Below are 68,894 nucleotides of genomic sequence, written 5' to 3' on the forward strand. Positions count from 1 at the left end.
GGCGAGTGCGTGGCGGCGCCTCCTTGGGCTTTAATTTACCTTTTTCCGACGGCTAGCGATGCGGAACGTCTTCTCGCGTGCTTGGTGGCCATCGTGCGTCCTCTTCCGGGAAGTGTCTGTTCACATCTTTTCCCCGTTTTCTAGCTGGGCTGTTTCTGAATGTTCAGCTTTGAGAGTTCCTTACGGGTCCCGAACGCTAGGCCTTTGTCAGGCTGCGCGCCTCTTCTCCCCCCTCTGCCGCTGCCCTTCCGTCCGCGTAGGGTCCCCGACGGAACAAACCTTTTCGATTTTGCGGGGTTCCATGAACCACCTTTCCCTTCCGTGCATCACGCTCTTGAGGTCAAGTCCAAGAAGTCCTTCCCTGGTCCTCGGTCCTGAAGGTAATTCTATCACTGGTGTCTATGACTTTGTAGGTGTACATTTACCTCCGTGATCATTTTGAGTTAATTTTCGCGTGTGGGGTGAGGGGCACATCCACGTTCAGTTTTTTGGGCCCATGGATGTCCGACTTCTGCAACACCGTTGTGTAAGAAGCCCCCCTTCCTTCGCTGAATTGCATTTGTACCCGTGTCAAGTATGGGTTGAGAATATTTGTGTTGGTTTATTTATGATCCTGTTTTGTTACGTTGATCTGTGTGTCTGTCCCTCCACGGAGACCACAGGGTCTTGAGAAACGTAGCTAATTGGTAAATCCCTAACATTGCAGGGATGATTGGCTCCTCCCACTTTCTTCTTCTTTTTCGAAATGATTGAAGGGCCTGTACGTTTCCTTATAAATTTTATAATAAGCTTCTTCATGTGCACAAAAAAATCTTGATGGGATTTTGTTGGGAAGTGCATTAAACGTACAGATCATTTAGAGGAGAACCGACATTATCACTTTGCTGAGTCTTAAAGTCCGGGAACCGCAGCAAATCTCCCTGACGATCGAGGTTTTCTCTGACTTCTTTCTCTGGCGGTCTGTTCCCAGCGTACGGATCCTGGACGTGCTTTGCTAGAGTATCCCTAAGTGTTACACTTTTATTCTGGAGAAATTATTAACGCTATTGCATTTTTAGGTTCCAGCTTCCACTTGTTGTTAGTATATAGGAATATGCGGATTTTGTGTTGACCTTGCGACCTTGTGACCTTGCAGACCTCATTTGTTACTTCTAGGGACATGTTTTGGTGTCTGGCTCTGGATTTTCTACGTAGCCAGTCGTGCGACCTATGAATAAAGGCAGTCTGGTGTCTTCCTTTCCAATCGTATGCCTTTCATAGCCTTTTTATTCCTACCTTGCTGTACTGTTTAGGACTTCCAAGGCTCTGCTGAACGAATGGGGAGAGCAGGTATCTTCCCAGGAAGTGTGACGTCAGCTGTATGGTTTGTACATAGATGTTCTGGGGGCGCCTGGCGGGGCTCAGTCGGTTGAGCGTCCGACTTCGGCTCAGGTCATGATCTCCCGGTTCGTGGGTTCGAGCCCCGCGTCGGGCTCTGTGCCGACAGCTCGGAGCCTGGAGCCTGCTTCCGATTCTGTGTTTCCTCACTCTCTGCCCCTCCCCTGCTCACGCTGTGTCTCTCTCTGTCTCAAAAATAAACAGTAAAAAAAAAATTAAAAAAACATCTATCAGTGTCATATTTTGTCAAATGCTTCTTCTACCGCAGATGTTTTGATCACTGGTTTTCCTTATCTGTTAAGGGGAATCGCAGTGATCGATTTTTGAATATCACATCAGCCTTCCAGCCTTTAAACAGATCCCATGGTGGTGTTGTCTTCACTATACACATTGCTGTACGGTATTCAATATGCTAACATTTGATGAGGATGTTTGTGTCTAAGATCATGAGAGATATTGGTCTAACTGGTTTTTTTCCCCCACTTTTTGTGTATGTGCTTTGTCTGGGTACCACAGACTGGGCTGGGGGGTGTTCCCTCTTCTATTTTCCGGAGGATACTATATACAGTTAAATCTTTAAATGTTTGGCTGAATTCTCCAGTGAACGAGAGGGCCTGGCAATTTCCCTTTTTTGGGAGGTGGGGGAAATTTTTAATTTTTTTTAATGTTTATTTATTTTTGACAGAGAGAGACAGAGCATGAGCAGGGGAGAGGCACAGAGAGAGAGAGAGAGAGAGAGAATCCAAAGCAGGCTCCAGGCCCTGAGCTGTCAGCACAGAGCCCAACGCGGGGCTTGAACTCATGGACCGTGAGATCACGACGTGAGCCAAAGTCAGACACTCAACCTCCTGAGTGCCTCCAGGCGCCCCCTAAATTACAAATTCAATTTGGATAATTTAGGTTAGCAAATCATTATTAGGGCTGATGTCTGTTTTTTTTTTTTTTCTTTCTTTCCTTTGCTCCTTTTTTCTTACCTTCTGGTTGGAAAGTTTTACATTCTTTAGAGAGCCATCTTGATTTAGATGTAATATAATAATAACAATTCAGCTTACTTCTGAGGTGATGTTTTGGGCAGTACGGTTCTGTATCGTGTGGTTTCCTTAGCGCTTGCTCTAGATATCACAGCAAGTGCTTGTGACTTAACCTGTCATATCACTGCTTTATCGCTTCTGGTGGGAGAGCGAAATGCTACTTTCACTGAAGTCCTTGCACCACCACCACCCCCAATTTCTAAATGTGCTTGTTTGAGTGTTTCCTCCACATTACATTAAACACTGTACCAAATGATGTTACAATTTTTGCTTCAACCATCCAATGTGATCTGAGAAACTCCCAAGGTGAAGGATGGTCTATTATATTTACCCCCATCTCACCCATGCCATGGTCATCCCTTCTTTCCGAAGCCCCCAGCCTCCTCTTGTTACCGTTTTCTCTCTGTTTGGAGGGCTCCTTTAGCCAGACTTTAGGGGTGGGGGCCTGCTGGAAACAGAGTCTCTCCGTTTTCCTTCACCCCAGAGTGTCTCTGTTTCCCCTTTTGCATCTGAAGGACAGCTTTGGTGGGTGCAGGAGTCCCGGCCCAGGGGCTCATTCTTCCTCTGCGTTGTTGGACAGTCCCTCCGATACCGCAGGTGAGTCCAGCATGGCTGGCAAAGGGGCAGTCAGGAGTCCACCAACAGGAAGTGATGGGGAGAGTAACAGAGGAACACTTCCCAGATGGTTTTATGAAGCCAGTATTATCCTGATGCCATAACCTTGCAAACACGGTGCGGACTGAAAACTACAGACCATCTCTCTCATGAATATATGTGAAAAAAAACTCTGAAAATGTTTGCAAATAGGATTCAGCAATATACAAAAAGCATGACACATGACCGTGTGGGGTTTAGCTCAGGGAGACAAGGCTGGTTCAACAGTCAAAAGCCAATCACTGAGATCCATCATATTAACAGGCAGGAGCAGAAGTCATGCTGTTATCAATAGATCAGGAAAACTGCTTGACAATGTCTAGCATCCGTTCACGGGAACAGTTCTCAGGAAGCAAGGAACCCAGGGAGCCGCACCAGCTTCATAACGAGAAGTAACAAACCTCCTGGAGTTAGCGTTACACTTAACCCCAAGCTGAATGCTTTCCCCTGGGAATTCGAGGGGGCGGGCTCCCACCGCTGCTGTCCCACACAGAGCCCCAAGTGGCAGCCGGTGCAGCCAGGACAGGAAAAGAGGCAAACAGCATTCAGCCTGCAAAGAACGAAAATAAAGCTGTTCCTGTTTACGGATGACGTAATTGTCTACATAGGAAGTCCCAAGGCATCTACACGACATCTTCCGGAACTAGTGGTGTATTCGGCAAGGCCACAGGATACAAACTAAGTGTACAACAATCAGTTGTGTTCTTATGCTCTGGCAACAAACACAAGGGAACCAAAATTTAAAATTCCATTTAAAGGCACTCAACAGTTTTTAAATGCAGAACTTACATGCTGAAAAGTGTGGCGTGCTGGTGGACGGAACCAGAGAGGATGCAAATAAATGGGGGCGTCTGCTGGGCACGGGTAGGAAGACTCGGCAAAGAGGCAAAATCTCCCCAAACTGCTATGCAGGTTTAACACAATTTCCATCAGAATAGCAGCAGGAGTTTCTGCACATACAGAGAGGATTGCCCTTAAATGTTCACAAAAAGGCAATGGAAGCACCAGCTAAAACAATTTCAAGGGAGAATGGACGCGGAGAAATTAGCCTGCCAACTTTGAGACTTAGTCTGGAGCCACGGTAGTCAACACTGTGTGGTGCTGGGGCGCCTGGGAGTTCAGTGGCTTAAGCATCTATTGATTTCAGCTCAGGTCATGACCTCACAATTCATGAGATCGAGCCCCTCGTCGGGCTCTGTGCTGACAGGACAGGGCAGCCTTCTTGGGATTCTCTCTCTGCCCTTTTCCCGCTCATGTGTGCACACACACTCTGTCTCTCCCTCTCTCTCAAAATAAATTAATTAATTTTAAAAAAAAAAGATCGTGTGGTATTGCTGGGAGAGACGCACAAATGTTGAACTTTCTCGGAAGTTATTTTCCACATAGTGTGATTCCTTGTTTGTTCTTTTCTGTCAATGCCGACAGTATTCCACAGTGTGCACCTGTTATGGTCTGTTTAACTGGCCAGCATCTGGCTGTTATAATAAAGCTGTGACCAACATCCATGTATGGGTTTTCGTGGGGACGCAAGTTTCCAGGGAAGCAGAAGTCAGAAGTGACACGAGAATAGTGATTGAATGTAGGTCAAGCCGTACCTGCAGCCAGGTACATGCACTAAATTTCTCCGTTACTGCGAGGTTTCCATCACTAGATTTATGATGCCAGTTAGTACTAACACATCAGGTATCATACAGTATCTCAAACGGAGACTTGAGAGATTATGATTTGGGGGAGAGCCTTTTCTAAGTGTACATGACATGAATGTGAATCTTACCAGTAAAGCCTCACAAGTTATGTGATCTCGGGATAGTGCAAGTATCTCCTATTGATCCAGAAACATCGCTTTTTCCTTATGAACCAATATTGAATCTTCCCTCATTTGGTTTCACTGTTGTAGTGATCGTACAATCGCTCAAACTGAAGCTGGACAGAATTATAACTTGCAGGGTATTTATAAATGGAGCTCACTTGGAAATGAATTTCCTGAGTGCACTGTTTCCTTTCCCGGTGTTTCAGGACAGGGAAGGACAGTATTGGTTGTAGCTGGCTATCAAGGTCCCATAACAGGGTGTTTACGAAGGGCTCACAACCAGGGACACTCAAAACATACTATTTGCGTACCAAGAGCTTAACTTACTCTAGTTACAAGATCTGTTTAAATAAATTTTGGTTTTAAAAAGGCAGTTATACGTAACATCCCTTACTTCAATATTCCTCACAAACGTCCGTGTTCAGAGCTGTGTCCAGTAGAATGTCTCTTGTCCTTCTGTCTCAGGGTCCAGTCCTGGAGGAGGTACCAGGGAGGAGACGAGAGGAGGCCAGGTCTGGAAAGCGCCTTGACACCCAGAACAGAGCCGGGGGGTGGGTGGGCGGGCGCTGGGAGGCCTGACCATGGTTCACCTGGCAGGGATGTGTGAAGAGCTTCAGGGCAGTGGTGTCTGATATTTAACTTAACCTGACTTTGTTTCCGACTGGACTGTGGTCTCTCTCCCTTTCTCCCTCTGCGGTCAGTACAAGTTGTTCACACAAGAACTTTATCTTGGAAAATAACATAAAGCATGTGTCTTCGTCTGGGGTCAGGCTGGGAAAGATCCCAGCGAATGGGAGTTCTGGAGGCAAGATGACAACGGGACAGATAACAAAGATGAGAAAAGCTGACAGAGAGAGGCCCCCTCACCGCCCAGAATTGCGACACCTTGGAAAGGGCAGTGGGCTCCCCAGAGTGATGGGACACCTTGGTGACTCCCTGGGGCTGGAGGACTTAGGGCTCCCTGGTCACACCTGCTTACTGGAGGTGCGTGTGCAATGTGTCAGGGGCTCTGCTTGGGGCCGGGGACACCGTGGAGGTAGGATGTGAACGCGGCGCCCGCTCTCAGAAGACGCAGGGTTTAGAACAGTATTTCTCTCGGTGCCGGCCACTGACATCGGAATCCGCTTGTGAAACAGGTTTCAGGGCCTGTCCCCGATCTCCTAAGGCAGACGCTCTGGCTTTGCGGAGTAGGACTCTGCACTGTGGATAAGCAGGATTCTCGCATCGGAGAAGCATCCATTGGCCGACCTTCGTGTTCACAACGGCATTCCCACTCGGGCATGCAATTCCACGACCGTTCCGAAAAGCCGAAGCCGAGAGGAGGTTAAACGATGTTGAGAACAAGCCCGAGAGATGGGAGATTCGGACACCTTTCCGAACGGCAGGCGGGAAAGACATCTCACGTGGAAGTCAACTCGTGCTAACCGGGGAGGCGAGCACCCGGACCCTCGAAAGGACTGCGGTGATGGAGCACCCACAGCGCGCGCGTGTTCCAGTGTCGTCCGAGGTGCCGCACGCCCTGCCGGACCCGGGGTCCCTCGGGGCCCGGCCTGGAGGACGAGGACGCCGGAAAGGGCCCTGGGGCGGCCAGGTCCCCCGCATCCCCTCTCCCTGCCCCGCCCCAGTCCCGGGCCACCTTCCCGGCCTCGGACTGGCTTCCGGCTCCGTGGGGGGGGGGGGGGGGGGCGGGGGAGACCCAGGTGATTTGCAGGTCCGCCCGGGGCCGACCTCGGGGCCGCGGGCGGGAGGGGGGAGTCCCGGGCGCAGCATCTGCCAGCGCCGGGGCGGCCTCGGGACCCCGGCGGAGTCCCGCCGACGCTCTTCAGCGTCTCTGTCGCAGCCGCAGGCCCAGGTCGGGCGGCCGGACCCTGCGAAGGCCGAGCGAGGCGCAGGCGCAGGGGGAGCCCAGCCGGGGCGGCCGTCCAGCGGGAGGAGCCCACACCCGTCGCCCTGCGCCTGCGCCTGCGCCTCGCGCCCGGACGCTCCTGACAGGCGTCGCGCGGGCACCCCGGCCGTGACGTCACGGCGGCGCGCCGGCCGCGGAAGAGGACCCCGCCGCGACCGCGTCCCCTCGGGTCCTTGAGCCGGTGCGGACCGCGGAGCCATGGCCTTGAGGCTGCTGAGGGGGCTCCCCGCGTCGGCGGCGGCGCGGGGCCTGGCGGCGGTCGTCCAGCGCGTGGTGAGCGGCAAGCGGCGGGCGGGGGGAGGTGCCGGCCTGTCCTCCGGCGCCGACTCCCTCACCTCCCCGCGCCTCGGGGCCGCGGCTGCCGGGGTCACTCGCGGGGGGACACCCGCGGCCCCCGGAGTATTCGGTCCTGAGTCGCGGGCAGGTTTGCTGGGGGCCGGGAGCTTCTCCAGGCCGTGTCACCTGAGCTCCAAGCACAAGGCTTGGAGGGGAGCGGAGGTGACTCGGCCGCCGGGCCGCCGTGGCGTGGGAGGCCAGCCTGCAGGTGCCCCGGTGCGGCCGGACGACGGGCGCACGAGCAGGTGCGGCCGAGCCTAGGAGAGCCCGGGGCCCGCGCTCCTCATCCACTAAGTAAGCGGCATCCACCGCTGCTCGGTGAAGCCCAGTTGGGGCCCAGCCCTTGCTGGGCGCCGCGGGGATGTGACTGTGGAGCAGAAAGCGAAGAGAAGGCGTTCGGTTAGATCTGAAGGGATTAGGACTTCCTATGGCTGAGAACAGTGGGATGACGTTGACGCAGAGAGAACCAAGGAAGCAAAAGAACCGAGGCCGGCAACCTTAGGGAACTTTCTTTTGTAACTGTGGTCGCAGAGTAGCGTCTTTGCTTGCTAAGGGCTGGAACTACATTGGTGTCAAATTGTAAAGGGACTTGCTTGACCTCCTTCCTAAAGATTTTGATGAGAGGATTTTAGATAGATCAGTGCAACTGTCTTATCAAAGTCATATACGTGTTTTTAGGCGATAACTCAGGCTGCCAAAGAAAAGTGGTTATCTTTTTAATATCTGGTGTCCTGGGAATTGTGATAGTGGAAGTGAGGGACCCAGAATAAAGGAGGTGATATTTTGCTATTTTGCTGCAGTACATGCACTAGACAGATTGCTCCCCCCCTCCCCCTGCCCCATAACCGTTCACTTCCTGGTACTTTCTACAGCGGATATAGATGAACTTCAGTAAGTGGGAGAAAAATGAGTAAGATGAAAAGGGTACACACCTTGTTACTTGAATACGCAAAGGAATGGGAAATGTGTCATGAAAGATCAGTTATTCCATATGATTCTAGAGAGCAGTAAACGGGACTGAGGATGGGAAATTGTAGAGTACTACTGTAACTCTGTAAAAAAGCACTTCCTAAAGATTTTGAAGTCAGGGGGCGCCTGGGTGGCTTGATCGGTTAAGCGTCCGATTCGGCTCAGGTCATGATCTCACCGTCCGTGAGTTCAAGCCCCGCGTCGGGTTCTGTGCTGACAGCTCAGAGCCTGGAGCCTGTTTCAGATTCTGTGTCTCCCTCTCTCTCTCCCCCTCCCCTGTTCATGCTCTGTCTCTCTCTGTCTCAAAAATAAATAAACATTAAAAAAAAAAAAAGATTTTGAAGTCGGGAAATGGCTGATTGCTTGACCAGACATTACCGTGCACCTGCTTGTGCCACATCGGTGCTATGTTCAAGTTGTGGACGCAAATGGAAACAGTTTGCGCATGGCTCATACGTAGCCTGGAGGAGGGGGTGATTAATGTCTAGGGTTCAAGGTACAATATGATCAACATCTCCTTATCATCTCCTCTGCTTTTGCCTGGTCCACTTGGCATAGGTGAGCCTGGCCCTGCTGGCTTGCAGCACTCTGGCCTCCGGACATTTGTGCGAACAGTTTCTTCTGCCTGAAAGACCCTCTTCCACATGTCCACTTGGCCAGTTCCCTCAGCACCTTCCAGTCTTTGCTCAAATGTTACTCTTTCTTCAGAGTCTCCGTAGCCACCTGTTGTAACACACAGCCCGGCCCATGTGCCATGCTGCCCTCCACAGCACTTCATATGCTGTTGACAGTTGAGTCCTGAACAACACAGGTCTGAACCGTGTGGGTCCGCTTATTTGCGATTTTTTTTTTTGTAAGTACAGTGTTGTGAATGTAGTTTCTTTTCCTTATGATTTTCTTGGTAATTTCTTTTCTAGCTTGCTTAATTTAAGAATACGGTGTATGATACATGTACAAAGTGTGTATTCATCAACTTTTTGTGTTACCGGTAAGGCTTCTAGTCAACAGTAGGCTATTAATAGTCAAGTTTTTAGGGAGTCAGAAGTTGTACGTGGATTTTCAACTGCATGGGGGGGGGTGTCGGCACCACAAATTCCTGTACTGTTCAAGGGTCAGCTGTAACTTCTTCTCTGTTTTGTTGTCCTGTGGAACCCTTTTGCTCATATCCACATCCCCAGTTGTCTAGAAAAAGCACACTGCATCGTGTGGGCTCCTGGTAAATACTTGTTGAATGAATGACTAAGTGAACATTTTTTCATACAGTTTTGGCTATTTTTAATACTTTGAAAATAAGCTGTGAGTTCCTATTCTTCCTTATTCTGTCACTATTCCTTATTGATCTATACAACTTTTATATACACTAAGGATTTTCTTAGTTGCTTGCCTTTTGATTGTGTTACTTTCTGTGAGCATGTGTTGTGTGCTGTGGAGAGTAGATCATGTGGCTTTTGAGCAGAGAACGGGTGTGTTGGAGACAGGAGACGAGATGTTGCGCTGTAGGTGAGAGATGTGAGGATGTCTGCACAGTCAGTGCAGTGGGGACAGAGGCAGGACAGTTCACTCCTGAGAGGTTTAAGAGTTAAGTTCAATAGGATTTTGTGAGTGCCTGTAGGGTTGGAAGGAGGAGGAGGATAGCCAAGGTGATCCTGTGTTTGCTTGGTTTTGCTTGGTGGATAGCGGATAGGGAACTTGGGAAGGAAAGCAGATTTGGGGGTTAGGGTACGGATGTTAAATTTCAGTTTTAAGCCTGTTAGTTGTCAGATACCTTCAGGACTTCTGGATGGAGCTGTTTAAAGGCAGGTAACCAGGTCCAGAGCTCAGGACAGGAATCTGGACTAGAAAAATGCTCTGTTCCCTTACTCCTGTCTTCCCTTCGCCTCCTCCTCCCTGCCTTTCTTCCTTCCTTCCTTCCTTCTTTCCTTCCATCCATCCATCCATCCATCCGTCCGTCCAACTTATATTGAACATGGTAAGCATATTCTGTTTCAGGCCCTGTTCCAGGCCCTGAGGATTTAACAGTGAACAAAACCAACAACCCCCCTGTACTTATGAACTTAGGCTGGGGGGTGGGGCAGGGAGACCGGTAATTAAATAACTAGGTAATAAAAATGTAGATGTTGGCTTTTTTTCAAGTTTATTTATTTTGAGAGAGCGTGCATGAGCGGGGGGAGGGGCAGAGAGCTAAGGGAGAGAGAGAATCCCAAGCAGGCTCTGCAGTGTCCGTGCAGAGCTTTGAGACAGTTCCATCCCACAGACCATGAGATCATGACCTGAGTCGAAACCAAGAGCTGGATACTTAACTTACTGAGCCACCCAGGTGCCCCTAGATGTTGGGTTGTTTTTCTTTTTTTTTTAACGTTTGTTTATTTTTGAGAGAGAGAGGGAGACACAGAATCCGAAGCAGGCTCCAGGCTCTGAGCTGTCAGCACAGAGCCCAACATGGGGCTTGAACTCAGGAACTGTGAGGTCATGACCTGAGCCAAAGTCGGATAGATGTTGGTATTTTTATCACCAGAGGTCTTCTTGGCATTTTTACCTAATAGCTGCTGGTGCCTGTGGGAAGTGGAATGCTCACTCACGTCATGCTGTTGTGTTTTCCAGGAAGGAATTCATACAGGCGCCCAGTGCAGGCTACAGTATGGCCCTTTGGCATACATACTCGGCGAAAGAACAACCAAAAAATTCACAGAATACAGCAAAGTGATAACTGTAGACGGCAATATATGTTCTGGAAAAGGCGAGCTTGCAAAACAAATAGCAGAGAAACTAGGTACGGATGTATGTCACGTGGAGTTCCTTTCTCTCAGGTGCATCGTTGCTTGTTTGAGTTTGATTTTCCTTTCGTATAGACTGGGTGGAATTGGGCCCGAGGTAGGTATTTTACATTTTTAAAATACACTAAAATCTATTTTTAATCTTTCGGATTTGGAAACATTTTTAAATCCATACTGGCTGTCAGTTTGCGTTGGAACTTTTTCTTGATAATGTCAGCAGAGCACGTTCACGTGAGCGGTCTCACCTGAGCTCTGTGACGGTCCTCCGGGGTGGGGCCCTGATCACTGCTGTCGCTTGCAGACGGGTGAGCTCCGGAGGGGGCCGCTGTCGCGCAGCTGGTGAGTGCAGAGCCGGGACCCGAACCACATGTCCTGACTCCCGGTGAAGATGCCGTCGTACTTCCCGTGGTAGCTGACGGGCTGGTGCCCAGTCGCACGTTGGGGGCTCCCCGCGGTCGTGGGCTGCTCTCCTTTTCGGGAGGAACTCCCGCGAGGGTACCAGGGACACACTGTAGGCCGGCCCTTTCGCTGACATGCTTGTCTTCCACGAGTGCTCTGGACACGTCGTCTTTAGTGTCCTGTCTGGACGCAGGCGTGAGGGTAACTTGCCCTGGGTCCTGTGCCACCGGCCTCCGCCCTGTATTCGGATGGGGCTTGCTTTCTGTGAGTCCCTGCTGCCCGCCGATGGCGGGGGAGGTGTTCGCATCACATTGCTTCTTCTCAGGCTTGAAGCACTTCCCCGAAGCCGGGATCCACTATGCGGACGGCGCGACGGGAGACGGGAGGCCCCTGGACGTGGAGCTTAGCGGCAGCTGCAGCGTGGAGAAGTTTTACGAGGACCCGAGAAGTAACGACGGCAACAGCTACCGCCTGCAGTCCTGGCTGTACGCCAGCCGCCTCCTGCAGTACGCGGACGCCCTGGAGCACTTGCTGAGCACGGGTACGGTGTCTGGGTGGCGCTCGGGCGTGTCCTGCACGTGAACCCCTTCTGGAATCGCCATTGTAGACTGCCACGAAGCAGAGCTTTTCTTTAAGGGCGTTTGTGGGGGCAGGTTCTGTCTTTTTAACAGGATCATAAATTCCCCGAGACCCACGCTGCTATTGCTTCGGAATGAAAGTCCCCAAATCGTGTTTCATTTTTGCGTGCTGGAGCGAGGGGTATGGATTGTGTGGAATTTCTGTGCCGCCGGTGTAGGCATGGCAGTGAAATGTATCAAAGCCGTGGAAGAAAGAGAGAGCCTCCAAAGGGCGGTGAGGAAGTGGAGTCAGACGCCTGCACACGGAGCTGTGAGTCACACAGAGATGTGACACACAAAGTAAGCTCGTCCCTAGGGCCCGGAGATGGGCTGGGATCCGCTATCAGTCCACTGGGGAGCAGCTAAACCTGGAGGAAGTGCGGCGGTGGTGGAGGCAGAACACGCAAGGCCCCAGGGGCCCGGACAATTGGAAAAGGGGTGTGTTTCTGGAAGTCACTGGAAGCCGGCAAGAGATGGACGAGGACTGTGTGTTGGGGCGGGTACCGTTTGGAGTCTGGGAGACCAGCAGCAGGGCTCAGGACATAAAGTTAGCACAGAGCAGGGTCCAGTCCAGGAGGGACTGCGTTATCCTGGGCACCAGCAGCGTGGGTGACGCCCGGCCCCTACCCCAGCGTGCCCTAAGAATCGGTAACAGACGCCGGGGTGCTTGGGCATAGCTCCCAAGCCTTGGCGGTGCTGAGTTCGCAGGTGGAGATGACGTGTGTGCACGTGAGAGGAGGGGGTGCAGGTTGTAAGAGCCTTGTGTCCGCCCCTTACGGCAGTGATGGCCACGCCCGGTCGCCAGTTACCTGGTGAGCCATTTACAGACCGCTCAGCTGCCGCCTGGAGGGTGTGCTTCGTGGGGTGTGAGGATGAGGAGGTACAGCATGTTTGACGGGGACCCCAGGTGACTGACGGAACTGGTTTGCAAAGCGGCATTTGGGAACCACTGCCAGGAGGGTTCCACGTATACGACACAGGCCAGGAGGTGCAGGATTCACTCTTGACCAAAACGGTTACAGAGGAGTCTAGTTTTTGTCTTGGGTGTTCAGAACGTCCTTAGTGGTACTTTTCCTTCTATGAACGGAAGCCCTGATTTTCGTTGGTGCTGCTTCTAAGAAAAGATGCGGTCACTTCGTGATGTTCTGTACCAGGACCTGGCTCACGGGAACTGGTTGGTGGCTTGGGATTAATGCTGACACTTGGCTCATTCCAGATTCTTTCTGAAGCATACTTCACCTCTTGGGACTCTCTCTTTCTTAAAGTGAAGAAAAATCACTTTTTTTTTTTTTTTTTTTTTTTAAGAATATAGACTTTATTTTTTTTTTTTTTAATTTTTTTTTTTTCAACGTTTATTTATTTTTGGGACAGAGAGAGACAGAGCATGAACGGGGGAGGGGCAGAGAGAGAGGGAGACACAGAATCGGAAACAGGCTCCAGGCTCCGAGCCATCAGCCCAGAGCCTGACGCGGGGCTCGAACCCACGGACCGCGAGATCGTGACCTGGCTGAAGTCGGACGCTTAACCGACTGCGCCACCCAGGCGCCCCGAAGAAGAATCACTTTAAACAAAAACTTACTCGTCTCTCTCTGTGTTGTACTAACCGTTAAGTGTTTTGCGAGTGCCCGTTGCGTGAGGTGCATTCTAGGAGCTGGGGTTCAGAAAGTGAAGCCCGCACCCTCCCGGAGCTTATGTTTTCCTGGGGAGATGAACAGTAAATGTGGGGGAGTTCAGTGCCACGTCAGGTCGTGAGAAGCTGAGGAGGGGTTGCCGTGGGGCCGGGGCCCTGCTTGCAGGTGGGAAGGTTGGGGAAGGCCTCTATCCTGGCACAGCAGGGCTGAGCCCGGGGGGACCGGTGCTCGGAGTGGCTGTAGTCACAGGAGGCCCCTGTGACAGGAGTGCAGTGAGTGAGGCCGGAAGTGGACGGGATGAGGTCAGAGAAGTTGGCTGGGCAAGATGGGTTTTCCTCTGGAGGAGAGAGGAAGCCACTAGCAGATTTGAGCAGAGGAGTAACGCAGTCTGGCTTGAGTTCTGCAAATGCCCCTGTGTTGCTGTGAGAGCAGCCGGGAGCGAGCACGGAGGCAGGGCCTACTTGGTGGCGGGGGCGGGAACCTTGCCAGCAGTGAGGAGGCCTGGCTGCAGGGAGGCAGCTGTGGTGGAAAGGTCAGGTTCTGGATGTGCTTGGGAGGACGCCGGTGGTTTGCTGATGAACTGGGCACGGGGGGAGGGGGGGGAGAGTGGTGGGTGCCGCTGGGGTCTGGCAGAGCCGTCGGGGTGTGTTGGGATTGCACTGAGCAGGTGGGGTGGGAAAGCTACGGAAGCTGTGAAGCACCTTCCTCGTAACTGGGCGTTTCTGCTGCAGCCGGCGGAATGAGATGAATGTTACGTTGCCCGAACCAGAAACGTTCTAGTTCTTGAAAACAGTGTCTCGCTTACGAGCACACATACGTGTGTTTGAACGGTATGGTAGAGAACTTGTCTCTTTGTAAAGTGAAATTACTCGTTTCCGGGGCCTTGGGTTTTTTACCTGTCTGAACTTTGAATTTTGTTTCCCTGTTTTTAACCAGGACAAGGTGTCGTATTGGAACGTTCCATCTTCAGCGACTTTGTTTTCTTGGACGCGATGTATAACCAAGGATTCATCCGGAAGCAGTGTGAGTCGGCGTTGCGCTCAGGCCTTCCTGGACACGCTGTGTAGCTTCGCGAAGGCTCTGGTAGACTCCCCACGCGGTCCCCACTCTTTCCGTGCACGTCTGTTAGGCAGACGGATAGAAGCTAGTACTTGTTAAATTTCCACAGGAAGAAAGCGGGTTCCTTGCACCCTCTTTTCCTCCTAAATTCCCATCTCCAGTGGAAGCAGGGAAGCGTTCTGGATGCTTGAACAGCTCAGCTCCCGGATTCCACCCAACCTTCCTGAGCTGCCCCGACCCTCTTCGGTCTTGCAGGATACCGCAGCCACTTTCTCTGATCTGTGGTTTAATTTCCCTGAACCGGCCAGTTTTTTAGTGATTATCTTGTACATGATCGGGATGCCTTCTTTTTCTTGTGGCTGCACCTGCATGCCGGCGACACCATCATCCTTTCCCTCTCTCTGTCTGATGTGGTGCTGGTCTGCCGCGTCCAGGGACGGTAGCCCCAGTCGGGTGTTGGGGAAGGTCTGACGGTGGCAGACGGACAGGAGTGAAGGCCTCTTGGTTCAAGGTGGCCTGACTGGGCGGTTATGGAACCACGTCAGGGTGGGCAGGACGTGTGAGTAGGAGTGCGCCAGGGCGGGGCCGGGAGAGCCTGTGCCGTCTGCCTGCGGCCGTGGCTGGCTGGAGCGGTGGTGGCTCACGCCTGGAGGGCAGAGCGAGAGCGCTCGGTGAGTGACTGTGGAGAGCGAAGCAGGCCAGGAGACGGCCTGGGATGGAGGCGCCCGGTGGTTGGGGTGCCCGCCCGTGCTCGCGGGAGGGGCCGCGGCGCCCTTGCTTCTGGCCATGGACCTCACAGGCTATCCGAGCAGCAGCTGCAGTCAGACAGCCTTTCTGGGACGTGGGCTGCGTGCCGGGCTTCGTTTTAGGCGTCGGGGATCTGGGGCGAGGAGACGGGGAAGCTCCTGCTGTCCTGGCCAGGGCGGGGCCGGCATTGAAGCAACGTGGACGCCGTTACTCTGTGACCCCGTGGAAGCGCCCAGAACTCTGGCTGGGAGACGGGGTGCGGTCCGGGACGGCGTCCTGGGTGAGCCCGGAGCAGGCTGGCAGCAGGGCAGTGGGTGAGCGAGGTGCAGCGTGGCAGGGAGGCCAGCGCGGGCGGAGGACGGCCCAGGAGAGGCAGGTAGGGCGGGAGGAGGGGAGGCTCGTGCCCGGGCGGGGGCGCTTGGCTGTTTCCTGAAAGTGGCGAGGAGCCACCCAAGGTGTCGGGTGTGGGAAGGATGTGGTTGCATTGCGTTCGTTCGTCTGAAGTACGTGTTCGGTGAGGGGACATCCAAGGACAGGAGGCCAGAGGTGGGGATGTCAGAGCAGGATGGCACGCCGACACCACAGCGGGCAGGGCACGGACCTGGCGGGGCAGGGCGGGGCAGGGGCAGGCCCGGCGATCGGCCTTGTGAGGAGGAGGCCGGGCAGTAACTGGGCTCAGCAGGCTTCTTGCCACGTGAAGAGGACGGGGCACGGCAGCGGGCCGAGGAGCGGGTATCCCACGCGGGCGTGTGAGCTGGGGACCCCTGAGGTGGCCAGGTGGTTGTGTGTCCTAGACGCGGTCTGGGGGATTGACGCGGACAGAGGATGCACTTATCCTGGGAGAGTCGGGAGAGGGAGTGAGGACCGAGGCCAGGGTCCTTGGGGCTGGCTTCCGGCTCTCTGGGGAGGGAAGCCCGCTGCAGAATTGCACCCAAACGGGGTCGGTGAGGTGGCAGGGGCACGGTCGTCACCGAGTGTGTGGGATCTCGTGGGACGGGAGCGGAGAAGTGACCCAGGGTGGGGGGCAGTGGCTTTCGTGAGAGTCAGTTCTGTGTTGGGCTGGGAGAACAGATTCCTTTGGGGTGGACGGCGCACGCACAGCCAGGGGTAGGGTCCCCTCAGAACACGCCCAAGGAGGGGCACTTGGCGGAGGAAGCGGGAGGATGGACGTCTTGCCTGGGGGTGGGCAGGACCAGACAGGAAGCCGGGATGAGGCCGAGTGTTAGAACGGTGCCCACAGTCCCGTGAGGCTGGGTCGCTTACTTGGAGTGCACCACCGTCGTAGCCTGTCCCTCCGGCCCAGACCCTTGTGACCTTGGGTCAGAGGTCCGCCTGAGTCGCCCCCAAAGCAGGCGTCGCTTGCAGTGGTCACCGGGACTTTTCTTTACAGCAAAGTAGTTGTCTTTCTGTGGCTCTTCGTGTGATCGCTTCTGGAAGTTTCTACCATGTGAAAATCTGCAGATGGTCGTTTCTTGACATTGCTGCTGTGGCGGGTGAGGGTGGTGGTCTCGTTCCAGCGACCCAGAATGTGCTCTGGCTGCCTTTCCGGTGGCGTCATTGTGCGCCAGAGGACGTCCAGGTGCAGGGTGTTCTTGGAAACGGCGCGGATGGGGTTCGGCATCACCGGCCGTGCGTGGCTGTTGTGCGTACGGCTTGCTCGGTACGGCGACAGCCTCAGGAGGATTTCCCCCAGCCTTCACTGCTTGCTGCTTTGTTTTCTCATTACTAAATCTGCTTCAGAAGGTCGGTCTGCGTAGCTGATTAAATTTACTGAAGTAGGTTGAACCCGAGTACATGTAATCAGATGTTTTTCAGTTGAGTTTTTTGAAAAGTAAAGTATGTACGAGACGTCCACGACGTGGACACCCGTGGGTGACAGACGTGTCCCGCTCGTGTGTGGCAGGTGTGGAGCACTACAACGAGGTGAAGAAGGTCACCGCCTCTGAGTACCTGCCTCCCCACGTGGTCATCTACGTCGACGTGCCGGTTCCGGAGATCCAGAGTCGGATTCAGAAGAAAGGAAATGTAACCAGCTCTTAAATTCAAGACCCCGCTCGTTTTGCGTGTCCTCGTTGTTGCGGTGCCAGTGCTCGCGGCACTTGGCTGAGTCGCCACCTTCCTTCACGGAGCCGGGCGGCACCCACAGCGGAGCCCCCGGAGGGTGGGCCCTCGTGCGGTGGATGGAGGGGGGTCCCGGCGCAGTCTCTGCTCTCCACCGGAGCCCCGCGGTCCCTGGCCCCATCTCTCTGTCGTCCCCCGTCCCCTAAAGCACCCTGTGAGGCCGGGTCAGTGTCCTGACCACTTCCCTGTGCCCTGCACCTTTCTGTTCTCTCGCGGGGTCTCCGTGCCCCGGTGTCTGGGCAGACCGAGTGTCGCTTCAACACCTCTCGGTGCTTCACTCCCGTTGAGCCCTGTCCCTGTGTTCCTGCCCGCTGAGCCTGCAGCGGCTGAGCAGCGAGGCCCATGCATGTGGCGCCGGGCGAGACTCGGTTGGGTGGCCTGGACACTGCAGACTGAAGGTGCCCGCCGGCCGTGTGGGCGTGATGCGGGGGACAGAGGTCGTGAAGACCATCGCCGCCCTTAGGACTGGTTCTTGGGAAGCACTGCTCCCACTTAGGGTATTTGTTCCTGACACGTGGTGACAGCGTAGAGTTGTGTGAGGGGGACGCGTAGGCAGTGTATCAGGCGGAGGTAAATGCCACGAAGAAACCAGGGAACAGCGATGTGACTTGACCGCAGCGTGGCTGAACTGGAAGAGGTCTTAAATTCTGAAGCTTGCTGCTCGTGATTGGAGTTGTCAGTTTCCGAATTTGGCTTAGCACACTTGGAGGTATAGGGGGGTGAGAGGTGGAGAAGTGGGAGCGGGCTGGGTGTGTGAGCGGTGGGGAAGCGAGAAGGACGGAGGGAGTGGGTGGCGGAGAGGGGGGTGAGGGGGTAGGGGAGAGGTGGGCTGGTCCTCTCGTCTTGGGCGCGCAGCGGAGCGGGCAAGCCAGGCCCGGTGTGTGTGCACGCATGCACACCGTGTTCTTTCTGAGCCTGTTCGAAGCACGCGTCTGAAGGCCTGTGCAAGGTCATGCCGTGGGTTCCCTGGGCAAACAGGTTAATCCTGACCGATACCGAGGCCCCTTTTCTGTCGTCCCTACGACACCCACAAGTTGTTCCCAGAAAACCGCGTTTGTTGCTTGTTTTCACGTTTTACACGTGCACAAGTAAAAGAAAGAGACGCCTAAATGTTTCACGCTTGTTTTTTTCTTCTTTTGCTTAGCCACACGAAATGAAGGTCACCTCGGCCTATCTGCAGGACATCGAGAACGCCTACAAGAAAACCTTCCTGCCTGAGATGAGGTGAGCCACGCGCGCGATTCACACGTCTTCACACGCGGCTCCCTGTGCGCCGCAGCCCGGGGGGTTCACTCTCACCACGGTGGGTGTTGTGCGGCACGTTGTGCGCTGAGGTTTGCGAGGAGGCAGGACAGCACACGTTCCGGCTTGATCTGGTGGGGTCTTGTTGTTTCTTGGCTTGCTTGTTTCGTCCATCTTCCTTCTTTGTTTTACTTCTGAAATCACGGGAAGCCGGAAGCAGACCCTTGCCGTGTTTCACGATAGGGTGTGAGCATCAGAGGACTCCTCTGACACCTGAGCTGGCAGCTGGACGTTCACGTCTACCCAGGATTGCTCGGCAGTGCCCCCTGCTGGTACAGAAAATTCAGGAGGATAAACAATCCCTACGGGTTCTAAGAGTTCTTCTGAAAGGTCATTTGGAATTTTAAATGAAATCCCACCAAACCCTCCTGTGTCTCTCTTTTCTCCTGTTCTCTTCCTTTCCTGAAGGCGCAAAGCGAATGTGTTTCCGCCCCCTCCACGTGGCCCATCCTCGTGTGGTCGTGGGCCTCCCTCGCGTCCCGCCAGAATTAGGTTGTTTGATTCTTTCACTGAAGGTTCCTAGCAGTATTTCTTAAACTTTCTGAAACTTAACCCTCTTGGTACCTAAAAATCTCATGCCTTTAAGATTTCAGAGTATAAATTTATGAATAAAAACTGTGGTAACTTTGGAAGAAAAATCTGGTTTTTAAGTTGAAAACTAATTTTTTAAGCGTGAGCATGGATGCTTACTGCCGCCGCCGTCTTGTGACAGGCCCCTTTCTGGCAGCGGTACAGAGGGTTGAGCTGCGGGCCCCCTTCGTCCCGTCCCGCTGCTCTGTTTGTAAGACCAGAGGTGCGGAAACACCTCGGTTTTGTAAACCTGCGCCAGGGCAACGTGTGGAGGTGTGTGAAGAGGCAGAGGGAGACGGTGGACCGCAGCGCGTCAGTTCCGGAAATGCCTCTGGAACATCTTCGGCCGCAAAACAACTGAGAACGGCAGTCCTGGCCCCAGTCGTTCCCCGCAGATTTTCCCGTAGAACTTCGGCTCATAACGCCTGAATCCTGCTGCAGTCGGGAGGGGATTTCCTTTCACTTGGTGGTTATTTTGAAGACCGTCTCCTTGAGGGCTTCCAGATCACAAAGTGTGTCCGGCCGCCCCTAAGTGTCCACGGCGTGGTCTGGCTACCCGTACTTGCTTTGTCCTGGGACCCCCTCCTGGGGCCGCACTTGCCACGCTCGACAGCTCATGTGCGCCCCTCCCGGGTCCAGGCAGGTGCTGCTTCCCTCCGGTGGCGCCAGAGCCCGGGGCAGAGCAGAGCAGAGCACACACCCTCCCGGGCCGGGGCGGCCGTACGGCGTCGGGCTGTGCGGGCCTCGTGGATCGCTCACGGGGTCTGCACGTCGTCGCCCGGCGTTAGCGTGACGGTTCCTCAGGGTGAGTTTTTACCCATCTCGGTCGCGGACCCGGAGCCGCAGGAAGCCGCCGAGGCACACGGCGCATGCGTCTCGGGCCAGCGCGCTGAGCTGGCTGAGTTTACACACGGCGTCGCAAACGCTGTCCCAGGCCCGCCGGCGACCGCTCCTCCTCCCCGGTGTCCTTGCCCGCGGTCCACTTTCCGAGACGCAGGTCGGGGTGCTTCCCGCCTCACCGAGAGGCCCCAGCGTGGCGCTCAGGGACCTCGGGAGCCAGCCGCGCTGAGGTGAGGTGCTCTGGTGGGCAGAGCTGTGTTCTTGGGACTTGACCTGGGGCCTCGGGGCCTTTGCTAATAAGTTCGGGTAGGACAGTGCCGCCCCGATGAGAAACTGAGAGCCACGCTCTGGGGGGACGAGCTCTGCCTCTTGGTCCTGCTGTGATGTCTGTGTGCCCTGTCTTCTGAACAGATACGGCCTGTGCATTGTCCTGGCTCAAGCCATGTGGGTTTATGGGACCCGCTTAAGTTGGAGGCCATTTGTCACAGTGAACACGTACGTGAGGTTTTCTGTGCAGTCTGCCTTATGTTAAGTGTTCACAGGCTCAGGTCACAGTGCAGCGAGGGACGTACGTGACTCCCAAGGTGTTCTCTTAGAAATTCACTGGACCTTGACTGGAACCACAAGTTTTATGTAAAACTTTAAGCAATCTACGACGAGTAGGTTATCTAAAGTATCTAAGCGTTCGTGACTTAGAATTTGTCACAGCGTCAGAGTCTGGAGTTCTTTCTTGTCCAGCAAGAGAGCGGACGCAGAATTAAATGCGAGAGAGGCTAATGTCCGGGAGGGTACGAGTCTTGAGGAAGGGTCCTCGCTCCATATTTATTAGGGTCAGAAGGCTCGCAAACGTGATGGACGTGCAGAAAGAGACAACGAAACGGCGATTGTCAACTCGTGTGTGTCGAAGCTATGTGGTGTTAGGGGTCTGGGTCAAAATCATGGCTGCCCGAGCAAACTTGCCTAGGGGATAAGACAGATAGAGCATGCTACCTCAGGGTCAACACGACACTTTTTTTGCGAATTAGCTCCGGGCAGTTTCACCCTGCTCCGTGGTCTGTAGCCTGTTTACGTGTTTACCTATTCTGGACCTTCCGTCCTGTGAAAGCAGCTTTCCGTTCTCGTCCTCTGCTGGGGGTGCTTTGCCCTGTTGACCTAATCTCCGATGCTTTAGTCCTAAACCTTGTTAACGCAAAGCTGCAGGCTCGGGGAATTCCTAAACTTATTCCCCACAAGAGTTCAGGAGGTGTTTTCCCACAGGAACGATTTTAGGTTTCCCGGGCATGTTTATTCGAAGTCATTTGGTTCAATGTTATGTATTTACGGTGACTCACCTTGGAAGAGAACATTGTTAGAGTATCAGTAATTAAGCAATAAAATCAAAATTGCTTAAGAGAAATTTTTTTTAGCTCGAATGTCCGTATTTGAAGCAGAGTGGGTTTATGTGACTTGAGGGCAACTGCCGTCCGGGCTGGCTGTCCCGTCAGCTCTCCTCTCCCGAGCAGGCACACAACGCTTCACCGTGTTCTTACGTGTTGACCATGAAAGCGTGGGGAGCGTTGCAGCTCTCGCCAGGAGACACAGCTACCCACCACAGGAATACGTTTTCTGGCTTTGAGAACATTTATGCTTAAAATCATTGGAAGGCCTGTGTTTTGTCCTCCTTACCTCGATTATGAAACGTGTCGGAAATGAGTTTGCACCGTGGCTTGGCTTCACACGCTCGTGAGGAGGCCTTTACGCTGCTCTGTTTGTAAATGTTGCCGTGACCGCTGGCGTCACGGGAGACACGGGAGGCACAGCGGTTCCCGAGACCGGGGCGGGGGGGGGGGGCCTGAGGGGGTCCGCCGGACGTGAGTTCGCTCCACAGGCCTTGAGGGTGTCTCCGAATCTCTGAGATCTCGGCCACCCTCTTGGTTCAGCCTCCCTTCACAGGCCAGTGGGAACGAGGGGCGGGCATGACCCGACGGCAGGATCCTCTGCCATCTGTCGCTCTGTTACTGAGGCGTTTGGCACGGGACACTGCTCGTTGTAGACACGCGGAGAATAAATGTCGGGTGTGTGGAGTCACACGAAAGACGGAGATGTTAGGTTATGAAATCGGCTCTGCGAGCCATTTTCCATTGACCGTCTGGAGTCGCCAGTTCTGCACGGGCGGGGACCCTGTCCCTGTCACCGTGTACGCCCCACACGGTGCGTGCCGCCAGCGGGGACTTAAGAGGTGGGCTCAGTTACGTGTGTCGAAGGTACGTGTCACCGTGTTCCTGATGTCTCCCGCGCACGCTCGTGACAGCTGGGTCAAGGATGCCAGACCGTGTCGCCGTGTGAGGAAGAGCCGTGTTGTTTCCATGCCAGCCGCCCTCCCTTCCTCATCCAGGGGAGGTGACAACCTCTGTCTCCTACGCACTTGGTTTAATTTTGACTCGTGGGACTTGTCGAGGGAAAGGACTCCCCTCTGCGTGCCTTTCTCCTCGTAGTGACGGTGAGAGGTCGCGGGCCCCTGAGGAGGGGCTGCGTGCGTCAGGTTCTCCGCTTGGGGGCCGCTCTCCCTCCAGCCACAACGGCCAGTGCACCGAGGTTGTGTTTCTAGCTCTGTGGGGTCATTATCAACCTGCTTATGGTTTCTGACCGTTTCACCCGTCTTTGTGGCGATACAGGAAACGCAGTGACCTCTTTGCAGCAAGAAACACTTATCTCATTGGAGGACGTCTTGGAGTGCGCCATGCAGGCTTACCAGCAATTTCAGTGCTTGGGGAGTTTTTTCTTACACTTGGAATGAATGTGAGTCCACAGTAATGATACGAATACAGACGCCTTCCCTGCACTAACTCTGCTCATTACACCGGTGACCTGTCGAAGGTGGCCGGCAGTTGGCGACGTTCGGTGCCGTTGTGGAGGGTCGCACGTGGATTTCAGTTTGAGTGTATCTCGTACGTTCTTGGACTCTCTGTCAGCGGGAGGGTGCTGTGGTGTAGACGTCGAAAGAGAGAGTGGCCTCGTTTACGCTGTGCAGATGATCCTTGGGAAGTAGCAGTCTGTCCTTGACATCCTGCTGTCCCCTTTGCTGGATGGGGGTGAGGCATTCCTGTGGTGACGGGCCGTCCAGTGGACCTCTGGTCTGGGTGGCCTTGCTGGCCTCTGGCCGGGGTTGGGGCGTCAGGTCTCCCACTGGCTGGTCTGGAGGTGGCGGTGGGGGCAGACTTCCCATCTGTGGCTTGTGGCGGTCCAGTCGTCTCCTGGCTGGGCAGCTGGCCGTCCAGGTGGCAGTCAACGTGGCGGGGGGATAGGCAGAAGTGCTGGAAATGGCGCTGTCCCCATCTGGGATCCAGTTGTGACTTTCCAGTGTCCAGACTCAGGCCAGGGACCGGGGGAGTGAGCTGCTCTGCCCTGCTGCGGGCCTGGGCTGATAAAGGTTATCCGGAGGGCCGGTTTGTCTCCTAGATTCTAGCAGCTCAAGTAACCTGTCCTTCCTCTTCCACCACATGGCCACTCTCTGTGCCCACGCCTCAGTGAGGCCCCGGGCGCCTTCGTCCTGTCCTGTAGCGAAACCCGTGGAGGTGACCCATGGACCCCGTCCCCCTTCGCCACTGGTCCTGGCGCCTGTGGGGTGGGGGTAAGATCGTCAGAAGGGAAGTCAGGAGACGCACCCGCTGTCCAGCCTAGAGCACGTTTCTGCTGCTAGTGGGTCCTCCTTAGCCGTTGAGACCACGTGAGCCAGCACGTGCCCAGCGTATCACCCTACCCTGTTCAAAGAATGGGAGGTTTCAGTGTTTGTGGTGATAGTTTTTAACGTTACATATTCATTTGTGCATTAATGTAAGCTTGGAAAATTTACGTTGAATTCCATCTTGTTTTTTCTTGCAGTGAGAAGTGTGAGGTTTTACAGTATAGTGCAAGGGAAGCTCAAGATGCGGAAAAGGTAAGCAATCGGCCGAAGGTTTGTGATTATTCTTAAATTTGTTTCATGTGTAGGGTTCTTATAAATCAGATAATCAGTTCCGCTCCCACCAGTCTTAGAAATGTCTATATTTCATAAGGTTTTTAAAAGAGGTACTGAGCCAGCGTATCTCACTCCCCTGGTCATGAGATTTTGATTTTTATTTGAATAACTTAGTTTCTAGGATCTTAAAATTGTAGAAAATACATTAGTAAGTGCATTTTGTAAAATTCGAGTCAATCTCAGTGCAATGAGAACTTAATGAGTAATAACCAAAAACAGTGGAAAAAAATAATGCAGGAACATTTGCCTTCCCAAATAACAAAAACATGTTACAAAATGATGGTGAGAAAGCCATGTGGCATTAACACAAGAATTGATAAATGGCTAAATGGAGCAGAGCAGAGAGTAGAGAAGCAGTTGCATGTGCGTGTGCATGTGTGTGTGCGTGTGCGTGCATGTGAGACTGGCAAAGGCAGTGCCTTAAGGGAAAACAAAACATGAAGTAGAAGAAAATTATTATTTCTTAAATGGTGTTGAAGCAGTTGCTCATCCATTAGGCAAAAAGAAGGTCCCATGTTTTAGAAGTTAATCATAAAATACTAAAAGGCAAAACAAAAGGTACAAAAATTCTGGAAGAACAGGTTTTATGGTCGGGGGCTGAGGTACAGGTGGTGACAGTACCGTGGAGTTGACCGCTGCAGAGACAACGGGCCCAGTCGGCTCTGGGCACGAGAGGAGGAGAGGGTTATGGAGTGAGGTCTTGTCCACGGAGAGGGGGACGCTCCCTTAGGGCCCGGGGCCGCATCCGAGTGCAGCTCCAGGCCAGCTCCAAGGACTGCACGTGGCCCACTCCGCTTGGACTGCCTGAGTTCTGTTGACTTTTGTCCCTGGGAGGCGGGTGTGTTTGTCGTAGGCGGTTTTACGCCTGGACGGACCCATCAGATGCCACGTGTCCGAGCAGAAGGTTGCATTTGCTCCTAAGACCGTGCCATGCTTTCAGTTTATAATTGGAAGTACCCAAATTCCTGAGACTCAAGAGAGGACCCCGGGTGTGGCGTGTTTTGGGGAAAAGTGCATCTGAAAAGGTCGCCCCTCTGGGAGATCAGAGTACAGACTGAGGGTTTGGAGGCTGGGAACACAGATTGTTGGATCTCTTCAGGAAATGGATTAATTTTCTTGTTCTTTTGTTGCTTCCAGTGGCCAGGTCTCGTCTTCTAGAACGAAGTCCCTGGGGCGGGGGAGTCTGTCATGATCACTGCTTCCCCCGTCTTGAGGCTTTTTTTGTCCCGCGCCTCGTCTCCTGGCCCGACGTGTCATTTCTGCGCCACCCACGTGTCAGCGGGCCGGGCGCGCACACTGAGGGTCAGCGCTCAGTCCCATTTCTTCGCCGAAGGCTGTCTGTCCAACTTCCTTTCTTTTTGACTTCCATGGGGATTTTTCCTGCTAGGTGTTTGTGGCTTGCAGTGTATTAAAACGTGACCTCGTTTAAATTTCCAAAATGGGCCTCTGCGTCAGGCTTGGAATCGTTTGTGTCGTAGGTGGTGGAGGACATCGAGTACCTCAAGTACGACAAGGGGCCGTGGCTGGAGCAGGATGACCGGACTCTTCACCACCTGCGGATGCTGTGAGTCCCACGCTGTCGGGGACCACCCAGACGGGGCGCGGGGCTGGGTCTTTGAGAATAGTCCACGGCCCGCGGTAGAAACTGACAGAACGTGAAGGAGTTCTGTTTCAAGTTAGATGTTAACTGTGCCACCAGGAACGAGGTGCATTTCCTTTTTCCTTCAAACAGGCTCTTCCGTCCCCGAGTCGGACAGTTGATTAATCGATTGCCAATATCAACTCGGCAGATGCTTCCGTGTGCCGAGCCCTGAGCCAGGTGTAGAGGATTTAGGATCAAATAGCAGTCTTGCTTTCATCTCCGGTGGGCACTTTGTCCTCCAGCTCCAGGCAGAGGATGGTGGGGACGCGGCCGTGCGTCCCGCTACCGCTCAGCTTGCCAGACAGCCCGACCCTCGCGGACACACAAGCAGAGGGCCTCCTCCTGCGGGTGCCCTGGCGTCCTCAGGGGACCACTCCCTTCAGGTCAGGCCAGCTGTGTCGAGACCGCAGATGTCACGTGCGTGGAGCCGTTGTCACATTTCTGTGCCACGGCATGAGTTCCTCGGTCAGGGCCACTTGGTGCGGGTGACCCTGTGAGTGCCCCGGGGCTGCTGTAGCGAGACACCACCCACTGGGGGCGCTGCACACAACGGAGGCTGCTTCTCCCGGTTCTGGAGCCCGGAAGTCCAGAGTCCACGTTGCTGCCGGGGCGCCCTCCTCTGCGGGTTCTGGGAAGACTCCTTCCCGCCCTTCAGCTTCTGGTGGCCTCCGGCCATCCTGGGCTTTCCTGGGCAGGTGTCTGCGTCACTCCCACCCTGCCTCTGTCTTCACGTGACGTTCCTCCCTGTGCGTCTGTGTCTTGCCTACGTTTCTCTCTTCCTGTCAGTTCACCAGTCACGGGAGGAGGATCCGTGCCAGTGCCCTGGGATCACATGTTAACTTAATCCCTGCAAAGGCTCTTTCCAAATAAGATCACGCTCACAGGTTCCAAGTGGACATGAATTTGGGGGGGGACACTGTTCAACCCAGTACACCATGTGTTTTAAGGGTCCCTAAGCCCAACTGCACACTTGGAAACTCACTGGAGGGACTCAGGAGTCTCTGTATGGAGTTGTACTCACGGCTGGGGTCACAGGGAGTTAGCAGGTGCACGGCTGGGCAGTGAGGAAGAACCATGGCCAGTCTGGAGCCGTCCACGCCCCGGCTTTCGATGCTCCCTCCCTGCCATGAGGGACGTGCCAAAGGTGCTACTTTGTTCAGGGAAAGGCAGTAACACGTGGGCAGGATCTCTGCCCACAAAGCCCATTGGACATCAGTGCCCAGTGTTTTTTGGGGCACTGGCACCTTCTGCCTTAGCAACTACTCAAGGCCTGACCTCCAGTCAAAAGGCCCATGTAAATCCCATCGTACCTTGGTGCGTAGGGTTCAGTGCCCCGGCCTCGGGGCGCTGTTTGGAAACAGAGCTCCCAGGCGTGCTCTGTTTATGACAGCAGAAGGGATTCCGTGCGCACATGAACTGGGCTTCTCACAGAAACGTCTCGGGCGGGAAGGCAAATCTGAACCCAGCAAGTGGACGTTTCTTGTGAGGGCCACTGGCTGCCCTCCATGATGGGGGGACCCCATGCTACCGACCTCCCTGTTTTGTCCCCCAGGACGAGCTATGCTGGGGGCTCAGCACTGGCCTTGGTGTGGCACGCTGGGCACACACAGCGGCAGGGCCACATCAGTTTTGAGGAGCGCCGGTCTCAGTGTTGAGCCCACGCGTAGCACCCGTCCTGCCCCGGTGACCAGTCTGCCCATCGGACTTGCTCCCGCGGAGCTGGGCCCCGAGCGCCAGACCTTCCCGTGTGTGCCGGGTAGTTTGCTGGGTTGCGGTTTCTTTTGTCTGATAGCTGGATGCAGCCCAGCGTCGGCACACGTGGAAGGGTGCCATCAGCTGTTCACATCCTGTGCTTGAGGTGGGATTACTTCTCGTTTGAAGCTACTGACTTAGGTATTACGAGTAAGGTAACTTTTAATGGTTTTTGTTTTGTTTTTTGTTTTGTGCTTCAGATGGAAGAAGTAGCGGCTCATGGGAAAGATCCCGTGGTTGTAGGGGTGGGGTCGACAGGGACAGGGAAGGAGGCTTTCCGGGGGAAGGCTGGGAGTGGCCACTGAAGGCGAGGCCTAGCGCTCCGTGGCGGTCCGTGCTGCTCACGTGGCTCAGGGCGAGCGGGGATGTGCCCTGGGCCTGTGGAAGCTCTCTGTCGGCCGCCCCGTCTTCATGGTGAGATGGGAAGTGGGCCGGCGGCCGTGAGTGCCAGTGAGGGTGCGGGGCGCGGGGGACACAATGGAGGTTTGAGGAGGGAGGAAATGTCTCAGCCTCGGTGTGGGGAAGACCGTTGGGAGGACCTGAGAGAAACGTGCTGTGTGTGGCTGGTGGGGCAGCGGCCCTGACACCCAGCGGAGAGAGGGCTTTCCCGGCTGCTGCAGCCATCCCTGGGCTGTAGGACCCTGGATTCTAACAGGGTCGGGGTCTGGGGGTGAGTGGGAGAGAGGGCAGGAGAGCCGGGAGCGTACAGAAGTGAATGAGGGTCGTGGTGAGAACTCTGACTCGGGTGATGAGGCGGGTGAAGAACACGGAAGTGACCGTCGGCCCCAGCGGGTCAGGGGTGGGAGCCACACCACTCACCATAGAGAGGGAGGAGGCCCAAGTCCAGGATCACCTGTGATTCCTGACCGTGGACGGCAGGCTGTAAATGTGTGAGCTCATGTTTCTAAATACAGGTCACCTCGTATGTGTCTTTGTATTCTAGATTTTAACATCATAAGCACGTCCCTCTCTTAGTGAAAACTTAAAAATTTGATTTCTTGATGGCTGCTTGGGGATGCTGTTTGAGCCCTTTGATGGAGATACAAGTCAGCGGTTGGCAAACTGTGGCCTGTGGACCAAATCCAGCCCTCAGCTGCCAAGAATCATTCTTACATTTTTAAAGGATCGTGAGAGAAAACTGGTTTATGCTACAGAAACTCTTTGAAGCCCTCAGAGGCTGAAGTACTTACTGTCTGGGTTTACAAGTAAACTTGGTCAGTTCCTGAGATGCTGCCCTAATCCACTTACCGTTTCTTTAATTCTGATTTTCGGGTTGCTTTGATCCCTTCCTGTTCGTAATCAGCAAGCACGTTGCACGTGCGTCTGTTCCACACCGGGTGTGAAGGCGGAGGGACCGGGGGAGGTCGTGTGAACACAGCTTGCAGCTCTCCCTCGCAGAACCGTTCTCCAGAAAAGGCGAGCCAGGCTGCACGCTCGACCATCCCCCAGGGTCCCGGACGGACCGCGTAGTTCGAGCAGACAGCGGACACTTGTGATTTTGACACCAGAGACGAGTGGTTGCTTTATTTTGCATTTTATGAACCCTGAACTTCAAACAGTTTGTATTTCGGGTGCCTGTTTGTCATTGGTGAATTTTCTCTTCAGGTTTATTGATCTTTTTAAAGAACCAGCTTTTTGTTTTCTTGAATTTCTCTGTCGTCTGCTTTCAGTCTGATTTCTGCTCTAGCCTTTATTATTCTTTTTTTACTCTGCTTCCTTCAAGGCTTCGGTCGTCTTTTCCCTGGTCTCCTGGGGCAGAGGCCTGGACGCTCGACTCCAGATGTCCCGCGTGCACTCGGTGCCTGCACTTGTGGTCTGAGAACACACTGAATTCCGCGAAGGCCTTTTGTATGCTCAGGAACGTTCCTGTCTGGATTCGTGCTCCGGTCGAGTGTGAGCACAGTGTGGATGGAATGTTCTGGAGATGTCAGGGAGAACGGGCGGTTCATCCACATCCCCGTGGCTTCTCTGCCTGTGGGTCTGTGGGCCAGTGAGGGGTGACCAGGTCTGCGGCCACAGGAGTGCAGGGGCGGGGTGCTCCCCTCTGCTCCCCACCACCCAGATGGCATCGTTGCCACGCGCCAGCACCTCCTGGCGCACCGTTGCTCTTCTTCCAGAGCAGGTGGTTGGTTGTCAGGGGTATTTGTTGTGCGGATGAGAGTGGGGACTTTCAAGCTTTTTACTTGGAGCTAAAAACTGCAGTCTCAGGTTTTGAAAACTCCTGTTGAGTTTCTGTGTCGAGATGGTTGTATATTCAGGTGTTTTTGTACATTTACCCCAACAAGGTCACTTGCCTCCTACGGCATTCGGGGCCTTGCTGGAAACGCAGTGTCCTTTCTCTCAGCTGCTGCCTGGTGTCTCTGTGTAGGTCTGAGGCCTCGAGGCGTGAGCCTGAATCGCAGTTACGGTGTCAGCACTGTGTCCGGACGGTGTTCCGGAAGCGCTTTCCGATTCCAGCGCACTCCTGCCTGGTGGGGGCCCTCCTCGCTGTACAGGGGTCTGGCCCTCCCCCGGAGGCGACGGGCGTGGATGGGCTGATGCGACCCCGCCCGGTGGCTCAGGCTTGGATCCCGGTGGGGCCGTCACCTCTGCAGCCGGCATCCCGCTTGGACCCTCCTTCTCCTGGCCGGCTGCCTCGCCCCCGCCGTACCCTAAGGGACGTGCTAGGGTCTGCGCTGTCTCCAGTGGTTTCTCTCCCTGCCCTCTTCTCTTGTGACTCCTGCTGCCTTGGTGGTTTGCCCCTTCGTTCTTGATCTTCATGCTGTGCTTAGTTATTTCTTCTCACTGCTTGTCCCGTGTGCACATGCCTAGCAGGTTAGTTTTCATGAAAATGTCACCGTGACCCTGCATTCCCTTTCCTCAGAATCCTTCAGTGGCTTATCTGTGTCTTGTCATGAATCCACATTTAGTTTCTGCGAATCCGTTCAGGGTCCTATTGACGTCCTTCTGCCTCTTCCTGAATCTGCTGTCTCCCCCACCGGCCCGGTAATTATCTACGAGTCCTAGCCTTCTTCTGAGCCTGGCTGTAGCCACCTTTTCCCCCCACCCCTGAGTACCTTCTCTTAACTTCAAACTTTAACAGCCACGTGCTAGCTTGTGGATTTCTATGTGATTCTTTTCAGTGTTGGCTACTGCTGGACACAGACGTGAAATAGCACGTGAGGGCAGGTGGCTGTCCCGGTGTCCCCACCCCCTGTGGCTGGTGATGTGCTAGGGCCTTTTGACTTGTTCCACTGATAACAGTGTCATTTTCTTTTTAACTTCACTTACTTATTTTGAGAGAATGAGCAGGGGAGAGGCAGGAAGAGAATCCTAAGCAGGCTCCGCGCTGTCAGCACAGAGCCCGACGCAGGAGTTAATCAACCCCCTGAATCGTGAGATCATGACCTGAGCCAAAATCAAGAGTCGGATGCTTAACTGACTGAGCCGCCCAGGCGCCCCCACAGTGCCACTTTCTAAACGTTATCTGGAATGTGTGTTAGTTTGATTCTAGACTGTGTCCAAAATTGATGTCTTAAGACCATAATTTTAGTAGTTATTTAGTTATGTTGTTATTGGAGCAGAGAAGGATTCAGTAATTCCCTTCAAGTTTACAGATGATAGCATTCAGTTAACTGTTTTCACTTATTTTACTAAAAATGGCCTGTGCTCTCCCCCAGTCTATTGTCCCCCTGCCCCTGACGCCCGGATATCTCATCACAGTGTACCACTGTAACTGTTTATTTTCATTTGAGCATCATTTCTTAATTTGGGGGACTCCAGTGAAAATTACGACCAATTTTCTAAGTTAAATACCATAAACATGCCACTTAACCAGTTACACCCATTTTGTCTAGAACCTGACCAAATTACTGGTTTAGAGCATTTTTGTTCCACGCCAGTTACGGATGCTGGTGTACAATTACATGTGTGTGTGCTTATGCCGAGGGACCGCCACGGTCTTTTTCAACCTTGATGGCATTCTGTGTTCATATGCGTGGTCCGTAACTTGCCGGCGCCTGCCTCTGCTGCTTTCATTGCTCGAGACCCTGGTCACCAGGCATGTCTCCACGTGTGCAGGGCCCTGCTTCCCCAGAGCCGGGGCCTTCCCGCCCCCCCAGTTTGCTTCCTCATGGAGACTTCTGTTTCCTGTGACTCTAGGAGAAGGTCCTCGTGGTAGGAAGTTTCAGTTACAGAGACTGTGGGGTATGAGTTTGGTATCAGAAGTGTAGCGTTCGGACAGAACTTTGCAGTTTGGGAGGGACTAACCAGTACCCTTTGGACATGTTTTAGGAGCAAGGGTAGACATTCTGTTGATTGGGAAACAGTTCGAGTCATAAAACATTATCTACGGTTCATTTTTTCTCTCTTTTCCTGCCTCACTCTTGTAGAGTACGTGGCATAGCATCTTGTGTTGTAAACCAGGCTCGGGTACGCTCTTGCTTCTTCGGGCACTTTGGCTCGTGATGTTAAGAGGTTATATTATCCTCAGCCAGTTTTTGAATTCTCTTCAATTAGACTAAGTGCTTTGTGAACAGAATGTTTTCTGTCTCCGCTTTTTGCTCCCTGGGTCATAAAAGGTTTCCCGTGCCTCACTTCTCTCCCATCTGGAGTGAATCTGTGGTTGATTGGAGGTTACGACTCCTGGCGTTTGGTGGAGACGTGACACCGTGGGCTCTTCGTAACGGGCCCCGTTTAAGCTCACGGCGACAAGTGGACAGGCGCTTAGCCACGTTTCAGTGAGAACAGCGGCAGTGGGTATTTTTTTTAATGTTCCAAACCAGTTGGAAGCGTGTTTGCTCAAAGAGACACCGTTTTGGGGGCTTTCGTGTAAGCTCTCCTTCGGCCCGACGGAGCCTAGATGGCACTGTCGCTCTGTGTGCTGCGGACCAGCTCCCGGGCCAGGAAGGTCTTTCAGGGTTTCCAGAATGTTTCAGGTTTTTGGAACTTACTGAGAAAACCCAATCAAACTCCACCTTGATATCTGGTAGCATTTAAAAATACTAATTTCATTGTTAGTGTAAATTGTTTATTGTGAGGTCACTTTAAAAATTATTCTTGTAAAATAAAAAGTAAGAATAATTCCACTTGTGTGAAAAATAAAGAGATGTGTACTTGGGCGTTATCTGCACGTGCTCACAAGGCCACACGTTCTGTGAGCAGCTCTCTGGGAGAGGTAAGAAATAGCTCTCCTCTGAGCGTGTCTGTTGTGGCCACTTACACGATCAGTGGATGTCCACGTAAATACACTTAGGAAGACTCCTCGGGTAATGTTTGCCGTTGAGTCATTAGTCCGTGTCTGAGTGACACAGTTTGTACTGGTGACACTCAGGCGCTGCGTTTTCCCACCGTCCATGTCCAGCCAGCCGCAGGTTCTCGGGGTGTGTGGTCCTCCACAGGGGAGGGCCTGGGGGCGCTGGGCTTGGGGTTCGAATTGGGTTGTTCTGGCGGTGGCGGTGTGCCCCGGGTGCCAGGGTGCCCAGGCCTTGGGTTTACATGGGCCTGGACTCTTTATCACAAAGTAGCTGAAAGCCGGATGCATTTGAAGAGCTTCCATTTGGGCCATTACAAACAGAAACGTCTTCTGCCATTATAACTCATTAATGGGAAAGTGGTCATTTAAAATAATTATTTCCTTGTTTTGAGCCCTTCAGAAAGGAGACTTTATTTAAGTGTTTCTTCCTAAAAGCCCTCAAAATGCTTTTCGCCTTCAAGGACAGTGGTCATATTCAGACTGAGTTTAATTTGAAATAAGCAGTTAAAACACAATGTAAATGTTTTCGCAAAATAAAATAGTGAAACAAGGAGCGTTAGACCTTTATAGGCAAGGGTGCACCTGGCCATCCTGCGTGTGGCTCCCCACCACGTGCTCCGGACCTGCCCATGGCCTTGCTCTCCTGGAGTCTCTCAGGCAGAGAAGGAGGACCCTGCGTGGTGAATTTGGGGGAACTGGACTTCCTTGCCGCCTTTCCTTCGGGATTCACGAATTGTGCACGCTTTTAACAAGGGCACACTGCACGGCCCTGTTACAGATGGCGTTGGGTTTAGTTTTTTTCTTTGGGCCATTTCTGTGTCTAAAGCACACCGTGGCTCCTTTTATGTGTCTCCCACACCTCCTCCATTCCCAAAAGGCCATCCTCTGTGGCCTTTGAGCCTTTTGGAAAACTCTCCCTCAGGTTCTGAAGGTCATTTCAGAAGAGCAGGTGCACACAGACCACATGGTCTCTGAGGTGAAAGTTGGCTCCCAGAGGAATGCTGGGATGAATGGCGTTTATTTGCACGTGTGAATTTTGTAACGTGGGTGTTTTGAAAAGCCTTACGGCTTGTGTCTTTATTTTACGGTTTAGTGTGATCTGTGTTTGTCTTATTTTGTAGGGTTCAGAATAAGCTGGAGGTGCTGAATTACACAACCATTCCCATCTATCTCCCAGAAATCACGATCGGAGCTCACCAGAGTGACCGCATCTTCCAGAAATTCACAGAGGTGAGATTTTGAACCAGGAGCGCTGGCTGCTGGGCCCCCACGACTGTACCAAGGTCACTTCTCCAGAGAGTGGCTTTTGTTGGTTTTTTTGCGTGTTGGTTTTAGTGGAAGAGCTTCCCTTCCCTTGAAGTAATTCTCCTCCCTTCCTCACCCCGTCCAAAGCCGGTGAGGCTCCTCGGATGGCCCCAGCCGTGGGCAGTGAGCCACCCTGGAAAGCGCGTGTGGCACGCGGCCTTCCTGGGCAGCAATTTCTCTTGATGTGGAAACGTTGTCTCCTCTTTAGCCCTTGTCTACGTTTCTCCAGTGTCAGATTTTCCTTGGGGTGCCGCCTCACTCCTCACGGGACACGTGTCCGCGGAGGACGAAGGCGTGTTTGTGCAGGAGGCCCGCGGGGTGGGCGTGAGGCCGAGCTCGGGGGCTCCAACTGGGTTTGGGATCTTATCTGCTTTCCATACCTTTGTAGTGAATCACTTGTTTTCAGAACGGTTTGGAGAATCGTTGGCGAAGTCCCACGAACCTAGAGGACACTTAAACCAGTTGTGTTCTAGACGCCGGCGGGTGAGGGGAGCTTCCCCTGGGGATCCTGACGTCGGATCGAGAATAAGAGCAGGATTGTGTCTACACCCACTGTCACTGGGTTTGTTATTGGCAAATGTGTGAAATGATTGTATTCAAATTAGCTCTTCAGGCTAAGCAGCCAGCATTTAGCTCAGTTGAAATCTTAGGTATTTCTGCATCTCTAGAATGCTAGCGCATTGCTTGACGCACCGATCGGGTGTCCGAGTATATCCCATTGCTCACTGTCTTACTTGGGATACTTGGCATTTTCTTTAAGTACTTTTGGTTGTTTTGAAAGTGAGTTTATTCAGTGTGGAGATTTGGGGAAGTACGCAGTAAACCCACGCAGCTGTCACTCAGCAGTGCCCACGCTTAGTACGTTTGCACGTCTCTTCTGAGTGTCGTAGCACCTAAGTGCGTGTAGCTCTGGGGGGCCGTGGGGGCCATGGGGGCCGGGCTGGCTCCTCCCTGCTGCCTCTGTCGTGGCTCTTGCACAGGTGGGAGAGCCTGTACTTGCTGGTGGCTCCGCTCTGCAGCTGATGGCTCTCCAGGTCCTGCGGAGCCCAGGGCACAGGCGGCCTCCTTTTGTTCTGTGTCCTCACGACTCCCACCTTCCAGGCAGCCGGCGCTGTGCTCGGATTGGCACCGTGGCTTCCTCTCTATCTCCCTGGGTCCTCTCCCGTGTTGCCAGAGCTGCAGGTGTGCATGCAAAACCTGGCCCCGCCCCCCGGCCCCGCCCCCCCGGCCCCGCCCCTCCGGCCCCGCCCTGGCTCCCCTTGCCTGGGACACGCTCCCTCTGGCTTCCAGGGAGCCTCGTCCCCCACTGGAGCCCCAAGGGTGTCCACCGTCTCCTGGGTGTCGTGTGCTGGTCCATACCACTGGCGCTGTGGGCTTGAAGGGGGTGCACGCACAGGAAATTTAAAACCAGATGGGTATTAAGTTATCTAGTGAGAAATTTTTGCCCTTTTAAATTTTTAAAAAAATTCATCTGATTGTGTGAGCGTGTTGATTACTGATAACATGTCTGTAACATTTCTGCTACTTTTGATGGCCTCACTTTAAAAAATTTTTTTTTGATTTTTTTTTTTTAACGTTTTTGTTTTATTTTTGAGAGAGAAACAAAGCGCTAGTGGGGTTAGGGCAGAGAGACAGAGGACACAGACTCGGAAGCAGCTCCACGCTCCGAGCTGTCGGCACAGAGCCTGACGTGGGGCTCGATCTCACGAACCGGGAGATGGTGACCTGAGCCGAAGTCGGACGCTTCATCGCCTGAGCCACCCAGCTGCCCCTTGATGACCTCACTTTTAAACAAGAAAGCAGTGGGCCGCAGGCTCAGAGATTTTGCAGTCACGGATACGTGGGTAGAATTTAGCAATAAGCCCTTTTTTATAGTTTCTTGTTGTGCTCTCTCGTTTATGGTGGGTGGTACTGGCTTTCCACTTGAATTACCGATACAGTTTCCTCTTTAAACTTGCTGTGACAAAGGGCATTCAGGTTTTCTAAATGTAAGCAATAGATTGGGCGCACAGCTGTGGCTGGAGCAGGGCAGGGGCCTCCGGTGAGCTGCGTGGCTGTGCCGCGCTCTGCTGGCTTAACGTTCCGTAGGCGTCAGGCGTTTTCACCTCGTCCTTCCGCACGTTCACTGCCTTTGGTCATCAGTTCAGTTACCCAGTCCGCCGCGTGCTTTCGGGTATGTGCGGGGGACCATCGCGGTGCACAGGATGGGCAAGAGCCCCTGCCCTCGTGGAGCTGACGTCAGGGTGGAAGGACCTAGAAAGTAAAACTGAGAGTTTGTTAAATGGTGGCAGGTGCTGTGTAGAAACCTGAGTTCCCAGAAGAGGGCAGGGCAGAGCCTTGCCAGGTGGGGGCTGGATTTGGAAAGCCTGGGTCTTGCTCCCAGAGGCCACACTGAGAAGGTGGCCTGTGAGCAGAGAGCTGCAGGAGGTGAGAGGAGCAGGGGTGGGTGCTGGGGGAAAGGCCCGGGAGGGGAGACGGGCAGATGCAGAGGTGAGGCTCAGTGCTTCCAGCACGGTGCCGAGGCTGGAGCAGGGGCAGGGAGGGGGAAGTGGTAAAGAGACGGGGAAGGCCAAAGAGAGGCCTCCTGGGCCAGTGGAAGAAGGTGCAGGAGGAAAATTGCATATTTTGTAATGGGAATATGGTGGTGTCGGATTTGAGAGTAGATTGAGTAGGGGTATGGACGGAAGCAGGGAGGCTACTTAGGAGACTTAATGGGAAGATAGACGGAGAGGTAGCATTAGCTCAGACCAGGGTGGTTCTCGCACGGGTTTCAAAAAGTGGCCATTATTATGGGTAGAACCAACAGTCTGTTGAAATTTTGTATTGGAAAAAGAGAGAGAAGTAAGCTGTTCGCTAGGTCGGTGGCCTCAGGAACTAGAACTTGAGTTGGAACTGGCGGATGTTGGCAAAACAGAGACACAGGTTTCCGTGAAGGATGAAGGATTTGTCGTTGGGGGTGTTTGAGATGCTTACGATCCCCATGAAGAGATGTTGAATAGGTTACGTGCAGTGAGTTTGCAGTTTGCACGTAAGTGGGACTTGTAAGTACACGTTTAGGGGTGGTCAGCGTGTGGTTGACGTTTGGAGTCGCGGAGCTAGTGGAGCTCACGGGTGGTGAGCACAGGTAGAGGAAGAGAGTGAGGTCAAGGGGTCGAGGGGGCAGCAGAAAACCAAACTGCGTCACCGTTTTCACGGAGTGTACGTTGAGTATGTGTCTTATTCCATTAGTTATTCTTACAAGTGGGGATTGGTAGTGCCTGTAGGAATTTTTCTGTTGATACACGTCTGTTAACAAAGTGTAGCTTTGGGGCACCTGGGTGGCTCCATCGGTCGAGCGTCCGTCTCTTGACTTAGGCTCAGGTCATGATGTCACGGTCGTGAGCGTGGAGCCTGCTTAAGATTCTCCCTCTGCTCCTTTAGCACTTGCGTTCACTCTTTCTCTCTCTCTTAAAAAATAAAAATAAACAATAAAGTGTAGCTTTATGTACGTTTCCTTGCATAAGTGAGAAACAGCTGGATTATCCCAGCAAAGCAGGACTGGCACCCAGAACACACGAGACTCGCGTCATCCCGTGTGGGGAGTGGGCAGGGCGGTGCCCCGCTGTGGAGCATGGGCGGACCCCTCTGCCGCGCCACGGATGGGGCGGGGGTGTCCTTGCGGTGGATGGGACCCCCGAGTGGCTTTGCTCACCGCTGTGGTGAGACGCTGCTCAAAGCAAGGAGGCTTCCGGTTGACCCGCGGCCCCAGCCTTTGTAATGACAGTTGTGGGCAACACTCAAAAGCCCCAGAGTGGGAAAAGAAAAAGGAAAACGCGTGCCAGCAGGTCACGGCAGCGTCACTTCTTTCTGACCTTTATGCCACCTGTTTCCCCTTGCCTTGATGGGCTGGATGGATCTCTGGTTCATGGGCAAGTAGGCGCTGTGACAGTGGCTGATGTTTCTGGCATCAGTAATTCACCAGTAGGGGTTACGCTGCTGTGGGTTAGCGGTAGATATTCTCCCTTAGGAGCTGAAGGAAGTTCCATTTGACTAGTAGTTGAATTTCCGTCCTGTGTGGGTGTCGAGTCTGATCACCTGTGTCTGCCCCAGACGATGCTTTTCTCCTTTTTTTGTTCGTGAGCTCAATCTTACCAGTTGATTTTCTAGTGGGACACAGATCTCGGTCTGGTGGAATCAGTCCCCCTTTTGTGTGTATTAACCTCTTCATCTGGAGCTGAACCCAACTCACGTACTTGATTTAGGACTTTTGTACCTGTGTTCCTGAGAGATTGTAGTTTTCTTGTGATGATCGTCCTCAGGTGTTGTCGGGGTCACACTGACACATGACACGGAGTTGAGGCGGCACCTTCACTTTTTGTTCTCCGCCAGAGTTTGCAGAAGGGGCGCGTCACGGCTTCCTTTAGCAGGTGCATGGGTTGACTGGTGGGGCTCTGTTGGAAAATTCCCGATTTTGGCTTCAGTCGCTTTGATAGACACGGAATATTCAGTATCTTGTCCCTTCTTGGGTTCGGCTTTGGAAGTTGTATTTATCACAGAATTGGCCCCCATTTCAGTTAGATTTCCTAATTTCTTGGTGTGAAGTTGTTTACAATGTTCTCTTTTATGCTTTTAACTCGAGTGGGCTGGAGGGTGACCGCCATCCCCGTCCTCAGCCCTGTGGCCAGTCCTGGTGTCTCTCTCCTCCTTCGCTCTTGGAAGGAGCTCAGCATCCAAGGAACGGTTTGTTTGGTATCGTCCGTTATACAGTCTGGTTCGCTGATTTTTTTCTTTTATTTGCTGTCTCTCAAACTTTTTATGATGAACAGATGGATCATTGATTTTTCAGCCTGTCTTGCTCTTGAACAGGTGTGTGTAAGGCTGGACACGTTGCCCCCAGACCTGGCTTAATTTGAGCTCTTAAGTCTCTGTGTTGGGTTTTCCCTGTCGTTAACTCAGAATGTTTTCTGATTTTAATCTGACTTCTGTGTACACCAGTAACTCATTTGAGTTCTACTGGATCATTTAAAAGCAGTTGGGATCTTTCTAACTATCTTTTTGTTCCTGATTTCTGGCTTAATTCCACTGTAATCCAAAACATACTTTTTATCATTCCGATCCTTGGATGTGACTGAGGCTCACTTTTCGGCCCAGCATTTGGTCAGTCTGGTGACGTTTCGCAGTCCCGGAGGAGAGTGCCCCTTCCCCGTGCTGTGCGCGGCGTCCCGCTGGCATCCCGCGGTGACGCGTGTCACGGCAGGACTCGCGTCGCCGTCCTCCGTGCTGGTGTGCCGTGCGAGGTGCGTGGAAGTGTGCCCCTGCTGGCGAGGCGTCACGTCTGTCGGGCCTGGGGTTGTGTCTCACGCGCTCCGAGCCTGTGTCGTCACGCGTCCCCCGTGTTGTGTGCTTGTCGCTCTCTGTGCGGATCCACGATGGCGCCGCGCACCTGGAAACGCGTGTGCTTCAGCCCGTGCGGTCCGTGCGCAGAAGGTGTACCCGCTCGCGTCTCGTGCCGCTGCCGTGTCTGAGGGGCGCCTCTCACTTGGGGTTTTGTGTGTTTCTTACCTGCTTTTGATTTTTTTCCTTTCTTGCCTCCTTTCGGATTCAGGGTTTTGTTTGTTTTCATTCCATTTCCTCCCTCTGTTGGCTTCCTGGCTCTCATTCTCTTAGCTGTTAGTAGCCAGCCTGGTGGTGAAGTGTGTGTCCTTGACTCAGTGGGGTCCACGGTGAACTAGACCTCATGGCCGGGACGGGGGCCCCGGGGCTTTTCCTCCCTTTGCCCGGCCCTTGGCTCTCCTGCCGCTGTCATCCTCTGTCCGACTGCCCGCTCATCGGTGCGCCGTCAGCCCCCGCGACGCTCCGGTCACCGCTTTCTGTGGCCGGCACTCCCACGGGTCTGCCCAGGGCCCCGCTCTCCGTGCTCTCGCTCCGTGTCCTTGTCCTGCCTGCAGAGTCGTGGCTGACAGAAAATCCTCTCGCTGAGTTTAAAATGGTCTTTATGATCTTCGTTTTATCTCTCCTTTCATTTCGGGATGTGTTGAACTTCCAGAAATAGCAGGAATAGAAAACTAACTCGCGCTGAACCAGTGCCCATGCTCCACCCGATGGCGTCTTGGCTGCAGACGCTTCGCGCAGAGATTTCCAGTGTGGTCCCTGCACCAGCATCGCTGGCTCTCCTTAGGAATGCAGGTTCTCGGGCCCCACGCTGGGCCTACTGGACGCGGCTTCTGGGGGTGCGGCCCAGGAATCTGCTGTAAGGACAGAACCGTGGCTTTGGCGTGTAATTCTTGCAAACGAGTAAATTCTTACTCCTTCACAACCAGCGTGCTGCTCTCCACACCAGGAGGTGAGCGCTCGCGTCCTTCCGCCTCAGACGCAGAGACCCCTTTGAGGGTAACCGTTGCGCCTCTGAGAGCGATGCTCTTGCGAGCGGAAAGACCCGGCGCAGGCTCATGGCCTGCGTGTGATTAGGGTGTGGAACCAGGTTTCAGTTGTGTGCCTTCTTGTAGGGACGTCCCAGGATTCGTCACATCTTCTCAGACGGCGCAGTTCCCGTGGGCCCCCTCCCCACGTATGCCAACTTTGATCACTTGGCAGAGATGATGTGTTCACTGTCAGTCTCTTATTCCCTGTAACTTACATAAATGTTTCCGGGAAAGTACTTTGGAGCTTCGTAAACGTCCATTTTGTCATCAGACTCTCACCCGGTGGCTCTAACATCTGCCGATTTCCGTGGCTCAGTTACTAACATGACGGTTGCCAAATGGTCACCTGCTAATGCTGTCACTCTTCCTCCAGTGCTGGTTAGCGCTCCACTGTGTGCGAGTGCTTTCTCCTGTCCCTGTGCACTCACTTATTTGGCTGTGCCGCAGGGGACACAGGCTGGGGGGCTCCCGGGACCCCCGTGTTCGCCCGCATGCCTGTGCTTCACTCTCCTCCCGTCCCGGGTGCCGGCGACTCTGGGCCCATAGCAGCCCCGCGGGGTCCGTCCTCCTCGCCCCCCACTCGTAGGTCCTCACGGAGCAAGGAGCTGGGCTCTCACGGCTTCGGTCTCTGTGCTTCCCGAGCTGACCATTGTGTGTGACCGGTGTCCTGCCATGCCTGTCTGCCGCCGTCACCACTGACGTCCCCAGCCCCTGCCGGTGCCCCCGCCACGCACATCTCCACTTTGGTCTCTGCTTGGCTCGAGGTTCCTAACGTTGTCCGGAAAAGGTCTGCTGGTGCGTCTTCGGTGTGGCCTGTGCCCCACTCCCTGTCTGCCCCCTTCTGGGGCCCCAGTTAGCCCCGTGGGCCTTTTCCGCACGTTCCGTGCCCTCGCACTCTTCTCTGTTTTCCGCACCCTGTTTTCTCTCGGAGCCTGGGTGTGTTCTTCTTGTCCGTCCCCCCAGTTACTAGTCTTTTCAGCTCTTCCCAGCCTGCCTCTAAACCTGCATTTCCTGTTTGTGTTTTTAATTTTTTTTTTTTTTTTAACGTTTATTTATTTTTGGGACAGAGAGAGACAGAGCATGAACGGGGAGGGGCAGAGAGAGAGGGAGACACAGAATCGGAAACAGGCTCCAGGCTCTGAGCCATCAGCCCAGAGCCTGACGCGGGGCTCGAACTCACGGACCGCGAGATCGTGACCTGGCTGAAGTCGGACGCTTAACCGACTGCGCCACCCAGGCGCCCCTGTGTTTTTAATTTTAATCGTAGTCCTTCTTGACTCTAGAATTTCCATTTTTTTAATTTCAAGGTATTTGCTGAAATCATTTTGTTACCTGATTTCTTGAACATACCAGGTAATTGCACTACCTGCACCTGTTTTAGATCTGTCTACACTGCCTGGTTCTCTCCGTCCCTTCGTTTTCCTGTTTTAGATCTGTCTACACTGCCTGGTTCTCTCCGTCCTTTCATTTTTGGTCGTTCAGTCTTATTTTTGGTGTGCCTTGTTTTTTCTTTACGTTCCAGCCATCAAAGATAGCTCAAAGCTCTGGTGGTGTTACCTTACTCTGGAGAGGACGTAGGTGCTGTCCCCTGGCACCTAAAGTAGGGCCAGGTCCCCGAGTCCATTGAGAAACCGCCCGTTGGTGCTGCGCTTAGGCTTGTGAGGGTCTGCTGTGTCCCCCCTTTGCCCTTGCTGATGGGAGTGCGTTCAGTGGGGCCCTTGCTCTGTGGTGGGTCCTGACCCACCGTACTGTGCCCACCGTCCCCTCCCCTGGTGCCCTCAGCTTCCCAGCAACCGCCTTTGAGAGCAGGCGAGCCCTGGGAGGGAGGCGTGTGGAGACCAGGCAACTCGCTTTTTCCCCTTTCTTCGCTGGGACCTGGAGCCTCCCACCTTGGTGCCTTCGCTCAGGTGTTTCCCTCATGTTGCCTGTCTCTCCTGGTGGCTCAGGAGGGGCATGTTGTCCTCACTGGTCCACCGGGAGCTGGATGTGACAGCCATTTTAACCAGAGACATGGTGGCGGTATCTGGTAGTTTTTTTATTGTTATTGTGTTTTGCATGTTATTTAATTTGTGAGTATTAAGAGAATCTAGTATATTGGACTTGTAGTTTTAATGGGTTTTTTAATGTTTATTTTGAGAGAGAGAGACAGAGACAGAGCGTGAGCAGGGGAGGGACAGAGAGAGAGGGAGACACGGAATCTGAAGCACGTTCCAGGCTCTGAGCTGTCAGCACAGAGCCTGACGCGGGGCTCGAACCCACAAACCGTGAGATCATGATCTGAGCCAAAGTCAGACGCTTAACCGACTGAGCTGCCCAGGAGCCCCAGACTTACGATACTAATTAAATGTTGAGAAATGCTGGACGTTTTAATTGATTTTTAAAGTTTGTAAGCATTTTAAAAAATAACTCCATTTTTTAGAACAGTTTTAGATTTCCAGAAACATCGTGGAGGCGCGGGGGAGTTCTCACGCACCCGCCCCCAGTTTCCCGTGCTAACGTCACGTTTGCGAGGCGTGTTGTCACGGTGCATCAGCCAGCACTCGTACCTCCATGCCTTCCTCGATTTCCTCACTTCTTCCCTGACGCCACGTTCCTGTTCCAGGATCCCATCCAGGACACCGTGTGACAGTAAGTTGCCATGTCTCCAAAAGCTCCATTTGGCCGTGACGGTGGGTCAGATCTCCGTTAGTCCTTGTGACGGTTCCGAGGAGGACCGGTCAGGTGTGTCTGCCTTTTTTCTCAGGGTGAGCCGGTGTTTATGTTCTGGGGGAGAGAGCCTGCAGAGGCGAAGCACCGGTTCCATCCCTTCACGGATCGTAAACCTGCCTCCTCCCTGCCGGTGTCGGCCTTGACCCCCTAGCCGAGGCCACGCAGATGCGCACGCTCCCTTTCTACGGTCTCCGTGCACACCGCACACTTTACATCTGTCCACTGAGTAGGAATCGTGTGAACATTTAGAGGGATCCTGATGTTTTTGAAGGAAATTCAGTTGCTTGATACTAAAGCAGTGATCAGTTTGGGCACCTGGGCGGCTCCGTCGGTTAAGAGTCCGACTCTTGATCTCAGTTCAGGTCTTGATCTCAGGGTCACGAGTTCAAGCCCCGTGTGGGGCTTCCACACTGGGTGTGAGCCTACTTAAAAAAACAAAACACCAAACAACGATGGATTGAATTTAGATAGAACGTAAATACCGGTAACCGTTGTCCTCGTTGGCAGAGCACCTCGTCTGGACGTTGAAGACATGGGCATCAGTTCTTACCGGGTGTCCCTTGGACAGCACATGGCCGGGCATCTGGGGAGGAGCGGCAAAGCCCCTGCTGCTGATTTCTCCCGCAGCTGTTGTAGGATTGGAGAGATTTGTGGTTCCAGGAGGGGTCCCTGGCCAGGCTGCAGAACTGCTTTCTAGAAATGCCTGAGGGAGCAGCAGGTGAGGCCGGTCCTCCCCGGGACACCTGAGACACCGCGTGGTCTGCTGCCTGGAGGACAGCAGGGTGGGGACGCATGAGAATTGTTTCCTTCAAGAGGAGGAATTGCTTGGTGTCAGAGCGGGGGGCGTCCTGTGGCCACGTATGTCCTGGGACACGTGAGTTGCTGGGGTGGGGGGCCGTTGCGGGAAGACCCTCAGAAGCCCACCACCCTGCCGGCCAGTTTCTCATTTTCCAGGGAAAACTAGTTTCAGGGTTGAAAATGTGTTTCAGCCAAAGTGCCTCGACAGCATGACAAGTTTGTGTGATTCTGATTCAGGTAGTAAAGGTGATGAAGTTACCAAGGTCACAATCCTGGTTTCGTGAGGACCTCGCAAAGTGTGTGCCCTGTGCTTGTAGAGACGTGAGGAGCCGGAGGAGGGCCGAGCTCTGCGCGTCGCAGCCCCAGTACACGCTGCGCGTATTTCACGCCAGACCCTGAACTTGCTGGGGCTTGTGGTAGGAGGTTATTGGAAGCGGGAGCAGGGCGCCGACCTTTTGTTTTTAGTTAAGTGCTGTGGTCCCCTCTCCCTCTGAGGGTCCTTCTTCTCTTCCTGTCTTTGCTGTTCTGGGTCTGTGTTTAAGTCTCTTTCCTTCTGCCAGCACTTTCTGAATCTCATTGACAGGATGTTATTTCTTGCTTATGGTTTCATTGGCTTCTCTTTCTTGAAGCGTCTCAAATATATAGTTCCTTGTATTCTGCACGTGGTAACGTCAGGTCTGGAAGAGCGTCAGACTTGGTCATTTCTTGTGTGCTCTGATTCTGACCCTTGGTGGCTTATTCCCTTCTGTGTTTGGAGACTTTGGACGCGAAGTTCATGCTCTGTGGGCATATATCTGTGGGCGTTTAGTGAGAGTCCCTCCTAAATACAAGATGCCCACTTCAGTTTGAATTCAAATAAGCAACAGCTACTCTTTTGGTGTGAGTATGCCCCGAACATTCCGTTCCTCGGGGTAGCCGGGACTGTGCGGGGACTCTGGTCTCCCACGCCAGGGTGAGGACTGACCGTGGCCGCCCGGGAGCTGTGCTGCGTGTCCGTAAAGAATTCCCTTCCCACACGGCCCCGCGGCCCTGCCTGTTGTCTCTGGGCGGCTCTCCAAATGTCCCCGGGGCAAGGAGGCCACAGCCCGCCATCCTGCCTTCTGGTCTGCTCTTCACTTTCAGCCCCTGTTGTTGCTTGTGGAGCTCAGCAGTGCATTTAAAGCATTTCCAGAGGTTTTACATCAAGAGCTTTCTCCTGGCGTTGGGGCTGTTGCCTTGCTGGAAATGGAAAGCCGCTGGGTTCCCACGGGATCTGAACGCCGGCTTTGGTGCCGGTGCTTCCCGTGTCCGAGCTCCGGGGCGTCTGAGTCGGAAGCTCCGTGTCTCTCTGTGCTCAACAGGTGTTTGCCTGGTGAACCCCCAGGACAGGACTCATTCAGGGCATAGAAGGGAGACCTGGCTGGTGAAGGAACTCCATCTTCTGTTATCATCCGAGAATCCCAGGCAGAGGGTGCCCTCGGGCATCTCGGGAGCACGAAGATACTGTGAGCAATGACGGCTTACCCCTGACGCTGGCTGCCGTCCCTCCCCCCAAACCGTCATCATTTTACGCTCACTCACTTACCGCTCGGCAAATATTTATTGTTCCGGGCACTGTTGTAAGCGTCGGGGCCACATCTGGGACTAGAACAAAAGCTTGCTCGCAAGGAGCCTGCATCCTGGTTGGGGGAAGGCGGGACAGACGATAAACACGTATGTAGCGGCGCGTCTGAGTGCCGCGGGGCAGAGATGAAGCTGTCTCCGGTGGGAGCTGCGCTGAGAGAGGGCGCCCGCACGGGCAGGTGACCCCTGCACCTGCAGGCTGGGCACGGAGCCCCCGCCCGTGAAGCGGAGCCGGTGGGGCGGCAGGCGGAGCTGGAGGTGAGGTGGGAAGGTAGCAGGGCGGGGTCAGAGGGGGCTGGAGGCCGTGCTGTGAAGACTGGCCTGATGTGTTGGTGAGACCGGAAGCCAGCACGGTGTTTTGAGGGTGATCGCGTCTGTATTACGCGCGGGAAGGATCGCTCCGCTTGATGCGCTGGCCCTCGAGTGGGGGCAGGGAAGGGGGGTGTTTGAGGAGTCTGGCTGAGACGTGGTGGGGCCTGGCTCACGTGCCCTTACCCGAGGGCCCCCTTCCCCGCTACAGGTTTACAAGGAAAGACGCTGTTGTTGAAGGGTTCAAGTGCAGGAGAGTGGTCAAGGGAGGGCCGTGACCGCGGGGGCAGGCGCCTCGGGCAGGCGCTGGGCGTGGTGTTTGTCTCACTGCGTTTCTTCGAGCCGTGTCGTGGGTGTGGTGCCGGGTGCAGGTAGAGACGACACTAGGACTCGTGCTCTGAAGCGGATTGGCGGTGACGTGCCAGCTGGGCGTTTGTAGGACACACACAGCTGCTTGTTTTGACAGCGGGCTTCATTGTGGGGCCTCGGGCACACTTATTAATGGATCCTGTGTTAACTGAGTGAACCCAGAAAAGGTGTCTCACTAGAGAACTTTCCAGGACCACTGGACACCGAGGACGCCTGTCCCCTCTGCATGCTGGAGTGGCGCTCTCGTGTGACTGCCTGTCGGTCAGGCCATCCTAGGGGACGCTCGTGGAAGCAAGTCCGCCCAGCTTTGTGAAGCATGAGGACCACTGGGGGCACAGTGGGGGCACAGGGTTCGCCCCCACCGAGCTCCTGTACCTGCTCCCACGCTGTGTTCTGTCCACTCAGCCAAAGCATTTCAGCCCCGTTCTCCTTTTCAGGCTCACACTTTCTGTTTTCTTAACGTTCGATCGAAGTCTGCAGTTGCAGTGACAAGTACCATCGGCGTGGCTGTTTGAACTAATGACCTGTTCCCCTCGGAGGGTGGGGGGCAGGGGAAGTACCATGGCCCCCGGAGGAGCTGCCCCTTCCCCGCTGCGTGTGGGCCCGGGGCCTGGGCCAACAGGAGCCGCCGCGGGAGGAGGGGCGGGGGGAGGGCTGGTGAAGCGGAGGAGCCCCTGGAGCCGCCCCAGCCCCCGCGGCCGAGGGCACGGTGCCTGTGTCGGTGCTGTGGGAAGGTCGGGGTGGTGCGGGCTGCTGGCCCTCGACCGAGAGTTTGGGCAGAGTGGTGGCAGTGGGCTTTCCCGTATTTTGTTTTATCTCGAAAGGCCGAGATCTCAGTGTTTTTGTAGCACAAGGGCAAGAGCCAGCAGGAAGTGAGGGAGAAGGTACGGGAGGGTGGGCGCAGCAGGTGGCGGAGACTGCAGGGGTGCAGAAGGGGTCGCCGGCTCGCCGAGCAGGTGTGGCCGCCCTCAGGGCCGTGGGCACAGTGCGCAGGCGGGCCCCAGCGCCTGCAGGAGCGGTCGCCCTGAGCGGGAGTGGACACCACTTCGTGAGATCTGGTGGGTGAGGCTCTTTCGCGCCAGAGACCCCTGCCGGTGGGCCGCTGGCCCAGTAGAGGACCTGCCTGCGGGGGGCGCGGGGCCCGACAGGCTCCGTCCAGCTTCAGGTGAGGACAAGAAGAGGTAGAAAGGACTTTCGTCAGTCCTTTATGCTGAACCGCGGGCTTCACTTGGGATTACTCACTGTCTACAAGAAAGCCTCTGAGGTGAGTTTTAGACTCACCTTTCGGGAAAGGCGGGGCTCAGAGACCAGCTCCAGCGGCACCCTCCTAAGGAAGGGCGTCAAGGGCGGAAGTCTGGGGTGATGGTTCGGAAGACGCCGTCCTGGCTGGCGAGGGCCTTCTGTTGGCAGACAGCGGGCACGCAGCAGGGCCCGGATCCTCCGAGGGCCTCGGCGCCCTCCTGGTGGTTGGCAGTGAGAAGGAGAGGGGCTCTGAGGGGACGGCTGGGGTGCAGGCAGGAGGGTCCCGGGGCAGGGGTGAGAGCTGAGAGGCAGGGCTGACAGGGAGGCTGCAGTACGAGGGCTTGTGCCAGTTGTGAGCTGTGGGCGAGGCCCCATGCTGCTGCCCCAGGAAGGCGGCGCTGCCGTTATTCCCATTTGTCAACGAACCGCCTGGCACAGAGGTTATCTGCCGTTGGGGGCGGAGGTTCCCGGAGGACGCACTGGGGCTGCGTCCCGTCAGCCAGCCCTTCGGGCACAGCAGCCACACGGGGGCCGCCGGGGTGGCTGGCGTGCAGGCGCGTGTGCGTGAGCATTTCCGGCTTAGCTGTGTCGTGACCTGGGGGTGCGGACTAGTGAAGACAGACCTGAGATTTCACAGGAATAGGATTTTTTAGTTTTCGTCTGGTTTTGTTGATCCTGTGACCTCGGCGTTTGCTCAGCTCTGTCGCTGGCTGGGGTCCGGGTCCTTTCAGGTGCCTGCCACACTCCGGGTGACTGCCTGTCTCCAGTTTCTCCCGAAGTGATGTTTGCAGAGGGGCGCGCGTGCCTGGAGTCTGAGAATATCCATCCGTGCCCTTTCTGTTCACCCGGCCCCCTTCGGTGCTTGAACGGCCGGGGCCTGCTCGGGGGGTGCTGATGTGTGCGAAGCAGCCTGCTAACTTTTGAAAGTCATTTTTCAGACACGGTATTGGGTCACTTTTTATTTCCGTGCAGCCCTTCCTTAGGGCAGACAAGCTGTGAATTGGTTTCCACTTTACCGATTCAGTGTCTTTTCAATTTAGGGAGGCCAGATGCCATTAAGATACGGCGCTCCCTCCACCAATCCGATTGTTCCAAGACAGTTGCTAGGACAACGGTCTTCTGCTTCCTCTCCTGCTGTTTTTATTTCTCCACTCTCTCAAGTTGTCTTCACCGCAGCACCAAGTGACCATGTTTCCGAACAGAGTCGGTCAGTCACTCCAGCATGCTAACACCGCGTGCTCTCGCTCCTGTGAGATTCCCTTTGATAAAGACAGACGTGCAGTGACCAGGAGCCGTAGCGTCCGTTCACGTGAACACGCTCGGGAGGAGAGGTGCAGACGTTTAATTGTCCTGCGCTTCCTCTCGGCGCGTAAGTCTCAGTTAGAACTTAATCTGCTACGTGTGTTTGTGTCCAAGTGCAGATTCTCAGCGTGGACGTTGTTTAGTTGAGCGCGTAGAGTGCTTTTCAGCCTACCCTTCGCCCGTCGGGGCTGGAAGACGCGCCGAGACGTGCGCTGCGAGTGCCCCTGCACACGCTGCCTGGAGAGCGCGTCCCCGAGACTCCGCATCGGTCCGTGTGCCCCGTGACTTCGAGTCCCGCGTGTGAGGATAACACGTGTCCCCCGGAGAAGACCGCTAGCGCACGACGCGGGCTTTTCACCAGGTGCTTTCCCCTGAGTGAAACTGCGGATTGTCACGTGTTATCTGAGGCTCTGCTGGTGGCAGGTCACGGGGAGACGCCTTAGCACGCAGCCTGACAAAGCCCGGGTGCCCGGACTTGGCGGTGCGCTCAGTCGATACTTTTGTTTTAGGGTTTCTAGAAAGAATACTGTTTTCAGGTATTTAAGCGAGTGCTTGAGTTAGGGCCTTTTCCACTCACTGCTCGCGTGAGTCCTTGCAAACACACGAGTCTGTGGTGCTCCTGGCAGCGGATTTGGCCGCTGAGTGTGGATGTGTTTGTAACAGGCTGTGGTGTTTGTGCTAAAGATAGAAGGCACTTGTTCTTTAAAAGATGGCTTTTGAAAATTGTCTTTGATAAAATGAGATTTTGAGGGGGGAGTTGATTTCAGAGTTTCATCCTTGATTTATGCTTAGCAGCAATGGAAAATCAGGGAGATTGCATATCAGAGAAGTGCCTCTACTAAATAATTTCCACCACGCTCATTGAAATTAATGAAAAATTCTTAGAGTCCATTAGCATTTCTACGTAATAATGGGAAACAGAGATCGGAAGTTGGAATCCCGGGGTCACTCCAGACTTACCGAGCCGGCAGAGCATCTGGAAAGAGCAGAGTCCGTCGTAGCCGGTATAACTCACGTCCCGGCTCTCGTGGGGTGAGGTGGGTCCAATACAAAGAGGGCTTCATTTGATCCTTTTAAAAAAATTCACCTCTCGACAGTAATACGACAAAGGATTTGAGGCCAGAATTCCTGCCTGTGTTCTAGTTCTCTGGAGAGCCGCTAAGAGACTGTGAGCCTCAGTGAGCGCCCTGCGGTGACCGCTGAGAGCCAGGGTTCCCAGCCGGACTCTGCAGGAAACACGAGGGGAGGTGGGAAAGGCTGGGCGTCCACCCTCCCAGGCCAGCGTGGAGCGGGGACCGTGCCCCGACACATGCCCAGGCGTCTCTATTCTAGAAACTTGAGCGGCACAGCATGATACACCAGGACTGGCAGATAAACAGAAAATCGGAGGGAGTGAATGGAATTTGGCAAAACTCAGGAAAGGCAGCATGTGGTCGAGAGAGACAAAGCTACTATATCATTTTCCAGAGTTAGCAGCGGGAGGACTTCCTGTCTGCTAACCCGCTCCCGGTGTCCCGGAAGATGATCCTGGACTTGAGACCCGCGGTTCTAGCCTGCCGCTTGCAGCCCGGTGGCTCGGGCAGGCCACGTAACATCTTGTCAAGTAGGGAAGGTGCCCGCCTGCCCCTCGCGGCGTCGGGACGTGTGAGGCGGTGCCGGCGGCGGGACTTGGTGACCATCGCTGGCGTCGATAAGTAGGCCGGTGACTGCCCTGGGCGTCGCTTTGAGATGAGTGCCAGGAGGAGAGTCTGCAGACGGGTGCAGGGGCTCCCAGGGGACAGGGAGGGCTCGTGGAGAGAGGGGCAGGAGCTGTGGAGGAAGAGCGGCCCGGGGAGGCACCCCAGAAGAGCAGGAGCGAAGAAGAGGCAGAGGCCCCGACAGCCAGTCGTCAGCTGCTCCCTCGGGGAGGTGCCCGTGCGGGAGGTGGGGCCGGCTCTGTTCCCCGAGCACCAGTGTTCTAGTCTCTGTCACAGACGGGGGCCAGGGCACTTCCTTCCCGGGAGGTGGTGATGGAGCAGGCCTGGGGGGAAGGGGGGGGGGAAGCAGGGCTGCAGCAGCCAGAGCCTGGCCCGGAGGGGGCCGCGCAGTGAGCCCCTGGGGAGAGGCGAGGTCTCTTCCTGCTGGGAACCTGCTCTCCCGCGCCACGCGTCGACGCTGTAGCAAGTGAGGGTCAGATTTGCATCGTTTTCTCTTTTCCTGCTGCTTTTGGCTTGGTTGATAATGGTCTGTACTTCTGTTTTATTTCCGCTGTTGACTCAAACGCTACACCCGTCTCACCGTTAATGACCGCCCCGGGCCGCTCCAGCGCACGCCCGTCCCTCGCCACGTGAGCGGCCCGTCCTGTCCTGCCAGGCCACGTGGAACGCAGGCACCTCACGGGGGCGCCCCCCGCCCAGCTCCTCCCGCCTCTGCCGGGTTGCTCCCCTGCATTTCACGTTACCCGTGTCGGTAGCCTCGTGACCTGTTGTTGTCATCTCAGCTTCAAATGGTCAGTTCTCTGTGAAAGAAGTGAGAGGTTCTTCGTGACCCGCCCCCCGCCCCGTCGCTCCCTTCTCTGGCGCGCTCGCGCTCTGCGGTCCCGGGCTTCCGTCTGGCGGCTCTCTCGTGTGGCCTGAGCCGCCTCCGTCGCTGGTGCTTACGGCACGGGTCTGCGGGCAGCGCGTCCTCTGAGCTCTTGCTTGAAGAAAGAGAAGAACCAGCTTCAGCTGCACCTTCACAGACACGGGCGCCCGGAGAAGAATCCCGGGTTGGCACGCGTCCCCCCCTGACCCGCTGAGGCCCCGTGGATCCTGGCCACACGGCTTCCGTGGACGAGTGTGAGGTCCTGCTTGCCCGCGGCCCTTGTGTCTCTTGCTCTCTGTCTTTGTCACCGCTTCCCAGCCACTTCGTCACGACGCGCCTCCGCGAGCCGTCGTGTCCCGCCTGTGCGCGGCGCTCGCTCGGTATCCGTAGCATCTGTGAGCACGCTTGGGCCCTGTTGCCCCGGGTGTTGTCTCTCACCCCTTCTGGGGGCTCCGTGCACAGACGTTGTCCGACTTGACGGTGACCCAGAGGTCACCGAGATTCCGTTTTGGGTCTTTTTGTCTCTGGGCCTTACTTTCAGTTCCCCGTTTCCTCGTGTGTGTGAGACACGCTGGCAGTTCCCTGGTGTTCGTTTGGGTCCTCCGAGGAACAGAAGCCAAGATGGGATTAAGTTGCCCAGACTGTTGGGAGACACCCGTGAGGAGTAAAGGGGAGAGATGCGAGGTGCAGGGGGAGCCTTTAGTCCTCCGCTGCGTGCCGTCCGTGACCGGAGAGGGACGGGAGGAGCGTGGTGTAGCAGCCGTGCAGGATGGACCTGGCCAGGTGGACGAGGGAGAGTCCCACGGCCCCCACAGACGGGCTGGCCTGGACCCTCTGTGGCTCTGACCTGAGGGCCGAGCGCCTTACCAGGGCGTGGCCTCGGTGCGAATGGGGTGGTGGACCACAGGGTCGGCGTGGGGGCGGTGGGGACATCTGAGCCGCACGCTGCTGTGACCACCACCCCCGTCAGGTGGAATCTTATTTCAGAAATCCTATTTTCTTTTAACCCTAGGATTTTTATTTGTTTCTTTTTATGTTTTCTAGTTTTCTCATTATTTTCATTTTTCATTTAATTCCTTGAGGAGGTTGAATATTTTTATAATAGCTGTTTTAACGGTCTTGTTTGCTAATCCGTCATCGTCATTGTCTGACGATTTGTCTGAGCCTGATTTGTTTTCGCCCCTAATTTGTTTTCCCCTGGTTACAGGTTATGTTTCCTTCCTTCCTTCCTTCCTTCCTTCCTCCCTCCCTCCCTCCCTCCCTCCCTCCCTCCCTCCCTCCCTTCCTTCCATTTATATTTGAGAGAGAGCAAGCGGGGAAGGGGCAGAGAGAAGGAGAGAGAGAATTCCAAGCAGACTCCACCTTGCCAGCACAGAGCCCAATACGGGGCTTGAACTCACAAACCGGGAGATCACAACCTGAGCTGCAACCGAGATTCAGACACTCAACCGACTGAGCCACCAGGCGCCCCAAGTTACATTTTCCCTTCACATGTCTAGAGACTTTTCAGTGGTTGCTCTGTATTGTTAGTTCTACGTTTTTGAGTACTAGATTTTGTTTTATTCCTCTGAAGAGTGTTAGAACGTTTACTCTGCCAGCCGGAGGTAACTGCAAATCAGTTTAACAAGCTTAGCTTTTTGGTGAGTCTCAGGTAGCCTGACTTCTAGGGAAGGATTAGCCCGATACGTGGGCGTGGCGGGCCTTGGCTGCCTGGAGCTCAGTCACTCACGGCCTGAGGGGAGCACCTTGCAGCCCCCAGAAATGCTCTTTCCCTCGGATGGCCCTCTGCCTGCCTCCGGGAGCGTCATCTCACGCGTGCACGGACGTGCCCAGCCGCAGACCCAGTGGGTCACTGCGATGAGCCTCTTTCCTTGCCCGGGGCCTCCCTTCTAGCTCTCTGCCCACAGATGCTAGCCACCCTGACCTGTCTGTCCTGGTGTGGATTGGTCCGGTGGCTCTCACGTGGTCCGTCCTCAGTGGCAGAGCACATACGGCCGCTCCCCGGGCCCCTCACCGGGCCCCTCCCCCGGCCCCTCCCTTGGGCACGTACCCCCACTGCCCCCCTCTCCTGGGCACATACGGCCCCTCACCCGGCCCCTCTCTGGGCAGAGAGGCGCCACAGTCAGTCTGCAGACAAGCGGCATGAGCGACTTCCAGCCAAACCGTGTTTTCCCCGAGCACAGTCGTCAGGCTGGAGGTGGTCTTCGGGTCCCGGCACTAGGCCGTCCCCGGCACTGGGCCAGCAGCCTGTGTTAAGTGCACAAGGACACGTGGAAGCCCAGAACCGCCCCCGCGGGGCAAGCCGCGGCGTCACAATCTGGGCCGGCGGCCTCCGCGCCTTCTGAGTGCTGTGTCAGCATCCGTCTGCTCGCCGTTTACTTGCCCTCGAGTGAGCAGCCCCCCTTCTACAAGTGTACCCGAAACACGGAAAGCTGGAGGCACGCGTCGAAGATGGTTTCTCTCCAGGAAAGCCTCAGGAGCAGGTTGGCCCGCGGGCTGCACACGGGAGGCGGTTGTGGCCGGTGGCCTAGTGAGTGGAATGGAGTCCGAGCCGGAAGACGTGGGTTCGGATCCTAGTCCCGTGCACACTCTAGCTGTTCGTCCCTGGCGACTTAGCCTTTCTTTTAGAGAGAGAAGAGACAGGACTGCGTGTGCTGTGAGCTTCAGGAGGCGTGGAGTGTGCAGTTAGCTCCGCTCTCCTTCCTTGGCGCCCGGCCCCTGGGCCCCTAAGAGGCAGCCTGTGAGAAGTTTCTTTTGAACGTCCCCTTCCAGGGGTCGTGTGCTAGCAGTGCACGCGCGCGCGTGTGTGTGTACTTGCGTGTGCCTGTATGCGCATATGCATGCGTTTGCGTGTACACGTGTGCGTGCAAGTGTATGCGTGTGTGTGCATGTGTGTGCGTGCCTTGTGTGTGCATACGTGTGTGTGCGAGCATGCATGTGTGTGGGTGGGGGGGCTGTTCAGTAAGCTGTCATGTGCTGTTTGCCAGGAGGGTCAGGGATCTCACAGTTCCCACCGTTATAAATGTTAGTTTAAATTACACACGACCCTCTGACACGCAGATTTTGCACAATTAAATAATTTGGGGAAATCGGGAATGATCTTGCAAATACGTACTTTGGTATTCGTGTCTTTTCCCATCTCTTCCGTGCCAATCAAGATGATGCCAGTGGGAACAAGACCTGGGCCTGGGGAGGAAACCACTGAGCTGCGGACAGCCTCGGATGCCCACGTCCTCGGTCTCTGGACTGCGAGGCTGTGCGCCCCCCGACACCCCGAGGAGGGCTGCCCAGGGGGAGCTCGGGTGGAAGGCCACCCTTCTGCCTCCTCCAGGACATCAGTGCCCGCTCTGTGCCACTCACCCGAGCCTCCTGCTTGTTCCTGGCTCTTCCCAGTGCCCAGCCCCGATCGCCAGGTTTACGGGGCACTGAGCCCACTCATCACGGAGAGCCCCAGGGGTGGGCCGGCTCACCACAATATCGGGCACCAGGCAGCTTGGCCACTTTTCTGGAAGAGTTTGTGTTTGTGGTTTGCTGCAGTGTTTTCTTAAGGAAATTCACTTTTAGATTTTTTTTTTTTTTAACGTTTATTTATTTTGAGAGAGAGAGCGCACGCGTGCACACATGAGCAGGAGAGGGGCAGGGACAGAGGATTCCAAGCAGGTTCTGCGCTGTCAGCACAGGGCCTGACGTGGGGCTTGATCTCAAGAACCTTGAGATCATGGCCTGAGCCGAGATCAAATCGGATGCTTAACCGACTGAGCCCCACCCTCAGGCGCCCCTAAACTTTTTGATTTTTAATGGTAAATGGAAAAGGTGGGGAAACAAACTCCTGAGAGTATTAAACCCGCACAGCACCGTGACTTCAGAGGACAGGTGTGTGCAAGATTATCCTCAGCTCACATGTCCCACGTGGAATTTCGGAGAGGGAGCGCTGAAGGCTTGAGTTCCTAGGTCGTCTTCCTTCCTCCCTCGCCCCGTGCACACGCAGCGGTCCTCAGGCCGGGTCAGCAGGTGGCCCCCCACACTTCACATGTAACGCTTCATGGGATGTTTTCAGAGTGAAGAGGGGGCCTTCTGCTAGTCAAAATTTCTTCTAAGATATTTTCCCGTGCACGAAGAACAAACTAAGACCAGAAGTAAGTTCAGCTGGGAGAACCAGAAAACAAACCGGAACATCAGCGGCTTGAGGAACATAGGTGGTCATTTGTCCCGTACAGGTTGGAGGCTTATACTCGGGAGGCGCTGGGCAGCTCCTGTCTACAGAGTAGTCCGGCTAGCGGCCCCGTCACCGAGGGGGTGGCCCTCGTCCGGGGATGCGCACCTACAAGCCTGTGTGCGCTAAGGGGTGGCCAGGCCCGGGGAGGTGTCGCTCTGGTGCCGGTTCCTGAGCGGTGCCGCTGCGGGGCTGTGTGTTCTCACATGACGAATGTGAACTGGGTTCTGCTGGTTTGCAGGTCTATTTAAATGAGCAGACGCAGCTATGAAGTAACGTGTAAGCAGCTTATCTTGTGCTCCCTCGGTGTGAAATGTTCCGAATGGAAACCCTCCCTGGGGTCTCTGTTGGCTTACATGCACTGGAAAGGGACCCTGAGGATCTGGAATCAAAGGCCAGTGAAACCGCGCCCTGAGATGTCCGGGGAGCAGGCTTCACGAGGCAGTTAGCAGATACTGGCCGGACTCAGCAGGTTTGACGTTCTGCTAGTTTTTATTTGCTCCGTGGTGGGAAATTGGATTTGCGAAGAGGAGGACAGAGCCGGCTGTCGCCTGCCCAGCCTGTCCTCAGCAGGTGCTGCCATGAGGGCCCGTGTGGCAGACGCCAGCACGAAGGGACACCTTGACCTCAGAAACCCGGGGGCTCAGCCGCGCGGGGTTGCCGCAGGGTCGGGCGGGTCAGAGCCTCAGTGCTCTTGCGCGGAGACGCCAGCGCTGTGTTGTTCGCCTGTGGCGCTGCGGCGGGTGCTCAGAGAGAGGCCGTCTTCCGGCAGGTGCGCTCTCCTTTCCTGCTGCGGCTTGGTGCCCGGACGGCCGTTTGCTGGGTGTTTCCGGATGGCGCCCGGCCTGCCCTCCCTCCTTGTTCTTGCTCTCGGTGGGCCGCCTGCTGGGTGGCGGGGGCCTGCCCGCGGATCTCCGCACGGCCCTGTCTCTGGAGCCTCGGACCCAGCCTTCCAGGGCCCCGCACCATCTCCACGAGGTGCCCGGGGCTGCTCCCGTGCGGTGTCCACAGCCCGGCTGGGGCCCCCTTCCCCGGGGACATCGCCTGTCCTCCCCCTGCTCCCCTCTATTTACCCAGGACCTTGAGCCCTTCGGGCCCAAGGAGGCCAGAACGGCGTCGGTCCCTGCGGCCCTCGCCCGCGGCACTCCCTGCACCTGCTCCGGCCCAGCGACCACCTTACACCCAAGTGCCTGTCGGAATCAGAGAGCAGAAGAGCTCACCTCTTCCTGCCGCTTCCGAGTCCTGTAGCTCGCACAGCGGCCCCGGGCGTCCGCCTCTCCCCGGGTGTCCCCCGTTCTCCGCGCTGGGCTGGCCCGCAGCGCCGCCGTGGGCTGTGGGCGTGTCACGCGTGCTCCCTTGCCAGTCTGCCCCCGAGACTCTCAACTCCTGGAGAGCTGGGTCTTGTCCTTTGTTTTCCTCTTGTGTTCCCGGAGTGCTCGTGGCACCTGGGTAGGGCCCCATTAGCAGGGTACCCCGGGCCTGAAAGTAGAGATGGCCCACGCTTGTCTCCTCTGCCTGTGTGCCAGCTCCCTGCTCACCCCTCCTGCCAGTGCCCCGGTGGCCGGACCTCCGCTGCCCGCTACAGAATCCCCCCGCAAACCTGAGGCTCCAGTAGCCAGGAGAGAACATGGGCCGGGGGCCTCAGAGCTGGTCGTCAGGGCTGTCTGGCCTTGGGAGTGGCGTTCAGGGCCTTCACGGACACGCTGCCCACATGCCCCTCTGTGGTTCCCCTCGCTGTGGCTGCAGGTGGATGCCTTTTGCTGATCAGGATAAAGGAAAGACTGATTTATTTTATTTTATTTTTTTAAGTTTATTTTGAGCGTTAGAGTGATCAGAGGAGGGGCAGAGAGAGAGGAAGAGGGAGAATCCCAGGCAGGCCGCATGCCGATAGCGTGTCAGGCTCGAACTCCTGAACCGTGACATTATGACCTGAGCCAAAACCAAGAGTCAGACACTTAACCAACTGAGCCACCCAGGTGCCCGTGGTTTATTTATTTTTTAATACTTTAGTACTATGTGCAAAATTCGGAAGACTTTTGCATGTAGCGTGTACAGATCTTTCCACATCGATGTGAAAATATGAAAAAGAAAATTCAGTATTTTGTTCCCATTTGCGTAACTTGAAAAACATGCTGTATCTGAGTGTTTCCCTGCCTGCGCAGCGCGTCCCTCGGGTCTGGGTGAGCCACACGCTGGTGCTGCCTTTTGCGGCCACTCAGGGCCGGTGAGCCCTGGTCTCGATGCCGACTCCTTTGCCCGCGGGGCTGGGCTCACGTCTGCGTGGCACGGTCTCTCTGCCCTGCATCCCCCGTCTGTGCCCCTGACTTCCCTTGGGTACACGACGGGCGGGCCGGCAGGAGACCTCCCTCCTCCTGGCCCGTTGCTCCCCTGACAAACAGCCCTCCTGGGTCCAGCCGCTCCCCCACCCCTGCTCCTGGAGGTTCCCACTGAGGTCGGGCCTGACCGTTCACCTGCTTCCTTAACCTGCCCACATAGGTGGCGGAGGGCGGAGGGCCCCGCGTTAGCCTCACCCGAGGACTCACGAGAGCGTGCTGGTCCAGACTGTGCCCCCCGGAGGTGTGATTTCATTGGCAGGTTTTGCAGTGTCACCGTGTTTTTAAATCATGGCCGTCAAAGCCAGGCCAGAGGCCGCCCCCAGGTCTGCTGGTCGCCGGAGCATGCCAGCCGGCCGAGCTCTCACCGGGGGCCTGTGTGACTCCCCTTGGAGCAGCACCCGTCATGGGGCGGGCCCCCTGGTCCTGCTGAGGAAGCTCGGACTCGAACAAGCTCTCGGGCGGGTGAGCCGGGGGCTCCGTGTTCCTTGTAAAGCGTGTGACCGTGGCTTTCCCTCCCACAGCTGCCAGGACGCAAGTACTGCCCCGGGTACAATGCGGACGTGGGTGACAAGTGGATCTGGCTGAAGTGACGGACCCTCCTCCGTGGCCTGCATCGCGATGACGAGGACACTTCCGGTCTGCCTCACTCGTGGGGTCCCTGCAGCTTACTCGGGGGGAGGGGTGGGTGAGCCGGAACCAGGCCGCCTGTAGTGTAGCTGCTGGGGGACCGGGAGCCTCTAGTGTTTGGGAGGCGGGAATCTTGTAGCTTTGGGAATGATCCAGAATTATCACCGGGGAAATAAATCTGCTATTAAAGACCGGATGTTACTAGATGTTTCTAGAAGAATTCCCTTTCATTGCAGCCGTGTTCAGTGTCATGTAGATTTTGTACCTGTCTTCACACTTCGAGAAATAAAAATGAAACTGTTTCCGTGGCATTTGCCTCCGTCACACGTCTGCACACGCACACGTCACATACATGTACGTGCACACACGTGTCTGCCTGCACTTCACCGACCGTGAGCTTTGATGCATTTGGCTTATTCAGTCAGAGGCGAGGACAGAGAGGGCCCCTGAGGCACTTAGCCGTCTGACCAGCCGTCCGGCTACTGCAGGGGGCACAGGAAACAGGCAGGGAGGAAATCACCGCCTGCTTCTAGAATCACCCGTTTCTTCTAAAAGACATGTCAGGAGACACACAGGAGGACCATCGTTGTAATTCCTCCGAAAGCAAAGCAACGAACTCTGTGTTGTCTTCAGAAACGAACACGGAAAGGGAAAATCCCACTTCTCCACTGAGACGTGGAAAACTTCTTGCACGCTTGTTGTAGAGTTCCGCGCGTCGGGGCCACCGTGGGGCAGGTGCAAGTCGTGGATCCCGTTGAACCCAGGGCTCCCTCCTCGGAGCTGCACCCCGGCCACCTGCCACCTTTGAGACGTGGGAGACTGACGCGACGTGCAAGTTAACGTCCAGCTCCTGGCACCCCTCCCACCCGTCCAGCCCCGCCCACCCCTCGGGTGCTCGGCGGGCACACGGCCTGCCGTCCCGGGACTGGAGCCTGGGCAGTGCTCTTTGGGCCTGGTGGCCAGAGATCTGCTCTCCCGCCCTTCCCCCCTCCTTCCCCTCCTGCTCCCCTCCTTTTCTTCCTTCTTTTCCCTTCCCTCCTTTCCCCTCACTTCCCCTCCCTGCCTCTCTCTTCCCCTCATCTCTCCCCTCCTCCTCCCTCCCTCCATCTACCCCTCTCCCTCCCCTCCCCTTCTCTGCTTTCCTCTCCCTCCCTCCTCACACCTCTCCTCTTCTTCCCCTCCCCTCCTCCCCTGCTCCCTCACCTCTTCTCTTTCCTTCCTTTCTCCTTCCCACCTTCCCTTTTATGGGGGTGGGAGGGGGTTACCAACTGAAAATAAAGTTTCCCAGCAGCATGTGACTTGGAGTCAGACCTCAGTGTTGAAGCTTCGCGGTTCCCTGAGAAACGCCGCCTTCATCGCCGCTCTGAAGGGTACGGGACCAGTTGTGGAGCGTTTTCTGGACGAAGTGCCTCACAGACCATTAAGGAGAGGCGGAAGGAAAAGAAAAACATCTTTAATTATCTTGGCTGTCCCTGGTGTCTCGGCCGTAACGAGCCCGCCCACCACGTCGGCCTCCGCATCGCGCCGCCGCATCCCCAGCTGCTGGCGGGGTCCGCTGTGCGGTCAGGCTTGGGTGGGAGCCGGCTCTCCACACGCGGACGCGCCCTGCCCGGCTCGTGTGACAGCACCGGCCGGAGTCCGCGTCTGGCCCCGCGGGCTGTGCGTGCCCTGCCGGCCCGCGCACCGGGGCGTTGTGCTGAGCGAGGACCCGGTTCGCTTCTGGCGTCTCCTCTCCTGTGAACAGGCCGGAGAACAGCAAATAAACAGCGTCCAAGCCTCCTCTCCGGACGGAAGCCCGGGGGAGGTTGGCAGACGCCCCTGTAGGATCTCCTGACTTCAGAGCACCCCATCATTTCGTTTCACAGAAGATGCTTACCGCCCCCGAAAACCCCAGAGTTGAAATAAAACCCCGTGTTTTTTAAATACCCCGTGTCGGAATATTTGCTGCTTTGGGGACCAGGGCCTGAGTGTTGCAGCAACGTGGTTTTGTCTGCAGTTTTTCTCACGGGCGTGTGCGTGGACGGGAGAGTTTTGTGTTACGGAAAAAGTGCTGCTTTTTCTCCCAAGGACTTGCCTGTTCTACCGGCTCTTATAAGCAGAAGGTTGCGAACACTGAGCTTCTTAAAGGGGGTCGGAGATGCTCCTCGCGTCCTCTGCAGCCGCTGCCTCCGCCAGCCCTGCTCCTGCACACGTGTGTGGCCGGAGCAGCAGGTGAGGGGACGCAGGTGTGCCAGGAGCCCCCGGTCACGGTGTGCTTCCATTTCAGAGACAAAGGAAACCCGTGTCTTCCTCGCCAGAAGCCACTGTGTGTGTCAGAGTCCCATTTTTCCCCAAAGCCTGCCGGCTCCTGACTTGGCTTGGGGTCCTTTCTGGGTCCCGTCTCCCAGTTGCCCATGTCTGGATTGCTTGTCGTTAGCGGTGCACATGTCAGAACCAAGGGGCCAGCCGGCAGCTGCTTCCTCGTAGGAAGGCACAGTCCGTGCTCACACTGGGGCAGATCTGCAGGACGTGGGGGGTTGGCAGGGTGGGGGTGGAGAGAAAGCCACAATTACTGTCACGCATTTGGGCTTGCACAGGGAAGGCTGTGTAGGCAGCAGCCCCTGGCTGGCTGGTCAGGACCCGATGAATGGAAGAATGTACCCCAGTAATTCTAGGTTTTATACCTGGGTGGAAATAAAAGCTGGGGACCTGAGGCTTTGCTTTAGGAAAATCAGGAGCCCGAAAACGAGGCAGAGATTCGCAGCAGTCACCCCCATCGAGAGGGAGCATCTCGTACCGTCTGGGTTTCACAAGGGAAAGGGCACTTTGCGGGAACGTGTCCACGACGTGAGTGGCCCTCACCCTCAGCCCTCCCAGTGCCTGCCTGGGCTCATTCTGGTGCCCCGTTGTGTCGGGGACCCCCACCTGGACTCTGCTGGGCTGCACCCGTTAGAAACTCCTCCCCAGAAGCCCCAAAGAGCCTAAAACTCCGTGCAAGATGTGGTCGTCTGGCCTGCCACCACCACCGGCCCGAAGTCACCGAAGGCAGCTCAAGTTAGGGCTGTTCCAACGGGAAGCCGATGAGACGCAGACAACTCTTTTCTTTAAATGCGTACATATGTTTTGTCGGCCTATACTATGGACTTGAAATTCTTAATTAAAAAATGGTTTTAATAAGAACGGTAGCAGATTTTCCTAAGTGTTCCTTCCAGAGTTAACGTGTAGCTTCGAGGTTAGACCCACCCTTCGGTTGCATTCCGGGAAGCAGTCTGTTCAGTGCTATGTAGTTTCGGGGAATTAATTTTTTTAATGAGGCTGTGCCCAGCGACTGTTTCCAAAATCCCTCCTGTAGTTTCCACAAAGGCATCTTCCTCTGTATATTTAGTGCGGTAATGAACCCACTCGCAGTGGAGGCCCGCGGAGCCTGCGTCCCGGCCGCCGCACCGTAGCCCCGGACGTGCTGAAGTGATCACGGCCGTGGGGCCCCGCGGCGGGGCGAGCGCATTGGCCCAGCAGGTCGGGCCCGACCCTGGGGCGCCCGACTCCGCTTCCGGAGAAGAGCAGCGTGGCTTCGGGGGGTGCGGGGCGTGTGGCTCTTCTGGTGGATCTGGATGGGACGCCATGGGGACACAGTCTCAGAGGACAGTGTCTCGGGGGTGCTGGAGGCCTGGCGGGGAGATCCGGGGCGCGGGAGCAGGGACAGTAGGGTGGAGGCGCGAGCTGGAGGGAGAGCGGGGTCCTTTCCAGCCAGGAGCTCCCTCCGGAGAGCTGCGGTCCAGCATCGCTCCTGCCGGAAGCAGGCTGGCATAGGCGCTTCCCCGCTCCTGGTGAGCCCTGTTCTGTCAGGGAGCGGGAGAGGGACACCTGCTGTGCCGCCGGCACTCCTGGAGGGCAGGGTCACTGGCGCAGGACGCCCGCTCCCTGTGACTCTGAAAGACGCTCAGGCGAAAGGCACCACGTGTCTCTGAATGTCGCAGCGCAGAGGGCCCGACCTGAACCCTTCTGTAAAAATCGGGAGCCCGAAGCATCGTTTTAATCTTGGTATCCTAGACGCACGAGGTGAAGCGGGGGGGCCCAGGCCTCGCCCCACGATGGACGTGGTGTCGGACGGGCCCCGGGGTGGAGTCCGTGTCTGGCCCCGCGGGCTGTGCGCGCCCTGCCAGCCCTTGTGCTGAGCGAGGACCCGGTTCGCTTCTGGCGCCTCCTCTCCTGCGACCAGGCCGGCGAACAGCAAATAAAGTGTCCAAGCCTCCCCTGCGGACGGAGACCCGGGGGAGGTTGGCAGACGCGCCTGTGGGATCTCCTGATCTGGAAGCAGCCCGTGACTTGGTTTCACGTCAGGGCCGAGCTCGGCCTGGACCCCTGTCCGTGCTGGCTGCTCACGGGCCCCCGCCTTAGAGACGCCGCCACCCGTGCGCGGTGGAGAGGCGGTGTTTTGTCGGGCGCGTGTGCACCTCGCCTGTGATGCCGTGGACGGCCCGTCGTCAGCCGGTCGGGGGCTCTGCGGGGGCCCAGTGGGCAGCGCATCCGCGGCTGGGCTCCCGGGCTAGTCCTGGTGTTGGGGCTCGGGGAGTAACTCCGGACGCCGACCTGAGGTCGGGTTGCCCTTCTGCTCCCTCCTCCTCCTCTGAACCTGACTCCGGGCAGCGGACCAGCCCCCGACCCTGCACCGGGGGCAGCTCCGGGGCCACTGCAGCGCCTGCCCCTGGGGTTCCTCCGCCCCACATGGTCCTGCTGCCTGCCCGCCTCCTGCCCTCGCCACCGAGGAGTCAAGGCCGGGGCAGCAGTCGTGTCCGGGGCCAGAGTCTCGTGCACCTGGCCCCGGGCTCAGAGCTGTTGACCGCCCCCTCCCTAAGAGCCCGGGCCCCTAAGGGCACAGTTCTTGGTCATCTCCCGGAGCCCCGGCAGGCCCTCTAGCGGAGTCGGCACAGAACCGTGCCGGATGTGAGGGCCACGCCTTGTGGGACACCTGGGGGGCCAGGGTTCTGAGTAGATGGGTAGTTCTCCCCCCGCCCCCCGCCCCAGCTGCTGTGCCGCAGAGCACCTTAGGGAGAGGGCAGCGGGCCGGACCTTGAGGAGAAGGACAGAGTGTGTCCTAGTGTGGCCGTGGGACAGCACTCTTCTGGTCACGTTGACGTGACCTCTCCGGTGTCTCTCGGCCTGAACACCCGCACTGGTGCTGCCCTGCGCTCGGGCGTGCTCGGAGGCCCCGCAGCCCTTCTCCGCCTTCCCGTTCTGCAGAAGGAACGGGGGGGAGGCGGGGGGATTGGCCATGTGGCCCCCAGCGTGTTGCTAAGACGTGCCCGATGGCGGGTGTCCGTGTATTTCCCGTCCGTAGTATTTGTGCCCTTAATGTGCAGCCTGCTTTCTCAGTGGACAAACGTAATAGACTCGTTTCTGTTCAAATGAAAAGCGAAACGAGCTTGCTGCGCACCGGCCAAAGCCGAAATTAAAACGAGCCCCTCCCGCGAGGGGGAAACAGTCTTGCTGAGAGGGTGTAATTTAGATGCAGAAAGAACTCCAGCTGGCTGCCAGTCCCGGCGCAAAGAGCTGGCAAAATGAGCCGTTTGTCTGAGGCAGGCGCTGCTGTCCGCGGCGGGAGGAGGTGGAAGGGAGAGGGCTGCACCGTGTGGTACTCAGAGTCCGCTAGCCACTCCCCCCGGCGCTGAGCGCTGAGTGCAGAGGGCGGGCCTGCGCCTGCCGGCTGTTCCCAGCTGTGAACTGCATGTGCAGCTACGAAAACAACAATCGGATGATCATTGTTACCTGGTCGGAAGTAACTGCAAAGACCCCAGACCTTTCTTTTTTTTTTTTCTTTTTAACGTTCGCCCCCTTTCTCTCTTCCGGCAAATGTTACGTTTGCTCATCCAGCGGCATCATCTAGCGGGCGTCCCCGCAGCCACCGCCAACACTGAAGGGTCAGTGACCCGGGCTTCTCTTGCCCTCCTTGAAATGGGGCTCTGGTCCCTAGGTGCCCTCTGCACTGACAGCTGCTTGTCCGTGAGCCTCACTGGAGCCGAGGCGTGCCCCTCGGGGACGGTGCGGGGGCACGGGGGGGCAGACAAAGAAGTGGCTTTCCCTGCAGTGATGGGACAGGAGCTGGCCTCGGCGCGCCTCCCCGGAGATGCCGGGGCGTCCGGTTGGCAGAGCGAGCTCCGTGTTTGCAGGCCCCGAATCGTGGGCTGGCGTGCTGTGTCCCCACGGGTACGGCTTCCCTGCTTTTTAGAGGCCAGCGCCGCCTCCTGTTCAGAAGGTGGTTGGTTTCCGGAAGCTGACAGGGTAGAGGGGCACGCGGGACCGTGGGCGCTGCACGAGGGGGTGAGCACACCAGCCAGGCTCTCGGCGTGGGCTCAGACGCGTGCCTGTGACAGCCAGCCCCCGCCCCAGCGCCCCCTGCATGCACTCTGCCTGGTGCCCTCGCCAAACTGACCCCTGGGGCGAGCCGTGCACACCTCCCCGGGCGGGACCATCGTCCACCCCGCGAGCTCCCCGAGGGCTGGAACCAGCCGCCGTGGGCCTGCGCCGGCTGTGGAGGTCACGGTGCTGCCCGCTGGAACCTTCCGGAGGCTCAGAGGGACCCTGCTTCCTGGCCTCGGCCCCTTGGCTCTCGGACCCCCTCGCCCCGGCTGAGCCCTGCTTCTGTCCCCACGTGTCCTCTGTCTCTCGTAAGGACCCTTGTGATGACGTCACCCTACAGAGTGTCGGGACCGTTCCCACCCCAACATCCTTACCTGCCAAGTAAGCCCTTGTGCCGCCTGAGGACACACAGTCACCGGTCCGGCAGTCAGGGCCTCAGGGGGCTGCCATCTGTCTGCTGCAGGCGCCCAAGACGGGGCCCCTGGAAGGCCTGTGGGTCTGCCGGGGCCGTCTCTGTACCTCGTGTGTCACCTCCTGCGGGGCCCGGCCAGGAGGCCCTCCGAGGAGACGGGGCTTCATGTTACCGACGGCACTTCGCTGTCCCGGCAGCTGCTGGTGGGCTCCCCCCCCCCGCCCCCTCACCGCCGTGTGACTCAGTCCCGCCTCCTCCTGCGGAGCGGTCGCTCTGTGTCCCCATCCCAGGGCTCACCCGGGACGAAGTGACGTCGGGCCACCCCGTCTCGTAACGGAAGTGAGGGGAAGCCAGGAGGGCCCTGCCTGCACCCGGTGCAGCCCGTGGTCAGAGCCCCTCTCGCCTCGCGGGACTCGGGGCAGGACCTGTAGATGAGCGCCCCTGATCGCGGCTTCCTCCGGCCCCCACCGTGCTCCCCAGGCACCCGCCTCCCGCCACCCCCACAGCCCGCACGCAGCCTTCCCCGTGTCTGGGCCTCTGCTGCCCACAGGCCTCCCCACACTGACCTCCACCCTCGGCCCGTCCCTACCGACTGGGAAAGCGGGGCCTGTGCTGGCGTCTGTGTGGGCCCGTCTCGGTGGGTCACTGGACGGCTCGTGTGCCCGTGAGCTGGACCAGGAGGGTCTGTGGCTGGCAACTCCCCAGAGACCACCCGCCAGCCTCCCGCCCCGGCCGCAGGAGGCTGCCTGGACGGCAGCGGGAGGGCCCCGGGCGCCGCAGCGGGAAGGGCGCCCACCAACTCTGGGCACCGTGCATGTGGCAGACCCCTGCCACTGGGCCGCCCCCTGCTTTGGTCTGGGTGTGTGGACCCCTCCCTGCAAATGAGCACGGAAGCCCCGGCGGCCCCCTCCCCCGCTGGCCTGGGTTCCTGGCGGCCCGAGGGCGGTCTGGGTGTGGCCTCCTGCCCGGCCTCCTCCACCCTGGACGGCGCTGGCCCCTCGCGGGGGCCCCTTCACCCCTGACAGCCCTGAGCTTCAGGGACGTTACGCCCGCGTCCAGAGACACGGTGAGGAAGTACGAGGGTCCGGGTACGGGGCTGTCTGACCCCGGCACCTGCAGGGACCTTGCTCTGCCCTTCCCGAGAACCAGACGGAGGGCGCGAGTGTGGTCTTGCCGGATGCCCCACGGAGCTCTGGTTCCGCTGGCTGAGGGCTCTCGCCACCCGAGGGGCCCTTCGAGCACACGGCCTCTCTGGGGACAGCCAGGGGAGCACCCACGGAGCCCGCAGCCACTTTGGATGGGTGTTCACGCCTTCGGGAGGCGCGGCCCGCCTGCGGACGCTGCACAGACACGGCGGGGGCTGACCCCACGGCAGGGGCGGGTGGGCAAGGCCTTCCTCTTCCCCTTCGGGACCCCCTCAGAAGCCCCCCTCTACTCACGTGTCCACCTCCCTCCCGCCGTGGTGGCGGAGGGCAGAGCTCTGCCCGTGACCGCCGGGTCCCCCGGCCACCGCCTTCTGTGCCGGCGGCTCCCGGGAAGCGGGAGAGCCTGCCAGCCGGCCGAGGGCGGCTGAGGTTCAGGTCACTCAGTGGCGGCTGCTCCGTCCGTGAGCCTGTGTTTCTGCCGCAGAAGGGGGGTCGTGACAGCATGGTTTTCGTGGTTTTGTGAGCAGAGTGACCTAGTGCTGCAGAGTGACTGGCATTTATCCGAGGAGCAGGTGACCTTGAGCGGCTGTCATCACCGGGGCGTCAGACCCGCCTGGGGGCCGGCAGGGCCCAGGGCTCCGGTCCCAGTGCTCGGAGAAGACAGACTTGGCTGGCTTCGCGGAGGAGGGGCGCACAGGTCTGCTGTTCCGTCACCCATGCCCCGCTCCATAGAGAAGGTTCGGGCCTCCACGGGAGCCGTCTCAGGGTCTGCCCCGGGTCCCGGGGAACCGTGGCCCAAGGCAGGTGTTCCCGGAGGCTCTGGGCGCGCAACGGGGGGCTTGCGAGGGGGGACACCCTCAGAGCCGCTCTGAGCCCAGAGCAGCGGGCAAACCCAGCTTGGGGACGCTTCCTTCAAGAAGTCAGCATGGCCTCGGGCATGGGGAGCGGGGCGACAGGTGTGAGGGCCTGACAGACGGACAGACAGAGTGTGGCCCCGGGCCCGCCAGGGGACCGTGGAGCCGCCTGGAGGGTGGTCTCTTTTCTGGAAGCCCCAGGCTTCTGCTGGATGGCAGATCCTGTCTCTTGATGGCTGAAGCCCCCCACGCGGAACCCCCCCCACCCACAGGTGTGGCGGGACCCTCCCCCGGGACAGGCGTGGGCCTCGGGGCGCTGCCAGGCAGGGGGGCTTGGGTCTCCCAACTCCTCCTGTCTTTCCTCGGGAGCCTGGGTCTGGCTGGCCGGAGGGCGGCTCCCGTGTCCACCCCTTCACCAGGCTGGCAACCCTGGAGGCATCGATGGGCTGGGGTCGCCAGCTCTGGGGGCGGCCCGTTCACAGGGGTCAGGGGCCGTGGGAGACGGCTGAGTTTACCCCCATCTCCCCCAGCTGTTCCTTCCGCGCCTGAGCCTTCCGGAGTCTCTGTGAGCAGTCGCTGCCCCAGCACCCGACAGAGGAGGTCCCTCTGGGCCAGGCGGAGGGCACGGGGCCCAGCCCAAAGTCAGGCCCCTGGTGGACGCTGTGTGCCCAGGGACCTCAGTGATCTCACACATCTCCACTAGTGCATTTGGAGAAGAGGGGCTTGGGAGAGGGGTGCCAGGGCCTGGGTGAGGGGCCTGTAAGTGGTGGGGGGATGGGAAGGGAGGGGGAAGGGGGTGGGCACAGGGGCCTCCCAACTCCCAAGTCCCTTTTCTGGAGCCGTCGAGTCCTCCTCCTCCAGGAGGGGCTTCTGGGTTTGATTGGCCCAGTCCTGAGCAGCTGCCTGGAGCCCTGGCATCCGGGAGCCCCGGTGGGAGTGCGCAGGGCTACCGCCCCCTTCGTGGGAAACATGGGGAGCCCGTCAGAAAATTCCCTCCCGTCCCGTATGAGTGACGACAGCTCGGGGAAAACCCCGTGGCCGCGGCGGCTCCGGTCCCTGTGTGGCCGCCGCGGCTCCAGGCGCGCGCGCTCTCAGGTGCATTTTCCCGTCGAGTCTGGGGCTCTCGCCGTGGCGACCGGCGGTCCGGCTTCCCAAGCAGCTTTGCAAAGGAAAGGCTTCGATGATTAGAGCCAATGACGGTGACACAGGAGATTTAACAAGTAAGTTTTTATGAAGAACTTCACAAACTAATCCGTATTAATAGACAAGACAAGCCGACCTGAGGATAACTGGAGTTCTTGAAGAGGTGCTTCCAACAAACGGAGCAGGAAAAAGTGTGCACACGTGGCGTGTGTACGTGTGTGGTGTCCCCGTGGACCGTACCCGGAGGCCACGGCAGAGGAGCCCCGGGGTGAGACCCTGGAGCCCGGCAGCCCCGCTTCCCCGGCCGTGGGGACTCGCGGCGTTTTAGGTCGGGGGCTTGGCAACGGTGGCCCACGGGCCAGCTCGCGGCCTGTTCTCACCAGTGGAGCCTCACCGGGGCGCGGCTGCCTCGCATCCGTGTGCCCGTGGTCTGTGGCCGCCTTTGCCCTGCGGGGCCGACTC

At 56.4% G+C, this 68,894-nt stretch overlaps 1 protein-coding gene across 2 annotated transcripts; it reads left to right on the top strand.

Moving 5' to 3' along the window:
- The first annotated feature begins 6,930 nt into the window (after positions 1-6,930).
- NDUFA10 (NADH:ubiquinone oxidoreductase subunit A10) lies at positions 6,931-58,851 on the top strand. 2 transcript variants are annotated; one of them, XM_047084051.1, is made up of 11 exons: positions 6,931-7,051; positions 10,685-10,853; positions 11,582-11,797; positions 14,441-14,527; positions 17,214-17,335; positions 18,576-18,655; positions 24,005-24,059; positions 25,619-25,704; positions 33,889-33,997; positions 42,893-43,101; positions 58,437-58,851. In XM_047084051.1, exons 1-10 carry the CDS (start codon positions 6,977-6,979, stop codon positions 43,097-43,099), a joined length of 1,206 nt encoding a protein of 401 aa, XP_046940007.1. In that variant the 5' UTR covers positions 6,931-6,976; the 3' UTR covers positions 43,100-43,101; positions 58,437-58,851. The 2 variants fall into 2 exon arrangements, with proteins under 2 accessions (XP_046940007.1, XP_046940008.1); XM_047084052.1 differs by lacking the exon at positions 42,893-43,101 and having other exon boundaries at positions 6,934-7,051.
- Positions 58,852-68,894: the final 10,043 nt, after the last annotated feature.

The sequence above is a fragment of the Lynx rufus genome, unplaced genomic scaffold (assembly GCF_022079265.1).
Source record: "Lynx rufus isolate CCGP_SWC_20201006 ecotype Redwood Valley unplaced genomic scaffold, mLynRuf1.p SCAF_2, whole genome shotgun sequence".
Classification (NCBI taxonomy): domain Eukaryota; kingdom Metazoa; phylum Chordata; class Mammalia; order Carnivora; family Felidae; genus Lynx; species Lynx rufus.

Bases quoted from the DNA above. Each gene is read 5' to 3' on its own strand.
- NDUFA10 (XM_047084051.1), top strand. From the start codon at position 6,977: ATGGCCTTGAGGCTGCTGAGGGGGCTCCCCGCGTCGGCGGCGGCGCGG. The intron at 7,052-10,684 runs GTGAGCGGCAAG...TGTGTTTTCCAG, and splicing joins CGGCGGTCGTCCAGCGCGTG to GAAGGAATTCATACAGGCGC. The intron at 24,060-25,618 runs GTAAGCAATCGG...TTTGTGTCGTAG, and splicing joins AAGCTCAAGATGCGGAAAAG to GTGGTGGAGGACATCGAGTA.